Genomic DNA, 60,948 nt, shown 5'->3' with positions numbered 1-60,948 from the left:
GAACATAATCGCTGACCTCGAAATCGTATTGATCAATTTTGTTTGTTTCAGTTTCTGTTTACATATAGTAATAAAGATAATTATTGATTTGGCTACATGTGTTCCTAGTAACTTACTTTCTAACCAATTTTTGTACCGTCGTTGTATAAATTGTTTAGTTTTTCTTAACTGCTTCATGAACCTAATAGATGGACTTCAAAGTTTATATATTATTAAATCTCCATCAATCTAATTTTAAGGCGTTCATGCTACTTTATATTCTAGAAAGAAAAAGCTTTCAGATATCCAATGGGCATCTTTCAGAAAAATATTCTATCTTTAGATATTCACTTAAAATGTATAAAATCCTGATTAAATGTATTTAACTTTACCGAATATATAAATTAATTTTTGCGAGCTACATTCATAATTAAATGTCATGCAGTAAAACAGCAACTAGTTATTTTAGTGGTAGTAATCATCTACATATATACTGTGTACATGTGTACAGTGAAAAATGTGTTAATAATTGTCCATCTTTATAATTTGAAATTTGGGTCTAATATACCTTTAACATATTTGGCACCAGTTCATTGTTGAAATCGAAAAAAAAAAAATATCGGAGAACAGTTTTGCCTTGCTCGCAACCGGTTACAGTTCGTTTTCGTAAACATCATGTTTGTAAATATTAAAGATTGCGTTTTGTAACCTTAACTCAGGGTTCTATATTTTAATGTGACTTGTATAAGAAAAACGTGAGTTATGGCTAAAACAACACACAATCAAAAAGTAGAAAGGTCATTTTGCAAGTAGAGAAAGTTTAGTTTGAAAAAGTGTAAATACGCATGACCTAGTAATCGAACTGTAACGGGTGTGTGAGGGTATTTTTTTATACTGATATAGGCATATCGATATTTATAATTGTCAGTTAAAGTTTCTAAATTTAGATTTACGGAAATTCTTTAGAACCGAAAGTAGATTTTTTGAAATACAAGCTTATTGTTACATAAATGGATTGTTTTGGTGAATTATATTCTGTTCATTAATTGTGTTTTTTTTTTGTTCTTTTAACTGGAATCGCCATTAAAAATTAATTGTAGAAGAATGTTGTGGAGCAGTTTGACAAAATATTGATAATTAAAAGCAGCATTATTTCTAAATTTAAATCTATGGAATTTCTTTGAATAAAAATATTTGCTGTGACAACAAGCGCTTTCTTGTCTCTTTATCGTTACGTCAACAGATTGTTTTGGAATTTAGAAAAGGTAGTCTTTTTTTGTTCTTTTTAAGGGAACCGACATAAGACAATTTAAATCTAAGAACATCGTGACACTAAAATCGTATTCACAGTGTATAAACTCTCTGTACGCCCAAACGGAAGTCGCCAATAACTAGGCGTTCACTTTCGTTTCTCAAATTTTTGGAAGCTGTCGGTAGTGAGTATTTTTATGTTTTTCTTTGGCTATTTGAAATAAATATTCTTGTTGTATATATTTTTCAATGTATGATAAATGTCTCTGCAACAAACTGCCGTTAAATAGCCTAGACATTAACACATGAAATTAAAACGTATTTTCACCCAAAACCCAGCAGGTCAAAGCAAAAGACGATGCTAAAATAAATTCAGCTCAGAGATGTTTATATGTTGTTACGGATCTCTGATGTACGCGACCATCAGAAATTAAAAACAGCGCCAGTTAAGTTATGGCAGCCAGAACTAAAAAAAATATGTGTTAACTTACAAAGATGGGCATGCAATATACTGGCAGGATGTATAGATTAAAATGACTTCCTAAACATCCCTTATAAATGATACGGCTCCCTACAGTTGAGACAAAAACTGTCTTTTCTCATATGACAAATATTATGCGTCTTTAAGACATGAACACGCTAAATAGCTTTTTTTTCTATTTCTGTATAAAACTGAGAAACTTTAAATGGCTGCAGCACACAAATCGACCCATTTGAAATGTCTGTAACTTAAATTTGCTTGAATAATATTGTCAGTGCTGATTAAAACTTCACAGATGCTGGTGGTTCTTTTTAATGTAAGAACACTTTTTCAGCCAAACAAGTAAAGTCTGCTAAAATATGAGACCCAACTTTTAGTTTCTACGATAAATTTCATGATCAAAATGCTTCTTAAATGCCAACTGTATATTTGTCGTGTGATATCAGCAAACAATTGCAATGTCAAAAAGAACAAAACAACAACAACGAAAATGACCCCAGAATTATTTCAATTTGCCATTTTACCATTCTTCGCGGCGTGTCCATATTTAGCGTTGTTTAGCTATCACTTTATCTGAAAGAGTTCATTATCGATTGTTTTTCAGAAAACGAAGCATGAATGTATGGTCGTATAAATGTGTTATTGCCTTTGCTTATTGGTCAGTTTTTACTGGCTCGGAAGGGGTAACAGCTTTGCAACAGATTTTCCATTCATCATATGCACAATTCAACACATACCCGATCATAAATGCCGTGGAACACCTACCTAACATGGTAATTGACGACTGTAAAGACTTTTTTAGACAGAATCTGACGCTGGACGGCATTTGTCCTAACGGAACGAATCCACACTGTGTGGAAAATAATTCTCCACCAATGAAGGAGTTCCTTTTTATATGCACACCAACAAGCACCTGTGATGAAAGTAAGTACAATTATCAAACAACGGAAATAATGCATATCTCTTCATTTAATTTTACGCGCTAATACTCTGAAAGTGCGGGTATACAAAACTTTTCGGTATTACAAAGATACAAGTAGGTAAGAGCGTTGGTCTACGGATCGCGGGGTCGCGAGTTCGATCCTCGGGCGGGGCGTATGTTCTCCGTGACTATTTGATAAACGACATTGTGTCTGAAATCATTAGTCCTCCACCTCTGATTCATGTGGGGAAGTTGGCAGTTACTTGCGGAGAACAGGTTTGTACTGGTACAGAATCCAGGAACACTGGTTAGGTTAACTGCCCGCCGTTACATGACTGAAATACTGTTGAAAAACGGCGTTAAACCCAAAACAAACAAACAAAAACAAAGATACAAACTCCAAATTAATCGCTTGGGGTTTGTTTGCATCTGAAATCTGAGAATTACTTTTGACCTTTGTTTTTGTTTACTCCGCCCGCTTAGCTCAGTAGGTAAAAGCGTTGGTCTACGGATCGCGGGGTCGTGAGTTCGATCCTCGGGCGGGGCGTATGTTCTCCGTGACTATTTGATAAACGACATTGTGTCTGAAATCATTAGTCCTCCACCTCTGATTCATGTGGGGAAGTTGGCAGTTACTTGCGGAGAACAGGTTTGTACTGGTACAGAATCCAGGAAAACTGGTTAGGTTAACTGCCCGCCGTTAAATAACTGAAATACTGTTGAAAAATGGCGTTAAACCCAAAACAAACAAACAAACAAACTTGATATTTCTTATACTGAACACTTGGATTTTTTATAGACGTGTACACATCTGTACAATAATTGCGACGTATTTCAGTTTGAGTGATCACATTTTAAAAATATTTTTTTATGCATATTTTTTTTTCAATTTCAGAAAAAAAAACCTTATTTAATAGTTTGAAATGATTAAATTAAGAAATTGAAGTATATATATATATATTATAAAATTGCACAGATGCAAGGAGTATAGTGTACGTCGATCGAAGAAGTCCAGATATGTATTTTCTTGGAAAGAAATCTTGCAAGGGCGGTTATTTACACACAAAAGATGGTGACTGCTTCGCACCGTGTAACGTTTGGGATGGTAGAATTCAGATCTACAAGAAAAGTACTAGTTCAAGCCGAGCTACTGTATATTGTAACTACGAGTATAGGTACTGCAATCCGTTTAAACCGAAGCTTTTCGAACTGACAAGAGAATCTAATGTCTGCTCTCTGAGACTTGATAAAGTATGTCCAGCTGGTATGGATAGACTATCGGGTAAGTATTTTAAGTTAACCGTTAAATGTTTAACAGACTTACACTAACTGTTAGATTCTTTATGTAACATTAAGAACACGTAGATTACGCCTATGTATTTAAATGGCTAAAACTGGATTCGTTTGCTTAAAATAAGTTTATTACTGTGGATAGCATTTACCTTGTTTAATTTTTTTCGATGATCTTGTTCTGGGAATATTTTCTTATTGATTTTAGATTGCACATGTGATGCGAAATGTAAAGAAGGATTTAGAAGAGATCCAGCTGACGATTTCAAATGCAAGAAAGACGCTAATTATCCAGTCATGAATCAAGAATCATCAAAAGAATCAAACACTTTATTACAAATATCGAATTTTACAGCTCATGCACAGTATACAGGTTTACGTGTTTCATGGTGTATTGTACATGCCGAAAATACCTATTTGTTGCTAAAACACATAGAGGTAAACTCGTAATCATTGCTTTTTGAATGTAAACAGGTGCTGTAGTGGCTGATTGTTCTAGACAATTGTTCCACTTTTAAGGATTGATAAACGCATCTTTCTTTTGCAATATATATCTTATAGCAGGTGAAAATAATCTGTATGACTTTGTTTTTTCTCAAATGTTTATTTTAGTTTGACAATCATATTAGATCACACATGACAATCATTTCAGATCAGACGTAACAACCATATCATGTCACACATGACAACCATATCATTTCACACATGACAACCGTATCAGGTCACACATTACAACCGTATCAGGTCACACATGACAACCATATCATTTCACACATGACAACCGTATCATTTCACACATGACAACCGTATCAGGTCACACATGACAACCATATCAGGTCACACATGATAACCATATCAGGCTACTAAAGCCAACTATATAAGCTCACTGATGACAATCTTTTAAGGTCAGACATGACAGTCATAATATGTCACCATATCAGTTCACACATGACAACCATAATCTGTCATAAATGACAATCACATCAGGTCACACATGATAACCATACTAGGTCACACACGACAGTAATATCAGGTTACACAAGACAACCATATAAGTTCACACATGACAGCCAATACATATCACAAATGACAATAATGTCGTGTCACAGATGGCACACATGATAATCATTCCAATATAACACAACACAATGATAATGGAGAATATATAATGCTTTAAGAAAGAAACCATTAAACGATATTCTATTGTGTTGCTACTGAATTTAATTGGACTCGTGTTAAATGGGACTTTCAGGTATCTTATAAAGCTGTCAATAATGTCACGGTAAACGATTTGCCTACAGTACCCCATGAAGATGATTGTCAGGATGTTGTCATTGAACACCTTTTCCCAGGAAAAAAGTACATATTGTTTGTCAAATTTGTGTATGAACATAATGGTCAAAACGTTTCTGACACACGGCGCACATATGGGAAAACGAGTAAGACATCAAGAGTTTCTTTTTACCTATCGTAAATCGTTATTTCGTTTCTGGACATAATTCGTAAAATGTTAATCCTGATTTTTTATCTTGACTAGAAACTTTATTCTCATTAAACTGCTAGCCATCAACAAACTCGAGGATATCCGTCATGTGAATTTATTTTGTTGTTCCTTAATTTAATCCAGAAGGCATTCTTTTTTAAATTGTATTGCATCTCAATGTTTATGTCTATTACTTTTGCAGGAAAGATCAGCTGGAATTCGGCTATTAAAAGTATTTTGATATTTTCAGAACCTAAATCTGTGAAAGATTTAAATGCAACATTTTCTGGGACGATTCTTAGCGCAGAATGGCTTCCACCAAACGACAGCATTTTTGACAAGTACGTTATCGTAATAAGGAACCAGCGGAAAGAATGGAGGGAGTTGGAAATGTACGAAACAAGCTATTTTGAACAGTTAACCGATGCAATTCCTGGCGAAAAGTATGAAGTTACAGTGTATACTGTGAGCAACAATGTCAAAAGTGATAAAAAGATGAAATTCTTAAATTACCGTAAGTATTTACAATTACGTTATCGGCTGAGGCAAGATCAGGATGGACTGTAAGAGGGCAAGAAATCCAATTTATAAACTTACTTTATGTTTAATAGCTTTTCTGAATGCATAACCATCATTTTATGGCTACTATTCAGTCTTGTTATAGAAATATTGCACATCTCTTCCAGGTAGGATTGGTTACGGACATTACATCATGAAGTTAATCAAACAGAACATGTCAAGAAATCATATCCTTTAGTTTATACATAATTTATTTTAGGTCGATTATGAAGGAAGTTCTACAACTTATATTAATCAATCTCGACACCTCATTCCTGATGGAATCCATCGCCACGAGGGTATGAGAGAAGAGGCCAGTTTCCCAAGCAAGGGAGCTACTGGTACCATTTTTCACGTCTTTGGTATGACGCGGCTGGGGATCGAACCCACGACCTCCCGCACTCGAAGCGGACTCTCTACCACTAGGCTTTTGAGGCGGTTGAAATCATATCCTTTGCAATATAATCACAAATTACAGAGAAAATAACAATTGCTTGGTCTTTAATAGACTGGCTCCCGTCCCTATGTTTGTTCTTATTTACATATATGTGACCATGACTGAGAAAATGGGTCCAGATGAGGAATTTTGACAATTTCAGGTTTTTGCATATTTAGAAAGTATATTCATTCAGAAATAAATCCTGAAAATTTCAGATGAAAATCTTCAAAACTGTCAATTTTATGACAGATTTTGTAGCATAGATATTAAAAATAAAAACAGTACATTTCAGTTATCCTTTCTTTCTAGTTTATTTCTCACATACTGGTAATGGTTAACAGTTCTGAAATAAATTTATCTTTTGTTACAATTGCATGATATAAGTAAGATCCCATTCTTAATACACAAAATGATAATCAAAATCTACAACAATTTCTATAAAAATATTTCTAAAATTGTGTTACCATGGCAACAAATATATTAAAATCCCTTTTCTATGATAAAACTTAAAAAAACATGTTAGCTTGAAATAAGGATTTTAAAAAGTAAAATATTTTAAGGCATATGTATTTACAAAAATAAACTGAAAATTTCCCATGAAAATATTAAGGATGTTTGGTTTTATGACAGTTTTTGTAACATGGGTAATAACAATAAGAATAAGACAGATTTGTCATTGTTTCTTCATAACTTGTCTTTTACATGCTGATAATAAATGACAACTTTGGAAAAAAAGAACCTTCTAATACTATGAAATTTTATTTTTGTGATGCTTACTTAAAACAGAAAAAAAAAGAAGCTAATTTAAATCTTTCATATTTTCTATGAAAGCATTATTCAAATTGCGTTACCATGGCAACATATGCAATAAATTGCTTTTTCTACAAAATTACTTAAAAATAAAAGCTTAATTTAAAATAATGTTTCTTGTAAGTTGAATATAATGAAGTATATGTATTTGAAAGTAAAATTTGAATATTATATGTGAAAAGATATAAAATGTTTGGTTTTATGACAGATTTCGTAACACGGTAATAACCACAAGAATAAACTATTTCAGTCGTTGTTTCTTCAGTTTGTGTTTTCACTTATTGGTAATCACTGGCTGTTTTTAAATAAATGAATCTTCTTTTACAAAGAATATTTAGATATTCACTTAAAGTGCAACGATCTAGCTGGCTAAAGTCCTTCACATTTTCTATAAAAACATTATTAAATTATGTTACCATGGCAACATATGCACTTGATTCTGTTTTCTACAATAGTACTTTAAAACAGAGCTAAATTTGGAAACGTGTTTCAGATAACTTGAATATTATAAAGTGGTATGTATTCAAAAATATTATCTCAAAAATATATGTTAAAAGGTTAAAATGTTTTGTTTTATGACAGTGTTTGTAACATGAGTAATAACTATAAGAATAAGACATTTCTGTCATTGTTTCTTCATAACTTGCCTTTTACCTGCTGGTAATAAATAACTATTTTGAAGTAAATGAAACATATATTACTATTGTTTTTTTTATTGTTTATGCTTATTTTAAAGTAGAATACTAGAAAGTACAGCTAATTAAAATTTTTCCATATTTTCTAGGAAAATTGTGTTACCATGGCGACATATGTTTTAAATTTCCTTTTCCTACAATAATACTTAAAAGCAAGAGCTTATTTTAAAGAAGTATTTCTAGTAAGTTAAATATTTGAAAGTATAAGTATTCAGGAAAGAAATCTGAAAATTTCACATAAAAACTTTAAAACAGCCATGTTCTGTAACAAAAGTAGTTATGTAAGAATAAACATTTCAGTCATCCCTTTCCTCATAATCTGTTTTTTCACTGGCTAGTTATAACTGACAATACAAAAAAGTGAACATTCTTTTACCATTACATTATATACTGTAGATCACTTATTGAAATACAAATCCATAATTTCAATGAATATAATTTGAATTATGTTACCATGGCAACATACATACTAAATTCCTTCCAAAAATACTTTATTAACACAACAGCTTAACTTTTGATGAAGGTTACACTGCTACAAACTCTGATGAAAAGTAGATATTTATTTCCAGCCAATACTTTAATGTTGGTAACTGAAACTACAACCTTTACTTGATGTTTAACCTTAACAGCTAAACACATCTATATGAACAGCAAAACAGGCTAAAGTGTTGTGTATAAAAACGTTTGAATTCAACAACAATTTCTATCTTTTACATTCACTTCCTTTTTTCAATTCTCAGAAAAATCCTCGCCAATCACAATTTCAGTTTTCAGTTGAAGTGGTTTGGGACAAACAGAATCCTTTGACTTTTCAGACAAATACTATTCTCTTACGAGTCCATACAGGTACCATTGTCAGGCTTGTGTCATTCCATGTCAATAATATTCGTTTGGCAAGGGGGAGTAGATTTTAGTAAGTTAACTGGACTGTCACTTTTAACACTAACAATCCATGTGTTTCTGCAGACATGATAAAGTGGTAATACTGGGTTATCTTCTTCAAAAGTTTAAAATATTGTGATAAGATATTTCTTCACTGGTAGAATGTGACAGGATTTAAATCATTGTTGACCAACTGTGCAGTGTTATGGCCTTTCTTTCATGACTGACACACTGTGTCAGCAATATCATGTATTATTAAAGGTCTCAGCATTCAACCTCCTCCACAGATTCTTCTAAATTCAAAAGTGCAAGACAGATTCAAACTTTTCATGGTCTGTAATCATTGTTGAATATTCAATCGATCTCTGATATCCTGTAACAAATAAGTAAAACATACTATTTTAAATAATTAACCATATTATTTTAAATAATTAACCTAGGAGTTTCTTTATTTAATAAAAGCAGAGTTATCACTACTTAATAATAGATGATTCTTTAATTTCTTACAACCAATGCTCTAAAATATTGACAAACAGACTGACAACAGCGTGCTGTCAGTATATAAAATGTACTTTGTTTGTAGATTTTGATTACTGCAAATAGAATGTTCTAAAAAACATTTTTTGCATTTATTGGGTTAACCCTTAACCTGCTAAATTTGTTAAATTGACTACTCCATCTTTAAATAGAGACAGTACCATTTATAGCTTATATGGGGTTCTCATAGAAAATTTGCAAAGTATCAAACACTGCAGATCATGATCAGACGCACAGAGTGCAGGTTGATCTTGATCTGCACTGGTTGCAAAGACAGACATAGCTGCCTCATGCAGCCTAAGGGTTAAAAGTATACACTGTTTTAACAGTTATCAAAAATGGTTGTTACCTAGTAAAAGTCTCCATAGACTGTACCACAGCAAGATGTTATTTCTATTCTAGCTAGTAACATTGTCAAAATGGAATACCAATACAGGTAGTGATGTACCATGCTCACAAGTTGTCTGCCCCTTAACCAACTGAGTTGCTTCATAAACAAGAGGAAACACTTGCATTCCTGAAAAAAAATTTAAAAGTCTTTGGTAAAAGTATCTGTTATCTTCATGTATCTCCGGAACCTTTACAGTCTTCATTCTAATCTATATTCTTTATGCAATAAAACTGGTAAAAAATTCAATCACATCACAATGTCTAAGTCAAGAATGGGTTAATTAAATTTGAAAATAATCACATTACAATTAATTGATTTACTTTGAATACTTTATTAAAATTCCTATTATTTAGAACTATATTCTACAAGTTAATGAGATATCAACTTATACACATGTATGTACATGTTGTGTTCAGCATTCAAATCATCCATGTACTTATTGAGTGCCACAGACTTTTCTCTGGCTAATAGCCAATGTCATGAAGACTTTACACCAACTGATCCTCCTAGAAACCAGATTGTTGAAATTAAATTTCAATAATGCCAGTGTTGTCAGTTTAAGCCATTTAGTAGTCATAGTACATGTACATACATTGTACAAATCATTAGTGTAGAAGTAGACTTATTTTGAATTGACTCCAACAAAACCTAGACAGAGGTATAAATAAATAATATATTGCATTAAAATTTTAATAAGAGCCATTAGCTGCATGTTACTTACCTGATTCCTCAAAGCACATCCAAAATATGTTACATTTTCTTGGGATCTTAAAATAAACAGGCCAATTTCCTGGCTGTTGTATGTTATATGAAACAGCTGTGTAGTGGAATGAACCATCAAAGGAACAAGGAATATCATCTGAAAGAAGATACATTACATGTACTGTTAACATCACTAAAATCAAAAACTTCATGAATACTAAATTAATAATGTGATTGTGAAAGGTTTCATTAACTTACCACAAAATACTATAAAAGTTATTATACTATGAAACTATTTTTTACAGGATCATAAATTGTTTTACACACAGCAAGGCTCAAAAATTTCAAAATAAAAAAGATTTTCATTATACATCATGTTATTTGGCATAAATTCCCACTATCAAAAAAAATCATCCCGTTACAAAACATTCTGAATCAACAATAATAGATCAACAATAATAGAAAAAGAGAGTAGTCACCAGACAGAATTAACACGACTTATGAGACCCACAGCAAAAACAGTTACCATTTTATAAATGGAAGTGTCTAGACATCCGGTAACCAGAAACCTAGCCGGTGTTCTAGCCAACCGGTAACAGGATGCCTAGCCTGTCCAAATTTCTATCCTATAGGGGTTTTCTAGGTGTCCGGTAATCAATTTTCAAATATTGTATACGCCTTGCAGGTGAATATTCAAACCTATGCCAAAAAATGATACAATAAATTTATTTCCTTACAGTATTCATATATAAAAAGATCGCCGAACAGCTAGAAAAACATTCGCGGAGAGGCTAGTCGTATTGTTGCCGGACAGCTAGAATGCAGGGTAGGCGTCCGGTTACCGGACATCTGCATATTTCCTTTTAAAATACCTTGGCTACTACGCGAGAGGGGACTTTTCGAGAAATGATGTGACACAGGCAGGCATCTATAAGTCTGCATCAAATTTATTAATTATCATTGCTACATCATGTACATTGTATTTTCCCATAATAATGCTTACTATTGACAATGAACTAATTTGATGAATCCTGGTCACCTCGAGTAAGAAGCTGCCTGCCTTCAATAATCTTTGTGATAACCCAACTGGCCATTTTATATTAAATACACAGGCATAGTGGAATCATCTGTGTTTAGTGGCCACAAGATAAATTTCATAAATTTCCCTCGGTATGTTTTGGATTCACTTCCGGGTAAAAAAAAAACAACTTATTTCGGCGGCACGAAATACCCAAATCTACCCAAATCTACCCAAACCTACCCAAATCTTGATAGGAATGATCAAATCTTCGTAGATTATGGATATTTGTAATATATTTCAACATAAAAATATCATTTTGATGTATTATAACGATAATTAACTAGAAAAATCGGCGTTGAATTGAAATCGCTCAATATTTGTAAATATCACAGTCAAGTATTATTACATAGGTGCTGTACGTAAGAATAATTGACTGTGATATTTACAAATTTCCCCATTTGGAAATCTGTTTTCTTAATTTCATTTACTTCAAAACTCTAGGGAAAAAATAAAAAGAAAATCTTTATCATTATTGATGAATTATATTAACGGTTTTTTTACAATCATTGTTTTGGATGATAAGCCCGACGAGAGGCAACATTCATTTTCAGGAGTTCAGGATTTAAATTTCCTGTAATTCAAGTCGTGAAACGTGATATTCTAAGCTATTTTATTACAAAAAGCTAGTCGGAAACCAAATCAAACTTCCGTGCTCCAAAAAATTATACTGACTTTCAAATAAAATATTTGCTCAGTAAAGTGTTTATATATATATTGAAAAAAAAAAAGAAACACTGCTTTTTCAGTAAAAATAATGTTTCGCGTAATTACACGAAATACAGCTAAATCATTTTCTCGTGCATAGTCGCTATATTATGATCAAAATTATATGTCAGACATCCAATGAATATGTGTATCTTTAGTAAGTTGGTATAGTGTTAATATCTTCTGAGGAAAAATTATCAACTTTTATCAATTTAGTGAAAAATATGTTACCAAGTTTAGTCTTTTCAGTAATATGTGTATCATTTGCAAGACGGTATATTCTTATTAAAATGTGTTTTCTCTGTAGATGTTGATGTGCAATCTTAAAACCGGCACGTGCAATTTCAGTTCCCTAATTTTTAAACATGTCAGTTTCATATATGTCTTAAAATTCAATTATTTTTTAGGGTTTGCACTGACGGGTATAAAAGAGTCAATAAAATTTAAAATGCACCAAATTGTACCAAATTATACAATAATTATTTAATATTTAAAACCAAATAAAATGATTTTAGAATAAAAACATAAATGCTCCGAACTTTTCAAAGAATCTGCCTTGAATCGGTCTTGTAGCTAATATCAATACATGACAAAGTTTATTATTTAACTGAAAACCATGTGACATACATTTTTTTTTCTTCAAAGTAAACCCAAATGGAGAAGATATCTACTCTTATTTTGGTCATTCACGTAAGCGAAGAATATTTCCGTCAGAAATCGTATACAGAAATAACTTTCAATAAACTTCTCTCAGTTTTGTTCATTTATGTTCAATCTGATTGAATAGGGTTGTGCATCTTACAAAATAATAAAAAAAAGTAGTTTCTAATAGAGAGGTTTCGGAAATTCATTTACGAATGCGCAAATTTTCGCGTGCTCTCATGGGAAAATTCAAACTCATATAAAAACGTTTTACGCGGATGTATAGTACTTTTCTATTGAAAGATTAATTATTCATATTATATATACGAATGAATGCTGCCATAAGTCCTGCAAAACACCATTTATTAAAATAAAAAAAAGCTACGGCTGCATTTCGGTAATGGAAATTTCCCGCAGGTTCACAATTCCAATTTCGTATAAAACATTCTGCGCGAATGTGTTTTATTTATTCTATAAACGTTATCGAAAACTTTGAATGAAACATATTTAGAAGTATCTTGGATAAAAGGACAAAGTATTTCTCACCAGCGTTTCCCGAAAATGAATACTAGATCTACAAGAGAAAACAATCAGCTCTCGTGAAATATATTACGTAAATATTGTAAGAGTAAAAGTAGCATCGGTAACAACAATACAATACAAATTTATTCAAAGTCGGTACATATATATAAACAGGAAAACATTAGCTATATATAGCTATTTACCGACAACATTACATTGAATTGAAAAAAAAAATGTTGTGTAAGTCAGTTACTTACCTCTTAGATCGGTGTTCATGAATTGAAAATACCCGCGCTCGTGCGGTAACACCTCGAGCGCTTTGCGCTCTCGGTGTCACGATTCGCACGAGCGCGGGTATTTTCAATTCATGAACACCTGCACGAGCGCGGGTATTTTCAATTCATGAACACCACCTACTCGGTTAGTAACCTACACTTACATATGATCGAATTCTTTTAAAAACAATCAGGTTATGGAAAGTGTATTCCGATCATGTCCATCATGTATAGCTTATTTGTCTGTCCTTTTAATTTAAAAGGTATACCGGCTCATAATTATAAAGTCGGCAGTGTCCTTAAAATTAACTTTATATGAATTACTTTGTATTTAAAAAGCTGAAATTTAATTAATTTTACGTCACAAAAATATACAGGTCATGTATTCCAGTAGCTCGATTCTGTTTATTTAATGCTGGCCGTAGTGCACAGTGGCTGTGTATTTCGCCTGGCAGGTGGTCATAAAGATAGGCGGAACCGTTGGCTATTTAACTGAATCGTTACTGACCAATCAGCTATCACCAATAAAAAATTACGTTCTGAAGGCGTTTCCCTGAGTGGTGCATTAAAAAAATATATATGTAACTTAATCACATCTAAATTTGGAATGCATATTTTGCATTGATTTGAATTTATGTAAATTACTATCAAACTGCAATCTAAATTTCTTTACTTTCAATTTACTTTGCATTTAATTTTTGATGAAATTCTTATATTTCCTTTGTATTTCAGTTGCTGTAAAATGTTATAAAATTTCTGATATGATTGTAACTTTAGGACAATAATTCGGATGATTTATACGAAGTTAGTGCTTCTCCTTGCAAGTAAACTTTGAAAGCCACTAATTAGATTTCACACAATGACCAAGGGTTTTTCTATAAATGTATAGGTTATGTTTAAGTCCCGACCCTAAGGGTCGTCCGGGGTCGAACATTGGTGCTATGTTCAAAGGCGAGAAAAGCGCCAAAATACATCTTATTTGTCTAAAAAAAAAATCTGTTGTACATCAACTTAGAATCAGAAGTAGCAGGCTTTTGTGCATAACTAATATTTCTATGGAAATGAATACTTTTGTGTAAGTTGTGTCCCTCTGTATGATCTGTAGACTTGTTTAATAGTAATGTAAGTAAACATTTCTTTCGTATGCAATAATAACATAGATCAATCTTTTATTCCTTCATAAGAAGAGAAGCATATATTAATACAAATATTATCACAATCACATGCAAGATATAATTCGTTAACTATTTGAAATATACACACTGATGGTGAAATTTCGTTTCGGATGTTATCAACAAACGATCGTGATATACATATTTAATATTTAATTTTTTCATACCTTTCCTCCACAGACGCAAGATACTTTAGTGAAATAGCTTTAAAATTAAATCAAGTTATTGTCTAAACAGATACATAATTCATATATAATAATTCATACGGTTCCGTCGTAGGAACCTCTCATGATGTACTATTTTCCTTTAAAATATGTCAATGAGGGGTGGAATATGTCTTTATTACCTTATGTCCGATTTTATTAAATAATACGTTGTTGGATCATGAGAACAAGCCAGTACATGATACCTTGTTTGAAAGAACAAATCAGTACCTAAGTAAAAGAAATAGGCCAGGTGAGTTCGAAAAAGAATCAAATCGCAACCTTCTTTAAAAAGTCGTGATTTCGTTGTATCACTATTACGAGTATAAATGAAAGAATTGACATTATCAGCCAACCGCTGTTTAAACATTAACATCCTTTCTTTTTGGAAGCTGATCACATCATTTATATACTTAGAACTTGAATGAAATATATTATAACCTCAACCATTTTAGAGACGGTCACTGGTCTACAGATATGAAATAAATTTCAAGCTCTGAAGCATGTATTTTCATTTGGTTTAAAACATTTTGCTTACAATTCCATGAAAATTTAACATAGCTACTGACACGAAAATAAAATGCATGTAAAAACGCGGTCAGTAGCAAAGAAGCATCATTGAATGCACGTGCAATTTTCCCGCCAAAATAATTGAAGAAACGTAGAAGATGGCCTGATATTACGAAATATAACACAAAAACAACGTACAGAATTTGCTGTTAACAGTCATGGATTACACGATATTTTAGTACATTTTAATCGCGTTTTCGTTAAGGCTGGCTCTTTACAACTTACTCCCACGTGCAACCAAATATTCGGACAATTTTGTCGGTCAGTGTAGGAAAATGTATAGAAGATCTATGTCGAGCTAGCATATTTTCTACGGAAATACGGTTTTGGAAAAAAAATCATATTGAGCCAAGGGCATTTTTATTCTAAAACTTGCACGTATCATGTCCCGACGCCGACAAGGCTTTCAATTGCTATCTAACTTTACTGTTGGTGATTTAAATGAGTGGAGTGATCCTGCTCCGTTGCATTTTTCATTGTATTGTACATTCACAGATGTTTGATATAAATGGGACAGTACACAAAGAGATGAATTTTGTTCACGGATTATTTCAAAACTTCCTATTTTTGATAACATCGTTGAAAATATTGACTGGATAAAATTCGAGGGATCAGAGCGAAAACTAGTCTAAGTGTATATAGAAATAGAAGCAAACAGACTAGTTTCGCTCTAAGCCCTCGAAATAGAATGTCAGCAAACTTTGGCCAATATTTATAGCCGTTACTCAAACTCACACTTGACTCAAACTTGGGTAAGTACCATACACGTAGACCTCAAGCAGAATGGAGTTCGAAAGTCATATTCATAAATTCCACTCAATTTAAACTTTCGGAAGGACAGCTCGGGAATTTGCTGTTTTTACTACTTTTTATGATGAAAATCGAAAAGCGTTTGTCACGCTTTTACTCAAGGTAAACTGTCTCGATTATAAATATCTATATTTTGAAGTCATTATTCACTACTTCAGCTATAGCACTATTGGTTACGACGATGGGAAAATGTCTTTATTGTCGCGGACTGACCAATGTCGGACAATTTAAAACCTATGGGTTTTAAACAGACTAAAAAGTTTTAAACATATATAATATAAGATGAGTTTACAAAATAAAATATTCATAATCTACGAAGATTTGATCATTCCTATCAAGATTTGGGTAGATTTGGTAAGATTTGGGTAGATTTGGGTTTTTCGTGCTGCCCACTTATTTCTGTAGTGCTCGCGTACAGTCTGGTACGGCCTACGGGGCGATAGCCTGAACCTGGAACACAGCAAGAGTGATTTCCCTTGGCGCGGGCAGCACGAAAAGACGTTGCTGGTGTTGCTAGACAATATTATTTTGCTATTGTCCCAATTAGCATAAAGTACAGACTGATTCCACCTGGTAAGTTTCCCACAGTTACAATATTGGTGGCAGCGGTGGGATTGTGGCTAAAGTGACACAATACTAGTACTGGTTAAACCCAGGAACATCTCATATTTATGAGCAAGAGACCATGGTATACTTCCATGGTCTAAGGGACCATGGTATACCTCCATGGTCTAAGACACCATGGTCTACTTCCATGGTGTAGGGACTACCTCCTTTCAATAGGACGGGGAGGAGTGTAGTGCTCGCGTACGGTCTGGTACGGCCTACGGGGCGATAGCCTGAACCTGGAACACAGCAAGAGTGATTTCCCTTGGCGCGGGCAGCACGAAAAGACGTTGCTGGTGTTGCTAGACAATATTATTTGGCTATTGTCCCAATTAGCATAAAGTACAGACTGATTCCACCTGGTAAGTTTCCCACAGTTACAATATTTCACAGTGCTTTAGTGAAAGTTTCAAATATATTAGAGAACTTCATTAACAACTGTTTATAAAACGGTACTTACCAAATCAGTTAACAGTATTACAAGTCTCAGATCCCTTCATCGTTGAACAAAAGGTAGTTAAACAAAAGTAAACATCACATGCTTCCCTCTTTTACTGTTAAAATCCGAAACCGGAAACATAGCGAAGGGGAAACAACTGATTTCAACGAAATTATTTTTGCCTCAGGCATAATACCACTATTTTTTTTACAGGTCTGATGTCTAAATATTCTTTCTGTAGTAGGCTGTCATCAATCATGTAACAATCAGTCGTACTTAAACGGTCAAACTTTTGCTAATTAAAACATGTGTAAGAAAGCTGCGTGCGTAAACTTGGCGCAACTTTAAACGTCGTTTCTCGATATTACGTCATGCCGCATCTGGACCGGTTTTCAAAGACGACGTCACATATCAGTTTTCTTCATTAAGAGGGAAGTAACTCCAGAAGGGTGTTTCTACATTGAGATTTTTTATTGCCCCTGGCTCCGAATATGTATGGTTCAGCCATCAGATAAAATTGTGCTACTTTAGAGGCCTAAATTTTCTTATAAAATGTTTCCAGTATTTATATAAAAATAACCATGCAGCCAGGGAGCCAGGCTAGGTCTTTAATATTGTGTCCTTGATTCAACTTAAACTTGTACAAAAGTAAACAAAAAATAAAACATTTACACTTAATCTCATTGGTTTTTGAAAAACTGACTTTAAAAAGGACCAAGATGATGTTTTTAATGCAAATACTATAGGGACTGCGGATTTTACTAATATTTTTCGGTGCATTCCCTACTGTCTACATTTATATTTAATTTTGGGTTTTATGTCTATGCGTAACGTATCTTGTGAAAAGACTAAAACAATTAAAAGTAACTATTTTTATTACGTACCCCATACATCATATCACTAAAGTTTGAGATTGATTTTTCATCTATTTGCACTTTTAAATAAAGGCGGCAAATCATGGCTCTCAGTGCAAATGTCTAACTGATCTTTAATCATCTTATCTCAGTCGTTACAATGTAAAAACATTATATTTGGCAACTCGAAACATACTTCCTTTGATGTCGTTCAGGTTGTAAATGATTTTCTTAATTATTTTTTGACATTGTAGGGATCCGAATTGTAGTACATAACAGAAATGAGTTGATGCTTATTTCCTGGATGAGCATATGTTTTATTTTATTTATATGTAGTTCATGTACATATCCATACTCTACTCTAGGGTTACGGTTTAAGGTGCTACGTTTTTGTAACGTGTATTTTCCTATTGGATATTCATCCTTGTTTTTCATTCTGATTCAAATACTTTTAAAATATATAAACTAGGGTACACAAACACATTCTTAGAGTTTTTTCTTAATCAAAATAAAGAAAAAAAAAGAAGTGTGAAACTAGTATTCTTTCATGTGTCCCATTCATGGTGTTTTGACGCATTTTGACAATACAGCAATTGTACGAGTACGTGATTTTATGCTCTAAAAGCCAAGCGATTGGCTAAAACGCATCCATTGTTCTTTAAATATATTTTCAGCTCCTCTTCCACCGAGGAAGATTTACTGCTCATTTCTCCCTGGAGGCGACCAAGGAACAGACAGACATGTATTCTGGTTCAACAACGATAAATTAAGCTACGTTGATGGTTATTATGTGAGCTACAGTTCTACAACTACAGGAGACAGTAAACTCGATGTTTATTTACCCATATCGCACAGTCAGGAAGAAGTGTCATATGATATGAGAAACCTACACCTTGGACAGACGTATACTGTCATGGTCAAGAGTCAAATAGAAGGTGTGAATTCAACTGCTCCTACACAAATCATTATATCAAGTAAGCATCCTTTGACTTTGAACGGCGAACATGTATTCTGTATTCAAAATTGTTTTTAACATACATTTTCATGCTGGTCCAATTTTAACAATTCCTTGTAACAATATCTACCACACGTGACATTATCATTCTATTCCACACAATGTTATTATCTATTCCGCGTGGCCATACTTTCTATTGTACATGACCTATGGCCCATTCCACGTGAATGCTTTCTGCTGCAAATGGTCCTGCTACCTACTTAACATGTCATTATCTTTTCCACGTGGCGGGCGACATTCATTATGACCTTATTATGCGTTTCACTTTACTTCATTATCTATTCCAAATGGCAGTTTTTATATGCCTCTATTCTTCTTTATACACAATCATCTGTAACACATGAGATTATTCTCTTTTAACGTGACCATATAATTATCATCTATTCCACATTGCATTATTTTCTTTTTACGGGACTTTATTTAGCGATTCTTAGATGATTAACAAGAAGCCCCAAATGACATTTTTTATCTTCTACTTTATACATAATCTTTTTATAATCTCGTATATTTTACAATCTGTTCCGCATGACTTCGATATACATTCATATTTCGTATTTCATATCAAATTTACAACGCATGACATTCTGCACAAAAAACTTTGATTGATTTCAGTACCGTGCTATGATGACGACAACAATGACATAATTATACCTGTCCTCATATTAGTTGTTGGTAAGTGACCTTCATGTCATAATAGGTGAAGAGCATCATTCAGATCAAGGCATAATTACCAATACCGAAAATTACTTACATTCTTTTTAAAGAATACCTTTGTCGATTCTTCTGTCCTAATTATGATTTTGAAGAAAGAAAACCCCTTTTGAAATAATAGTATAATGATTTGTAGAAAAATATAACTGTTAGGAAATAAGATTTTTAACTATCTAAATGAATCCGTTATGCCATTTCATGGTTAAAATGATTAAAGTTATCATACCCAAGTTTTACTAAGATATGTTATGACTTTATGCTCGCTCTGCATCAAACTTATCTTGTTACAATATATTCACATTTCAGTTGTTTTGCTTTACATAATCTATGGAGGAAAAAACGAGGAAATAAAGCAAAATCTTCAAGGTATTCTCACTAAATATTTGCTACTATCATTACTTTTTAGTTTTATTTTAGAAATGCTATAATCGACAGAAGAGCTGAGAAAAACAATTGTCCTTTATCCAAGTATTACAATAAACAAGACGGTCTTAAGCCTTAACTATTTTTTACATTGCGAAAATCACTAGCTTGGCTGTGCACGTGCAAATAGTGATTTTGTCATTTGTATTCTTAAAATCTGGTTGAATTTTATTTTTGTTGCATGTCTCAAAAAGCCAGGCGTTTTGTGTAAGCAAAAAGCATAAAACATCTTAAATACAAGAATAAAATTATTTATAATTAAGTGACATTCAGGACGTTTTCTGCTTTATTCTAGGTAACCAGGATCTTTGACAGGCATGTAGGGGTCTAATTGAAAGTTTCAGTGCTCAGTATATATATATTTTCAATATCAATCTTTTCTTCAAAAAGTTGAAATTGCAATTATATCTAGACTTTATTAAAACATGTAATTTCAGATTGATAATACAGTTTCAAGAATGGAATTTTGCCTCACAATTTCATATCACCGAGGGGATTTTGACTATTCATCGAGGGGTTTTTGACTACACATCAAGGGGGTTTTGACTACCCCATCACTTTTGCCAAGGGGATTATGACCACCCTGTCATTTTTGGTTAGGGGATTTTGACTACCATGCCATTTTTCAGCTGAGGGGGTTTTGACTGAGGGGATTTTGATATACTCTCTAACTATATACACTTCAGAAATGCATTAGAAAATGGATTTGGTTGTAGATGCTGGAGTTTGATAGTTTTAATGTTAGTGTTCTTCGTAGTGTTTTTGCAACTGTCTCATTGATACATTAATTTGTGGCTGAACACTCGTACTGCTTGAGGGGCCATATGTTTCAGACTGGTGGCTGATTTCTGCCATTTCGTCTGGCGTGTCGGTGCCTGTGAAGATTGCCGACAGCTATAATCGCAAACAAGCGCGGCGACGCGCTAATTTATCGTTTTGGTGTGTTGGCGCGTTTGAAGGATGCCAGTACGCCAAAAGCCAGTATGACAAATATGTATATTTGTCTGCTGTAATACATATAGATATACAGCATGTCACATATCCAATGTAAGGTAGTAGGTGGGCAATTTCCGTTCGTGTACGTTTACTCCCTATGCGATTTCGGCATTCTTCTGTTATGCCCGAATTGTGTGGAAATCACACACAGAGAATACATAATCACATGGAAATTTGGCGATTCACATTATGGTTCAACTACCTTAAATATAATGAATTAATGAAGGCATAAACTATATTATGCATTTCTTTAGGTGAGATTTACAGGATCACCAAAAACCGTCGCAGTGTGAGCGGAAACGTTATAAAGATAAAAGCTGGAAAAAATGCAAACATATATCACACGGATCTTACGGGAAACAATCATTCAAATCCCATAGTCGACTCTTCAGCTAGTAGTGAGGTAATCATATATATGCCCCTTTCATGATGCATGCATTTTATTACTTTACTTAACACCTGTCCGTCCGGCACTTCATCTTCTAAACCCCTTTCAGGCTTTTAGAGAAATTTCACTGGAATGATTGATATAAAGCCTAAATATATACATCGTCGACACAATCGCTAAGTTTATTCTAGGGGAATATAAATTGTCTGGACTTCTTTTCCCATACTATTGGTTGAATTAGACTGAAACGTCGTAGAAATGTTATGTGCCAAATCAAGCTATTTTTTGGGTTGTATAGTGGATTAAGTTTCACTGAGATATGACCCTTTGATTTTTATACATCATTATAAAAATTATACAGTCTACTTAAATATCCTTATCCAGGCTTATCCTAAATTATAAAGGTTTGCATATATTATTTAGAGATATAACTTCATATAATCAAACATTCTCCATCCATATTTTCGAGAACACTCTTCATGTACTAGTATGTTGACATTTATTTTGACTATTTTTGAGACAATATGGGATAGGTATATTTTTATTTTGAGACAATATGGGAAATGTACGTCTTTATGAAATGTAATGATCTTAAAAATAATTATTTCTTTCAAACCAGAAGCATGATTTGTTTAACAAATATTATGTCTGGAAAATATGTTTCATTGGATTATTTGCCGTTTATCTCAACTCTGAGAATGTTTCCATCATCTTTACGTTCTCTTCTTACTTATTACATGTCGTAAAATAAGCAGATTTAAATGTTAGTTTTTACAATTTTGATTCGATTGTCCCTTTAAAAGTAATTAGCTGCATTAACTTTATTACTTGTGATACGATGCAGAACCTTACAAAAGTATGTAGCTTTTAACTGGTTAAGTACGTTACGAATAAATTTAATTACATTTTTTTCCAGGAAGAAGCATAATTAAAAAGGAAAAATTTGTAAGTATAATAGAAAGGAAGAAGAAGAAAAATGTGAAAGAAAAGTGCATTGCTTTATTGATAATGCTCATATTTCCTACTGAACATATTTATGTTACTGGTTAAAAAGCTGAGAATCAAGAGAATTGGAAAGGAACAAGGACACTGCCCATAACACTGATATATAATTTGGCGAAGTACGAGTTTTTCGTCTCGGAACCAAAACTGTGGCAGCTGCTGTCAAATAAATCGCTGTATCCCAAAGCTTTAGAATAATTAACCAGTCGTACAATATCATATATTGTATATAAAATATCGAGATATTTTACTAAAAGAAAATATTTAGTTGACATGTCCTAACAAATTGATGGAATGAAAAATAGGAAACATGTATAAAGCTTAACACGGAAAAAGTATGAAAGTGAAAACATAGTATTGTGGATGTTTGTACTCACTTTAAAGAGTTAATATTATGTAATCTTGAAGTGGATTTTGAGAGTCAACATTTTTAAATGATTTGATTTACAACATTCAGGTAACTAAGCATCTGAGGAACTAAATTAAGCATTTACAGTTTTAATGAAATACGTCATGCAAATTAGTTATAAGGCAGAGATAAAGCATTGATTGTGAAACTACTTTTTGTAATTGGCTTACCGGCCTCGTTATTAAAGTTGAAATGTTGACATTCTAAAATAGCTGTAAGGTTAATATATTTGAAATGCATTCTTCTATGACATTATTTTGGTAACTTCTTTCTATTTTCTACCGGCTTTCTCCGGGTGAATACATGTACTTAACTCATCTAAAAGGGTTTCATTTAAACGCAATGTCAGAATTGCTAGTTGTATAACACTATATGTTATATATATGTGTCATTGTATATATATTTCTTTTGTACACTGCCCGCTGTTGTATTTGTGACTATGTATGTCATCACGGGCTTTTTAGCCTATTTGATTTGGAATAAAGTGTCTGTCTGTCTATTATTAACTGATTCAATATGTATATATACATGCCGAAATTTCATGTATGGTTTTAAATACTTATTATTATGTTACTAAGAAGCACTATATTATAATGATTACTGTATATATTTCACTCTGGCTGTACGTGATTTGTAATAAGTTATCACTGCATAATGTGTGTATATATGGTGACGAGGAACTGCTTGTTTTTCAAGTCAAAGTTCTGTTCTGTTATTAAGAATTATGTTATTCTCCATCTGCATATATTTATTGTAGTTTCAACCTCGATTGAGGGAGGGCCGTTGTATAAACTTAACAAAGGCAATATGAGGATCGCATCTAAATCCATTTAAAAGAACAATCTGTATATATGATTCTTGAGACATAAGACGTAACTTAATTTCTCCATATGTTCATAATATATTTTACTGTTGAGTTTTTGTAAATCGTTATGAAAAGGTGTCAGTGATTTGATATACCTCTATTTTTAATAGTTTATGTAATAGCATTCGAAGTATGAAAGCCAGTCATTTGATACTCTTTATTGTGTTTTAAATAGGGCTTATCTTGTTGTATAGGTTTCATGTAAGTGAATATATTTGTTTTCTTTAAGGAATGTATATGCATGTCATTACTTCATTATTCATTTGACATTTTTAAATTTGTTCAACATTTATTTACTGTTATATCATAACACCTGCTGTAGAAATCGCCGTTGTTTTGTGTAATCTAATCAGAAAATGACATCATTTTATATCATTGCTGTCTTTGTTATTAAGTGTTAAACTATAGTTACCAGTAAATTAGATAGCTGTAATATGTATCATGTCATACGTAAAGCAAAATGATGACAAGATAAAGAATGTCGAAGACTTTTGAAAAAGGGTGAGCCAGTGTTGTAACATCTAGACAGGGAGTGGTGTGTGTGTGAGGGGATCTAACTCAGTGGAAAAAAAATTCATGAAAATATGTACGATTTAGGCTGTCTTAACATTGTGACTACAATAGATACATTTTATAATAACCAAAGAAATATGCATTACAAAAGTACAACTACAAAGAAAATTTGAATAAATCGACTCTTTAGAATTAGATTTAGTAGGGAATCCCATGAAAACATAGGGAGAAGTATGTGGCCTGTTATCCTCGGTTCAAAAATTGTAAATGGATTTTAAAGTCATACTGAATTTATCATGCTGATTAATGTGACTTTTTTCCTGATAGCTTACTCGAAGCGACATATAAGTTTACAAAAGTACGCTCAGGTAACTATTTTGTCGTGTTATTTATACATTTTACTAACCAGGGTAGAGTGTGCTATAAATAACTACCCAGTATTGGGTTTTCCGTTCTAAAAATAAATCACCCGTCAGTGAAGAACGATTCTCCCCAAGTCTATTGATACAGTGGTTCAAATGATAGGACGTTTCGGGACAGACTGTCTGCGATGACAACGATCATAAGATAAGTCATCCCGATAAGCCAGATGAGTAAGGCTATTGAACCACTTACTTTTTACAGTAGAGGAGGCAAAATGAAATAGTGGATGGCAACTTATTAACCTTAGCTTAGGTTACGACGTTTTTGAATTGGACCTTTCTGACGAAGAGTATTTACCCATAATGAGGTGTTTTATTAAAAAAAAAAGAATTCTACTCCCAAATAAGGCGGGCCGGTGGTCTAGTGGTAACACGCTTGACTGTCAATCCAGATGTCTGGGGTTCAAATCCCGGTTCAGGCACTGGACATTTCTGAGATGCTCTTGAGTGTCTCCCACCAAACTAGAGGTCTGTACTGGTTCTTCCCAGGAAAGACGGCTTCGCGTGTATCGGTGCTATACACCGGGCACGTTAAAGAACCAGACTGTCAATTCGCAAAGAGCTAGGCTAAGTTAGCCGGACACGTCTGTATCTAAAATGTTCTCTCTGTCTGTTTTGGGGGCTTTATCTCACTCTGTCCCTCTGTGTAGATATGGTGACGAGGACCTGCTTGTTTTTCAAGTCAAAGTTCTGTTCTGTTATTAAGAATTATGTTATTTCTCCATCTGCATATATTTATTGTAGTTTCAACCTCGATTGAGGGAGGGCCGTTGTATAAACTTAACAAAGGCAATATGAGGATCGCATCTAAATCCATTTAAAAGAACAATCTGTATATATGATTCTTGAGACATAAGACGTAACTTAATTTCTCCACATGTTCATAATATATTTTACTGTTGAGTTTTTGTAATTCGCTATGAAAAGGTGTCAGTGATTTGATATACCTGTATTTTTAATAGTTTATGTAATAGCATTTGAAGTATGAAAGCCAGTCATTTGATACTCTTTTATTGTGTTTTAAATAGGGCTTATCTTGTTGTATAGGTTTCATGTAAGTGAATATATTTGTTTTCTTTAAGGAATGTATATGCATGTCATTACTTCATTATTCATTTGACATTTTTAAATTTGTTCAACATTTATTTACTGTTATATCATAACACCTGCTGTAGAAATCGCCGTTGTTTTGTGTTATCTAATCAGAAAATGACATCATTTTATATCATTGCTGTCTTTGTTATTAAGTGTTAAACTATAGTTACCAGTACATTAGATAGCTGTAATATGTATCATGTCATACGTAAAGCAAAATGATGACAAGATAAAGAATGTCGAAGACTTTTGAAAAAGGGTGAGCCAGTGTTGTAACATCTAGACAGGGAGTGGTGTGTGTGTGAGGGGATCTAACTCAGTGGAAAAAAAATTCATGAAAATATGTACGATTTAGGCTGTCTTAACATTGTGACTACAACAGACACATTTTATAATAACCAAAGAAATATGCATTACGAAAGTACAACTACAAAGAAAATTTGAATAAATCGACTCTTTAGAATTAGATTTAGTAGGGAATCCCATGAAAACATAGGGAGAAGTATGTGGCCTGTTATCCTCGGTTCAAAAATTGTAAATGGATTTTAAAGTCATACTGAATTTATCATGCTGATTAATGTGACTTTTTTCCTGATAGCTTACTCGAAGCGACATATAAGTTTACAAAAGTACGCTCAGGTAACTATTTTGTCGTGTTATTTATACATTTTACTAACCAGGGTAGAGTGTGCTATAAATAACTACCCAGTATTGGGTTTTCCGTTCTAAAAATAAATCACCCGTCAGTGAAGAACGATTCTCCCAAAGTCTATTGATACAGTGGTTCAAATGATAGGACGTTTCGGGACAGACTGTCTGCGATGACAACGATCATAAGATAAGTCATCCCGATAAGCCAGATGAGTAAGGCTATTGAACCACTTACTTTTTACAGTAGAGGAGGCAAAATGAAATAGTGGATGGCAACTTATTAACCTTAGCTTAGGTTACGACGTTTTTGAATTGGACCTTTCTGACAAGGAGTATTTACCCATAATGAGGTGTTTTATTAAAAAAAAAGAATTCTACTCCCAAATAAGGCGGGCCGGTGGTCTAGTGGTAACACGCTTGACTGTCAATCCAGATGTCTGGGGTTCAAATCTCGGTTCAGGCACTGGACATTTCTGAGATGCTCTTGAGTGTCTCCCACCAAACTAGAGGTCTGTACTGGTTCTTCCCAGGAAAGACGGCTTCGCGTGTATCGGTGCTATACACCGGGCACGTTAAAGAACCAGACTGTCAATTCGCAAAGAGCTAGGCTAAGTTAGCCGGACACGTCTGTATCTAAAATGTTCTCTCTGTCTGTTTTGGGGGCTTTATCTCACTCTGTCCCTCTGGTCAGATCGCTCTGTGTATGTACTAGTAGAGGATGAATTTCGCGCCCTGTGTGGCTGCATTTGCTGTATGTAAAGCGCCTTTGAACGTGTTTATCATGAAAAGGGCGCTATATAAATCTGGTATAATAATAATAATAAAAAAAATAAGAATAATGCAAAGCTTTATAAATAAGTGTTGCCGTAACTAAACCCAAATAAACATTTTTGTTTTATAGATATCGAATCCATGACTTGTTACATTATATTGGTGCGTTCCACATGATATGTTATTGTATTGTTTGTAGTTACTAACTCAACCTTGTCTAAATAAATTACTTTTTGTTTATATCTTATTTGTCTGAGTTTGTCTAAATTAAATATAATTCTTTAATATGTGTAACCGCAGTCTCCAATCCGACTATGAACGAGTTTTGATTTATTCGATTAAATGATTTTTTTCATTATATCAGCGTGACTACCGAGGCAATATCAGAAATAAAACGAACTATCACGTATTGATGGCATTACTCGTCATGACATGTTCAAAACTATTGTGAATAGTATTAAATAAGTCAGTAGAAATTTTCAATATGAAAATTAAGTACATATATTCATATGATAAAATCCGACAATCGATCATTAATGAAAATGATAAGGACAGCCTAAAATGCTTGATCAGCTTCACCTACAAAACTACGCTTTTGGACATTGGTCCCGGTTTGCAAGAAACATCGCACGAACAATGGGAACACTTGGTTGCGTTGGACCCTCGCTTTGTGTAGCGCATGTCATAAATCGGGTACAAAAATTAATACGCTTCGATAAAAATATCTGTCCAAGGTGCAAACAAACAGTTCCGCTATGTAAACAAACCTCGTGTAAAACTTGCTGAAGCGTTCGTAACGGTTATAATTTTGGTACCCGGCAACGATATGCGCGGTACAAAGCAGGGATCAATTCGCAAGGAAGTGTTCCATAAGAATTTAGATTGATTGATTTATAATATTTATTGATTTTCTGTCGGAATACAAATGACAATTGTCAAGACCGGTGTCTTTTGACAGAATGGTAGCAGACACGTCGATTGATACCAGTGATTCATTGGTAGGGGTTAATTTAAAAGTTTAATTGATTATAGTTTCCCTAGTGTCCGTGCGATGTTTTAAATCTTGTGGTATTGAGAGCATTGATGGTAAAAATACATTTTTTAAAAACACGCTGAAATGTTACAAAATGCATTTTATGGTCGTCGCCTATGCTCCATACATGGTAAAATGCTAAAAATTATTGGCTTAACTTAACCAGGGGCGGAGGCGAGCGGGGTGGATGGGGGTCCGAACCCCAAGTGTCTGTGTTGCAATCATGAAGATATGCCGTTTGAAGAATATGATTCCGTGTTAAAAAATCAACGGAGTATTGCGTCGAATCAGGACTGGAACGGTTCACACATAATTAATTTGTATGTCACATTGTGCCAAAATTAGTTTGTGTCGTCAAAGAATTTGAAGACGGTTAGAGCATTTGGGACACAGTTTCATATTACAACAATTTAAATAGATTGAACGTAACACATACTATAATAGATTGATATTAAAGTATAATAAAGATTTAATGTATGCATACACCCTGAACAAGAGACCTTTCGTTAACAAGGATATAAATATCTGACAAGAGGTGAACTGTTCTACTGTGAGTATATTTCTATGATAGATAACCTTATTGTTTTTGTTATGATTATGAATAAGTTACAATATTTGGTGATGAATTAATGACATTTAAATATTTTAAGATTATCCGGACCTAGTGTATGTTTAAAGTTGACAATGGTTTAAGCACTGTGATGATTTTACTTACTTGATAATTGTAATAATCTTCATCATGATTTCTAATATATCTAACATATCTCAACTGTAGATATGAGCGTATATATTTTTTGCGCGTTCATCTAAATAATACTGTAAAGGTTGTATATTTTGGGTTCCCAACATAAACACAGTGTATCATATTACTCATAATGAATGACTAGTTAAATTAGATAAACTTATATCTACAACTACGATATATTCACGAGTTATTAAGTATGTGGTTGTACGAATGTTCTATGTTGTTGTCCAGTAAAGATAAATGCAGCTGTCCAGCACAGGTTAAGGGATGAATTCAACACTTAATTAAAAACCAGAACGACCCATTTATAGGTCTGAATGTATCTATTCCTGAAATACTTTTTTCTGATGTGTGTATTTATCATATATACATAATAAATAATAAAATCTGGAAAGTAGATCCCTCGGAAGTACCGAGAACAAGGCAAATAGTGAAAATTGCAGACTCGGTTTGATTGAGTCTGTTCAGGGGCAGTAATGGAAAAAGCAATACTGCCCACGCCCCCTAGCACCGGCTTAAGCAGTATTCAATCTTCAAATCTAAATGAGTTGAAATCAATGATCCCGAAGGACCAGAAAATATAACAACACTGAGATGAAGCCTTATTATAAGGCAATCGGCTATACATTTCAAACATTGGCGTATAGAGTTGTCACGTCACACGCGGAGATTTAGGTCTCGGATAAATGTCTGATGCAGACTGGCCGCCCACTCCCTGACCGGATACTTTCTCACATACCTTAATAACTGAATATTGTTTGGTGTTGTCTTATTACAAAACTTAAGCAAAAGCTGTTGATAAACATTTAGAATAAAAAGAAAGCTAAGTTTCAAAACGTTGAGCAATTTCGGTTTCAACTTAAACATGTACCTACCATTGCCAATATGTGTTTACGTTTGATATACCAGGCCAGTGTTCCTGAGTTGAAATTTTTCTTTGACTTTAAATAGCTGTCTAAAATCTTGTATAAGATATTTTCATCGTATTTTTGTGTAAAATTTTAAAGTTTTATTTCTAGTGGTTCATTTAATTCAGATAAGTTTCAACTTACTCTAGCTGTAAAATATGTATCCTCGGTTGTGGGAATAGCACATATTCTTTCTGTACTGGCAACGGACTAGAGTAGAAACAAGACACGAAAGATTACTTTACGTGCATGTTTGTTTAAAATTTCTGTACATTTCATTAAAAGAAAAGAAACAACAGCACAAGCAGTATAAGACATCAATAGGATCATTTTGATTTTTTACGTATCATTGCAGTAAATGGTAAGTTCATTGGACTAAGTTTAATTCCGCTTTATGTTCCCAGTTATAAGACCAAAAGGATTTACTGATGTTATAAATATGGCTCTTAACAGTCAAAAATTTCTTTTTTCTTACAAAAACATGTCATTCATACTGGAACTACTGCAGCGGAGTGATATCCTTTCTTTTTGATTTCAGGAACAATTCAAAGATGCTGCTTCGAAGATATATTGCTTTAAGAATGTTGTACCTGTATTTAGTTACATGTAAGACTTATATTCAGTCTTTACAACAAATATTCTACAAGACATTTGACAACATAGATTCAGGAAGTGAGGTAGAAAATATCCCGTATATTCCTAAGCATAATATTTATCCCGTCATTCATCTGCCTAAATCTTGTCCATTTAGTCCTTTAAAAACCTGCAGCCACAATGAATTTTACTGGAAACAGTTTGAACAGCACTGCAATGGTAGTGCTTATTGTCCTAATGGAACACACGTGCAATGTGTAGAGAACGAAGAATATCCTTGGAAGGGCGTGCTTCTGGTATGTGGACCAATCGGGAACTGTGACAGAGGTAAAAGTTTTAAACTTTTTTCCAGAAATGGGTCGTTCAATCCGAAAACGATTTTTGTGCGCCTATAAATTTTCAAGGTTTTCAGTAGACATATTAGAATTTTGACATTTAGCTATTGTACATTTTGAATTACTAGAGAAGGCAAAAAACGTCCAACCAAGTTCCAAGAACACAGCCCCCTCCCCTCCACCAAAAAAAGGAGAAAAAACCGAATTCGGACAGCAGTGTGTGTATGTAAATGTGTAAATAAAACACCTAGACAGAATAAAACATTTAGACAACAAAACACCCAAAAACACCTCTTCCGGGACAAAAACTCGATAAACTGCTTGTTGTTTTAAATTTTAGAAAAAAAAAATACCTTTAATGGTTAACGTCTTTCAACTCGTTCCTGACAAGCAATCAACTTTACAGCAAATGGTAGAATGAATCGTGTAAAATATACCACAGATGTAATAAATCTGATTAGCAAATAATAATTGTTGGTCTAATACAAGTAAGAAGAAAATACACAAAACAGTGTCTATACTTATAATTAACGCAGTCTAAAATGTATTGAGATTTCTTTTAAAATATGGTCGTTGTTTCAGATGCACGGCACGTGGTGTACTTTGACAAGAGTAGGCCGTACATATATCAGCTTGGGAAAAAGAAATGCGAAGATGGGAGGCATCATTTGAACTACAATATTTGCTTCGGTGATTGTACCTTAGACAACAGGATTCGAATAGTTCAGAAAAGTACACCAATAACACCAGCTACTGCATATTGTAACTACGAGATTGGATATTGCAACGCTGAAAAGCCGAAAATCTTTGAGTTAATAGATGAATCCGACACGTGTTACTCAACATATGAAAGAGAACATCGACCATGCCCTCCTGGAAAAGAAAGATTGCCTGGTATTTCTAAAGTACTACTAGAACTAAAGAAAATTGTTATCTCTGTTTAACTGGCCAATATGAATAAGCAGGCGTGTTTTATTCAGAAAACCACTGAAACGGCATTAACATCTGACTGTTTAACGATATTTATCTAGCATATTCAAATTCTACCCCTATTATATGATTATAAAATGATTCCTCATGATACTAATGGCTATACAGACTGGCATGACGTAAATACAGCGCTCAAGAATGAGGCCATACAAGATTTAAATACCTTTGTTATAATTCGTTGTTACTGCATTCTTTTGCAAGACAGCATTGATTCTGAAAAGAATACATGGGATAAAACGTTGTTATTTAAACAGTAAATACTTATTACTTCTTCACACGGGGTCGCCGGTGTGGATTCTAGCCTCACTCGGGGTGTTGAATTCTTCATGTGAGGAAGTCATCCAGCTGGTTTACGAAGATCGGAGATTCTACCCAGCTGCCCGCTCATGATGAAATAATGCACGAAGGGGCACCTGGGGTCTTCCTCCACCACCAAAGCTGAAAAGTCGGCATATGACCTATAATTGTCTAGGTGCGACGTTAAAAAAATTCATTGATTATGAAACACGTTTTTCTAACTTACATTTGTTTAAAGATGACAACTGTGTCATACTGTGCATTAGGTAAAATATAATGCACAGGATAACATTAGTGTGTTTTTAGATGTCTTTAAGTTATTGCAACTATGAACGAGACCTCATGTTGGACTTCTATCAATACGTAGTAAATTGCACCCAGTGATATTTGTCTATACATATATTTTGATGGCGGTTTCTCAAACGTAAGATATGTGTCTTATTTGACCTGTGCATAAAATTTGATATTACTGTCATATAAGATATTGTTTTCATTTGATTTTCAGACTGTTCATGTGAGGACCTGTGTAACGACGGATATGTCAGAGATTCCGCGAACGATTTTGAATGTAAGATAAGTTCAAAACTTTTCGTTTCCACAGATGTAGAACTTTTCAGAATGAAGATTATTATCCAACAATATGCAGCAGGGCTGCGTTTGACTTGGGACTTTTCCTTTGAAAATGGAATTTGTGTCAAAGCACTAAAGGTAAATCTTTGAAGTGTCAGCGTGTCAGAAGAAAATATATGTTTTCGGGTAATATTCCCTGATTGTCAGTCTGAGAGGAATATAATGGTACATTTATTTCAGGCTGTCAATCAGTGACTATTATCCTGATATACGATTTTCTACCTGGACATCGGTATAAAGAAAGTATGCTTAGAGAGTTTGGTTAAGACAGGTTTAAGCTCCCTTGTGTTTGTTTTGCCACTGACCGTTCCAAGGCAGTACCCCTCTCTCTCTCTCTCTCTCTCTCTCTCTCTCTCTCTCTCTCTCTCTCTCTCTCTGTATGTGTATGTGTATGTGTGTGTGTGTGTGTGTGTGTTGGTCATATGGACGTTCTCGTGCTGTGAGTTGCATTTTGGGGAGACTGTGTTTGGAACGTGGCTTTTCCTTTTTGATATTTATCCTTGCCTTTTTTACATAAAAGGTCGTAAATGGTACTTAGTTAAATAATAATTTACAAACACAGTCTTTATAACATATTACAAAATTTTCCCCTTGATGGCAGGTAACGTACTGGGAGGCAGACAAACTCCGCGAGATTTCATTAGATGACATCATTTTAACAAATGAATATCCAAAACATACTGATATTGAACCATTGTTTCCCGGACAAACATACGTAGTCAAGGTTCAGATTGTTTATGATCATGATGGCAACTTGAGGAATATTACTTTACAAAGAACAAGAACAATGCGTAAGTAAACTGCTTATAACAAACTCAAAATAAATAAATAAATAAAATGAATTAAGTCGTCTAATAGTGACTATCATAAAAAGTTTAGAACTCGTGCTAAATGATTATAGTCAGTCCTAAATTGTCGGTGTAAACGGAATATATTTTTTTGAAGACTGTTCTCATAAGATAGGCATTATTAAGTCATTGAAATTGAATTGGTTATATAAGTCTTGAAACGAATGCTATATTCATTTAATTACACATTCAGGACCAAATCCCGTCGAAAATGTCACAGTTTGTTTTACTGGTGGGAACGTAGAGTTAAAATGGGAGACTCCAAGAAGAAGTATGCAAGATCACTATAGTGTAGAATACAGGATGGTTAGGAGAAATCGGAAACCTTCTTGGTTAAATAACAGAACTAGGGATTGTAAATATACGTTGCAGCACCCTTTCCCAGGGGAAGAATACGATTTTAGGGTTTATTCCGTAAGCAACCGTACTTCTAGTGAGGACAAAACGATCGGTCTAGTCGTCCGTAAGTATTTAGGCTTTATACTCAGAATATATAATTCACTTCTCATAATTTGAGTCGTCAGTAAGGCAGTACTATAAATACTCGGAAGTTAACGTTAAATCGATAATGTTCAAACAATGTCATATTGAAAGTAAAACTACGCTTAATCAAAAGGAGAAGAAAACATAGACATCACTATTATATACATTATCCAGCCAGATCTGTCCCGCTTTATCGGTTTAGAGATGTTACTAAAAGTTGGTAATGTTTAATTTAACGTCGGAGACCTACGTGACCGAATGGCTAAAATCTCTGACTTCAAATCACTTGCCCCTCATCGTTGTGATGATTAAAGCATTGTTAGCCATATTAGCATTTGATTTAATGACTATTTAATTGCTCACACTGTTATTCACCGTTTTTATCTAGACACAAACTACCTAAACTGATATTTGCCTTATTTTATACAAAGCTCCTCTGCCACCTCATAAACTTCATCGTCATTTTCCGTCTCCATCTACAACGGACGTGATTATATTCTGGTTTAAAAATGACACACGGAGTCACGTGGAAAAATGGAATCTGAGATATAATTTAAGCAATGGTGACAACTATCATATGGATATACCTCTTCCGGATGATGGGAACCATGTCCAGGCTACACTTTCCGATTTTCGGCGAGGGCAAACATATTCCGTTTTAGTTTATAGTCTCGTCGGTGATGTGTGTTCAGCTGTGCCTGCTCGCATCGATGTCAAAAGTATGTTCTACTTATTTGTATAGTTAAGACTCATAGTTATAATCCATGAAAACAACCTTAATATGCCAGTCATTTAAACGATCTGACAAAGCAGGCTGCTTCTTTGTTGTGCTTGAACTTTAATATACGAGACACCTTGTGAAAGCAACATTGTCTTTGTACCGAGTGGTGGAAGGCAAATCTATGTTGAAATACTATCTCTTTACTTCAGAGTTTTCATATATTGATTTGATATGTACAGAACAACATTTTAATATTTACAACTCTAAACATCTGCCGATCATTATTTAGGAAAAAATCGTACGAGTCAGTTTTCGTTCTAAACGTGATTTAAATCCTCGTACACTTTTATATCGGTTTATTAGGGAGATGATCTTTTTGTTATTCTGAATGTGTTATCTACATAATTATACAGAACTGTTTGTTTTTGCAGTACCTGTAAAGGAGGAGAAAGGTGTTCCAATCTTTGTGTGGCTAATTTTAGGTATACCTTCCAATAATTTAAAATAGGTATCTTAGTATTTGATTTGTGTGATCACAGAGACGGATGCTTAGTCGTTGTGATCAATTTCACAAAGTTCCAACGCGACAGGTAGTAAAATTGATACATTAGGAATGGTAGGTAGTGCGGATAAACTGACACGCCCCATGTGGTTCTGGGACGATCTGTGTATGAAAAGAATTGGAACCACTGCCTTACCCTTGCATGATCGTAAGAGGCGACTAGTAGGGTCTTAACACACTTGGTTTTGCAGTAACTCTGTGATTCCAGCAGGTATGCAAATTTTGATTCCATACCTCATGTTTTTATTTCGATGTAAATGAGATGTGGAACCAAACTTTGTAGTCCTGTTTGGCGCCATATAACCTGTACTGTGTTGGTGCGCCGTAAAACCCAAATAAACGTTCTATCGAAGTCAAAGTTTGTCGTTTATTTAAATTACTCAAACTGAAAATCAAACTAAAACACTTTTTGATATCATTTTTGTATGCTATTGCAAAATTTAGTCTGATCACTATTTGCACAGTTAACCTATTTAAAATGATATAACCTGTCATGAAAATAACTTTCTTTTCAGGAGGCATTCTTATTTTCCTCGCGGCCGCAGTCATTTTCCTTGTGGTGTTAGTATTAAGAAAAGGTAAAACATTTGTATACCGATCTGTATAAGAATCTCAGAACAAGTCCATTTACATCATGTATGTCCCGAGTTCAAACCTGTTCAGATTAGTAGTTTTGGAAAAGATAATTTGTATCTAATTTAGATATATATTTTGTTAAACGTCAAATATGGTCAGATGAAAAAAAGATCTAGCCATACAGGTTTTACAAAAATATATGAAGTGTATTGGTACTGAATCAGCAAGGTTAAGCGGGACCTAGATGTGGATTAATACACTGACAGTCGGGTTAATGATTTTCTACTTTAAGCAAGAGAATAATGTTAAACGTTTCACAACATGTCAAACTTATAAAAGTGTAGACTGTGGATTCGTATTTGCTGAAATTTTATTAATTCAAAACTTTACAATAACTGTTTGATCTTAAAAGTAAAATTAGTCAAAAATGAGGTGTATCCTCTTAACATATTGCTGTCAAGTACAGATCTGTTTATACTAGATTTTCACGCAAATACAAATGTATATGTTAATATTGTTGAACATTAAGGTAATTTGTCAAATACAAATATAAGATTCAAAAAGGCAATAATTTAATATAAACTATTTTTTAAATTTCACATCGTCATACAAACCTATATATTCCATGTAATTCTGTTCAGGATAAACAACTACTTGTCTATTTCTGAAACTATATTATATTTGCTCTCCTAATTTCAGTATCAGTCATCAACCATGTTAGCAACATCTTCAACATTAATAGACTTCAGGCTAATGTGAATAATGACATAGGAGATTTGAACATACCTTTAGCAGATGTAATACATGACGCCTTGAACAACAACAACAACGCTGCTATTTCGGACGATAGTTCGGTAAAAAATGAACATTAATGTAAAGATTTGTTATTTGGCCCCGTCTTCTTTCCAGTTTTATTCATTATCTGATGAAAAGTATGTTTGTTTGTCCTTTTTACGTTATATCTCTCGTTTAATTTCGGAAACAAAAAGTGGTATTCACGTTAGAAAGCTTATTTAAAAATAGCGTTTTTTTATATATTTTGATAGATAATAACCTAGTGACAGTTTAGTTTAGATTAGTTTATACATTTACTAATTTATTTTAGCTCGATTGTGATGAAAGCTACAAGCTTATTTGAACCACTCGAGTCCGCTTCTTGAAAATGCCAATACTGGTGTCATATGAGACTAATATTTTCTACAGAAAATATTCAGTTATTTTAACTGGTTTTAAAGAAGAGACATTTTTCTCTTTAGTTATATATATGGAAAACTTACATGCCCGTCGGCGGTCATGGCATTAGCTGTTCAGTAGTGGTTTAGCGTTTTTTCGTTATTGTTCTTGAGACATTTTTCTGTAAAATCACTTGAAGCTCTTACAATAGTTTTATGAAGAGTATGTTGCCGCTACAACAATCAATCAGCAGGTTCATTTGATCTAATTTGGTAGTGTGATAAATAGGGTTATTTCTGTAAAGTTTCAATGAAATGTCCTCTGTAATTACAGAAGATACGCCGTTCGAAGCACTGATACAGCGGATGAAGGCAGACAAAAAAGTCGAACACTGCTCACTTTACCATATACACGCATATTTAGGGTGTTGTTCTGTATTATTTATACTGTGGGAAATGTTTGAGATCTTTTATGATAAAACATTAACAGTTCATATCACTTTAAAGCTATTTACGTATTACATTCCATTTAGCGCTCTTTTCTGTATTGGTCGAACGTTTTTATTCTGTTGTAGGATTCCGAAGACAGATAACGAAAACCCAGGAGATAGATGATCATATTCTGATGTTATATAGCCTAAAGCAGTAAGCGCCAGTATATGTACTGTCTGAATGAACAGCACATAGTTTGAATAGTACGTGTCCCGAAAATCAGCAAATTGCAGCTCTGATGGAATATATACAGGATTATGTTTCGCTTATGGAACAACAAAAGTATATTTTCTTCTTACCTTTGTGTTCATTATGCAATTGATGTCTGTCTCTGAATATTGTACCTTTGCATCGGTACCACGAAAAGATGTATATTAAATGGTGTATGTAAACAATTATGCCATGATAAATTAAAAAGGACGATATGTATAACAATTTACCAATATTTAAGGCAAAAGGACTTAAATAACATTGTAATAATTTTTACATACACGAAAGCGATAACCACTGCTTTCTGTTATTGATCTCAGTTTCAGTATGGTGCATTTCATATACATGACAATGAGTGTAATGATAAGCGCATGCAAAGAAGCAATTGATACTTTCGTATGGGTAACATTACTAATGTTTTAATGTATTATGGAACAACAGTAGAGCGGTGTAATCGTATACGTAATTTATTCAGATTGCCTGACGTGTGAAGTGACAGTATGATTAACGTGTTTACCTGTTGAAAATGTCAGGGTTCATTGTTTTAGAAAAATAAAACTTAAATTTTCAATTTAATTTTTTCTTTGGACGCTTTTGTATTTATATATCATACAAGATTAAACGTTTTTTGAAAATTTTCTGTTATTATATTATTGGAAGAAAATAAAATGTTTTCAGAGTTTCCGATTTTTTTAAGAAAGTACTTTTAAGTTATTTTCAAACACTATGTTGTTGGTAATATTAAGCGTACTTTTGTTCAATTACCACCTAATCAGGACATGCTGTTATTTTAGTCAACATTTTAAGACTTAAGTTAGATTCTTGTTTCATTTTATTCACACATGTGTATCCTAAATCATCGTACATTTTTCTCGTCAGTTTGGTTTTGATACTTATTTGTGTAATTCTGCGCATGGACGCAGCAGCTTTATGTAATATGAATATATATCTATATAATGATAACAAGGATATATAACATCTTGTTTAAGACCAGAGTATGTTTATATGTGCCACATAACATTACTCAAGCCACTTTAATTATCTATAGTTTCTGGCCAAAGGCGGTCGTATTCTCGACCCGTCTCACTAACATGTAAGTAGCAAAATGATTAGTTTAAACAAGGAGGGAATGTAACTGTTTTCCTAAAATATATCAAAACACTTGGTATTTGTTGAGGAACTTACGCTTTCAATTTTCTCCCCTGTATTAAATTTTAATTTTATTGTATGCAGAATGGCGATAAGCAATATGTATTTCAATACGGTGACTGTAAATAGTTATACTTACCTCGTTCAAGTCGTATCTGGTCTGTTTGCCGGTGTCTAAAATGGCATTGATACTACGTGTTATACTTAAATTGCAAATTAAAAATCAGAGAGAAGTCTATTTCATGTTGATATTTCCACGATATATAAACTTTACATAACAGGTTTTCGTATTCATTAAGTTACTCATCAGGCCAAAGACCACAGTTATTTTTACTATATGTTCTATATAGACACTGTACAATATTGCAATTTTGTCTGCATTCTAATCAAAAAAAATTACCTGCCCTGAATAGAACTATCCAAGAGAAAAAATTCCAGCCACAAGAAATTATGGGTTGACGGGCTCCTTTTTTCAGTATGTTTACCCAAATCATACGCCTATGGTAAATAGTCTTTTGACGGCTGCAAACAGGCAAAATCTGTCCTCTTCAAGTGACCGGTTATGCATATTCAGACAATTTAATCCTATCAAAATTCATATCTAACTATTATTTCACATCTCCTCTCTTAAATTATGCCTTTTAGTGCATGTCTTTCATTCAATTTTTCACCAATATTCACCATCAAACAGAGGAACTATTTTCCGAGTAAGCACTTCCTTATTGTGGTCAACCAAGGGCAAGTAACTGTGGTCTTGTGCCTAGTTAGTACAAATTTGTCGGTGCAATTTTTTCATCAAATAAAAAACAATTGGTTCAGTTTATAAATGTCTATTTTTTTATTTTTTTTAAATATCTTAAATTAAAAAAAAAAATAACAAAAATTCAGAACCTGTCAAATTTTTACTTTTCTAAAAGGCTATAATTTAACAAACAAAATGATAGGTAATTTACAATTTTATGACCTGTGGTTCCAAAGATATCTCATGCTGAAATGTCCCACTGTCTGGTCCAGCCTCTGGCACGCTTGTATATTGTCCAATACACAACATTCCAGTAGAGACAAGCTTGACTTCTGTGACACTTCTGTGGAATCCAGGAATTTCTGGGGTTGTTGACAGGTATTTTCCGCATTCTTTGAATGCCAAGTTTAATATAAATAGGTATCAAATTTTTGGTAATCCTCAGAAAAACACTTACTTTTATACAATTCACTTCAACTGCACAACTATGAAAGGAGACCGCAATAGAAAGTCTTTTACATTTTCTCCTGGCAGCATCCCATGGAACAAAGTTCTACAGCTGAGTAGCATGAACTGTGGAGACACTGAACAGAAGCCCTCTACCTCAAGGATGACTGCAGAAGAATTCTCTCTAGTGGCTAGACCTACTGCTGATGGAGGGGAAACCTCTGGAAATGTCCGGGTGCTACGACCAAAAGTGGCTGAGACGTCAGCGCTGAAAAAAGAAGATACAACATCATGTTCAGGCATGCGACTTGTAGACTGTAAAAAGATGTCTGAAGCCTTCAATGAGGCCTTCCAGATTCACCAACAAGAGGAGTTAGACTGCGAACAGGCCAATATCATAGTGGCCGAGGAGAGAAAAGTTGGCGTTTGTTGGAAGTTATCCCTAAAATGTACAAACTGTAATTATGTTACACCACTGAAGAAGCTATATCAAAAGGCACCATCTCCGAGTCGGGGACCGAACCCAGCTGCACCAAATCTTGGATTGGCAGCTGGCCTGCAAGACACTCCACTTGGGAACACCAGATGTAGATACCTAGTGGCAAACCTCGACATCCCTCCACCCTCAAAAAGTGGCATGCAGAAGACAGCCAACAAGGTGGGCTCTGCTATTAAAGAACTGAATGACAGTGAAATGTCTGAAAAAGTAGAGATGTTAAAGGAGGTGAACAGAAGACGTGGTGATCCAGAAAATTCAATCAACATAGCAATGGATGGCCGGTATAATTCAACCACAATATCCAGTCGAAAGAAAGCCGGACAGAATGCTCCCCAGTCCATTGGTATTGCCTGTGAAACAATGACCGAGAAGCAGTATATCATTGCTGCAGCAGTTCAGAACAAGCTCTGCTGGACAGGTGCCTGGCTTCGAAACAAAGGCTATGATGTCAAATGCCCAGACGGCCATGCAGACTGTACAGCATCTCTTCATCGTAGTGCACCACTGTCTGAGTACCAACTTGGGAAATCAATTGGGGAACAGTTAGGGGTACAAGAAGCATATATTAAGTATGTTACCACTGATGGGATTGCGCGATCAGCCGCTGGAGTAGGAGAAGCTATGCGCTTACTGGACCCGATGTGGAAGGTTGAACGTCAGGCGGACCCTACTCACCTCGGACAAGCTCAGTTTCGACACTGTTACCAGGCGAATTTCAGTGCCGGAATGTTCACAGCTAAAACCAGGGAGAAAAGACAAGAACAGCAGAAAGTGTTCAGTCAAGACATCAAGGCTAGGTGTAGCCTAGTTTTCAAAGAACTTATGAGAATACATGCTGGGGACATTACACAAATCAAGAAAGAGTTACCTAGTGTCCTAACTGCCACTGTAAACTGCTATGCCGGGGACGTTCAAGCTGTAGGCGTCACTCATACGTCTGTGGTGGAGGTGTTACCAACTCTTGGTGGATCCGTTCTATGTATCTCGCCAGTCATAAAATCACCAACCTGTTTATGGAAGAAAATGACAGACATTTAGTACAGGAGATAATTAAAATGAAACTAAGTGACTCTGCTGTAGAACAAATGAAACTAGGTACCATTACACAAAAATGTGAGGCTGTTAACCGCTCTATCAGTGTGTCTCTCCCAAAGAATGTCAACTTCTCAAGGAATGTACACGGCCGGTTAGCATCAACAATTCACCGACTTAACAATGGAATTGCGGATAGTGCTGAAAAGAAACTGGAACACTTGGGAGTACACCTGTCAAGCGGTACTCGGTATTCTCTACGGCAAATGCAGGTGGAAGAGGAATACCAGAAGAAGTACGCAAAGCAATCTGAAAAAGTGAAAAGGAGGTTACTATCCAAGGGGCGGCAGCTAGAAGATCACCTAAAATACCAGGCAGCAAAACCTTCAAGGTCAGACAACCACAAGGGACAGCTAGACCCAGTGCCTTCAACATCAAGGGTAGGAAACTCTGCTGACCGTAGCTATTCACAGTGACACCTCTAGTTATCTCCCTTGTGTTGGAGAAAAATAGACTATAGCAAGAAAAAAAATCTTATGTGGGATATGGACAAATAAATAAATAAATAAATAAATAAATAAATAAATATCTTCAGCAATCACTGTGTTGTACAGATATCTTTACCTGAAACTTATAAAATATGTTGTTTAGTATATAATTATGACTGTTTTTGTTATTGTTGTTGTTGTTGTTGTAACTGTATATTCTGTAATAAAATGCTATTTTGTAAATATTAAAAAGTATGAACTGCAACCAAATGAGTTTGTTTTTAAATTATAACAATTGCAGTCTCTTTTTAGTGAAACTAAACAAGTTTTCACGGCAGATGTCAATGAAAAAAATAAAAATATCTTGTGATGACTACCTTGCAAACTGACATATTTCAATGGAAAGACACTGCCATTGTATTAGTAATACCGTAAAAAAATATCACCAAAAGTAGCTACCGTAAAACCCATAATAAATACCCATCTTTAAACACATGCCAACACTATGTCCTTTAAAACATTGAAAAAGAACATCATGAAATGCCGGTACTATTTCAGTAAAAATAGTAAGAAAAATAACCATTGACACGATAAATACTGACCGATAAACTATATCAGCTATTTAAATCTGGCTCTGCTTTAATTCCTATACATTTAGAGTAAAAAATAATAGCCAATCCATGTCTGGTGCTAAATAAAAAAAATCACCATGGCATTTATTTGGAAATTTACGGTAATTACTTATGTGGTTATTTTATTAGGAATTTTACGGTACACAAAAATTTACAATATGTAAACAGAGAAAATTTGGAGAAATACCCAGTCTTAACATCTGAAATACATGAATTTAGTCTATCAAAATAAGTACAAAATAGCTCGGCAGATCTCGACAGCACGGCAGCAGGCATTACAACAAGACCTCGGAAGGCTAGGAGGAAATATATACTAACACTATAGTAACCGACAAGTTGCATAAGACCCATGCTTCGAACAGAAGCCCCGGTTAACACACTTCTGCCTCTCAGTATTTACGCTATGAGGTTCAAGGCTCAAGTGTTCCAGGTTGAAGCAGAGTGGTTCGTGACATAGGTGAGATACATCTAAACCCGGCTCCAGAGACAGAATGCGTCTACTGATCATGTACCGCAACCTGTGGGCATGCATAGTATGCCAGTCACCATCCGGAAACTTGGCCTTTATGACCCCATAACCTATGGCTCCTTTTTTAACACAGCCCTGCCAAATATGACAGCCATGCACATTTTGCTGTATTTTTCTGTCTATTATTTCAGTGTATTTTTCAAAAAATGCCTCCATTTTTAACTCCAGAAATGGAAATGAGGCTGTAGACTGTGTACCAAAAAATATCTGGGCTATAATTAGCCAAACATTCAAAGTGAAAGTAGAATCTGTTTTCTGGAAAAATTACATATCAAAATATATAATGATTATATAATATTAAATAATACAAATAAAAATTAGAATGTCTTGAAATCAATAAAATGTCAGGTTTCCACATCATATCACTGTCACCTGTGAAAGTTTCATCCAAATACAAACAAAACTGAAAAAGATATTAAATTTTAAAGTGGGTCACCCTCTCTCCATTTCACGCTATATCAGGCCAAAGACCACAGTTATTTTTACTATATGTTCTATATAGATACTGTACAATATTGCAATTTTGTCTGCATTCCAATCAAAAAAAAAATTACCTGCCCTGAATAGAACTATCCAAGAGAAAAAATTCCAGCCACAAGAAATTATGGGTTGACCGGCTCCTTTTTCAGTATGTTTACCCAAATCATACGCCTATGGTAAATAGTCTTTTGACGGCTGCAAACAGGCAAAATCTGTCCTCGTCAAGTGACCGGTTTTGCATATTCAGACAATTTAATCCTATCAAAATTCACATCTAACTATTATTTCACATCTCCTCTCTTAAATTATGCCTTTTAGTGCATGTCTTTCATTCAATTTTTCACCAATATTCACCATCAAACAGAGGAACTATTTTCCGAGTAAGCACTTCCTTATTGTGGTCAACCGAGGGCAAGTAACTGTGGTCTTGTGCCATCATAACATAGAATCTGGTATTAAATATGACTGTCAGGATCACGCAAACATTTTTATACAATAAAATAACAACAAAGACAAGAGAATTGTTTAATAAGGGAACCTATTTATAAATGTCCATCTTCCATTAAACCTTCCACATTTACATGCATTTAAATAAAGAATTCTAACAATAGGAAAAGAATTTTGTTTATTACGTTACTTGATCCATTGTAGATATACAGGATTAAAATGTTTTACTGAAGTAACTGTTACATTTTGTATGTATTGGGAGAGGCCATTACAAATAGTTGAAACATTTTTCTGAAAAATTCATTGTTTGGTTTTGGCATACATTTGGTGATGAGAGGATGTTTTTTTTTCTAGAATGGGTATCACAAGCAAATAAATGCATTGGGAGAGGCCATTACAAATAGTTGAAACATCTTTCTAAAAAAATCACTGTTTGGTCTGTGTATGCATTTGGAATTGAGAGGATGGTTGTTACTTTCTAGAATGGGTATCGGAAGCAAATGTAACTTAAGTACTCTTGAGTTATGCCATATATGGATTTGTAATGTTAACTTCTTTTGATGAAATTAAAACGTTCAGGAAAGGCCATCCAGCAGTTTTAGGGAAGGATATTTTTATTGCGTGTAATGTGTTGTTATATTATATCTTCTATAATTATTTTCTGTCTTTATATATCTATTCAATGTCTTAAAATATTTATTGTAAAACAAATATGTTTTCAATGTTTTCATATATTTTTTCTATCTTTTGAAATATCTGTTGTAAAACTAAATGAAAAATCTGCAATGCGACAAAATATTTATTCACTGTTTTCAAATTATTTATTCAATTAACAAAATATATGAAAAGATTGAAAAAATATTTCTGTTTGACATTAAGACATTGAATAAATAAATAAAGATAGACAATAATTATAGAAGATATAATATTGCAACACATTACACGCCATAGATTTTGTACGAGGAATTTGTATTAACCATACTCAATTTTGTCTATTATATGACGTTAAATATTTATGATCTTGAGAATAATGAATGGGATTACAATTTAAACAATACCATGCAGGAATGATAAAAATGATTAGTTAGTTAATTTGTTTAAAGCAGAATATGATATAAATTATGTTACATTCTTACTCGAAATAGGTATTATAAAAACAAGTCTCGAATTAAGTATAACAATCAAATATGTTGAGTGTTAAGACACCAGCTGATTACACTTCTGAACAACCTTCCGGATGTTTGATTTAATGAGGCGGAAGAGGAAGGTAATGCTTAGGAGAATGAGGATGATGACAACAAACATTATGAATGTTCAATCTGCTTATCAGCAATCACAGAAGGGAAGGCTTTGCCATGCGCACCTGCCTTTCAGAGAGATTGTTTACAATGGTGATTTCAGGTTAAATTTATGTGTCCGTTTTGTAATATGGCATAAATTGTGACAGCCACACAAATGATACGAGCAATGCATGGCCCACGATACATTTGCATTTTACCTAACCAAAACATAGGTTAAAGGGGCAAATCTCCAGATAAGCAATTTAATATTAAAACGTTTGAAAAACAGAAAGCAGAAATCATAATACATAGATACTTTCTAGAAAGAAAAGCACTTGTTATAAGGGCTGTCGACCTACACATATACTAACAAATGTTTCAAAGTCCCGCGTAATCTCTTGGTAATGACAATTTAAATGTTTTTCGCTCACTAACATAACATGTATAAAGCTTTCTACCTGTGAACTGTTATTGATTAAATAACCGGTATAATAATTCACGATTTTTTCGTGAATATACAGTTATATTTTCTAGTCTATATAATACAAATTCCTGGACTTGACAATTTTTAATTTTAGTTTCTTTTTTAAATTTGATTTTCTACTGGTAATATTTTTATCAACCAATCCACTCCTATCCCCTTTTAGCTTCCAGGTTTTGTTCAGGTAGAATGTGTCATATGATATGCATGCTTCTGCATCTATTCATCATTTAGTGGCAATAATGTATATACAATCGCTGTCTCCGGATGTTGATGTTTTACAGTTTAATAATTGAATAGGTGCATATTCTAGTGACTGTGGTGATTTTTTAAAATCACTATTCTTTTAAATCCTATATCGTATTTCACCAGTATGTATCGATCATCGTCACAATTCGAAAGCCTAGTGATAGATGAAAATGGGCGCTGTAAAGTACCTGATCCAGAATCGTTTTAATTACTACATGTATAGCTAAATTTTCTAATACAGAATTTTACATCGGTCGGCATTCTGATCATTACATCAGTTTCTAGTAATATTTTGTTAAATTTTCATAGACCCCTAGGGCGGTATACAGTTTACTAAAACTCAAATACGGTAGTGGTACGGAAGGAAAGCTACCTGCTGTGCCTTCTGTTGCCTACCGTTATTACAAATTGCGTAAATATTTTGCTAAATTTTACTTTCGTAATTCTGATTTGGTTTTAAAATTTTGGGTCATGGTAATTTTCAAACTGTACCCAGTATGTTCCTTTATTTGTTTGTTTTGTCCTCGTGTGTTTGCTCTGTGTGTGTGTGTGGGGGGGGGGGGGGGGGCGGGGTGTGCATATCTGCGTGCTGTGGGTTTCGTTTTGGGGAGGCTGCGTTTTTGGAACGTGGCATTCCCTGTTAAATATTTATCCTGTTTTTTTCCGGTGTACGAAGCAGAAGAGAAAAATGTTCAAGTTTATGTAAAGTATAATGAATTGCATGGTATTATTATGAGTTCATTGCTTTTTTCTATAATACTTATGGTCAACTTTTCTTTAGAAATATCCATTTAGACTGTGATATGTGCATGCTGTCTCTGCGAACGGGCCTGTATTAATCACTAACATATCTATAAAAACAAAGATAAATATCCAACAGGGAAAGCCACGTTCTAAAACCGCAGCCTTCCCAAAGCTTTCTACCTGAGAATTGTTATTAATCAAATAACCGGTATAGTAATTCATGATTGTTTCGTGAAAACACCGTTATGTTTTCTAGTCTATATCATACAAATTTCTGAACTTTACAATTTTCAATTTTGGTTTCTTTTTTAAATTTGATTTTCTAATTTATCAACCCATCCCATCCCCTTTCAGTTTCCTGTTTATGTTCAGGTAGAATATGTCATATGATAGGCATGCTTCTGCATATATACAGCTTTTAGTGGCAATAATGTAGAAAAAATCGCTGTATCCGGATGTTGATATTTTAACGTTTATTAATTGAATAGTTGCATATTCTAGTAACTGTGGTGTTTTTTTTAAATCACTATTCTCTTAAATCCTATATCGTATTTCACCAGTATGTATCGATTATCGTCACAATTCGAAAGCCTAGTGATAAGTGAAAATAGGCGATGTAAAGTACCTGATCCAGTATCGTTTTAATTTCTACATGTAGAAAGGTCACTGTCTGTATTCATAAAACATATAAACACCAGGAATGAAACGTCGCCTGAAAATACGAACGGAACACAGGGTGACAGCAATCTAGCGAGCGTGCTTAAAAAAGAACACCAAAATACACGTACCACACCCGACGGACTTCGAATTCAATACACTTTACCGGAGTAATCAGACATATCTGCAGTTTTCACACATTTTCATCCGTTGCCGAAGCCATTCGCTGACGTCAACAATAACAACAATTACTGCGCCGGGGTAAATATAAAATATTTGTTCTATGCTTTGAAAAATCCATTTCTACATTAGTGTTAGCATATTTTTCTGCTTATATCAATCTATAATATTCGTTACATTCCTTTTGCATTAAAAACAATTAGGTAAAATTTATTTGGGAAAACCCTTAAGGGGACGTTACTCTCAGATGTGTTTACTTTCGATACAGCGGGAAATTTGAATTTCACTTGTAGTTAAAACTTTCAGTTGTCGTTGAAAAATGGCTTATGAGATGAATGTAGAAATATGGTAATGTTTGACATGTAATTTTATGTAGTAATTATATATAAAATTCTACAAAGCACCCCACCCTTTGCTTCCGCCACATAACCCGTTCCTCAAACTTGGGAGTTTCCAGATCCAGTAGCGCCACTAAATATTGGACATTGTGTCATTTGTGTGAACCGGATTCGTTAGCACTACTAAAAGTTGACCTGTGCGGACATGTCCGATGTTTCATCATGACTTTTAGTGAGGTGTCAAATGTCCCATTTTCGGCAACACAGGTGTTGCTCTCCATCTAAATTGACTTTTTATTTTGTATTTAAAGGATATTTAAAATATATTTGGTTGTACATTTATGTGATTTTACAAAGGCAAATGAGCCGGTGCCGCGAAGGCCACAATTGCTCCCCCAATACTGAACGTACCGTGCATATGCGGCTCTAAGGCTACGAAAAGCAATATAACTTTTAATTCTTTGAAAGGCAGATGCAATTCTTTATTTCAAGGACAGAAGATATCAAATACAAATGCAGACGCAAAAACAATTTGGGTAGCAGAAAATGTCAAATATACAGCAAAACTTCATGATGCATGCACCTCATCATTTACCTGTAATGCAGTCAACTTCACTGTCACGTGTTCAGTAAAAAAGAAGATAAGATTATAGAAAATAAGAACATGACTCTTTGTTCCAAGTGAATAGAAAACTACACATTAATTCATAGAAATTTATGTCTTAATTGTTTTTATAAACATCTCGAACACATCAATGAACCATATATATGTTTTAGTTTGCGCTATATTCAATTTTCGTTTCAGCAATTTAACAAAAGAAAGTTTCAGATGATAAATATGAAACCAATTTTATATCGATCTAGGTTACAAATTAAAAGCCTGCGAGGATAAGTGATAACTAACTGCTGAAAAATAATACAAACTGGCAGCAATTTACCCGACACTACCACAAAAATATTAATTATACATAAACAGCAGTGGAGTCTAAAACACCTTAGTACATCATGTTGAATTGTTGTCAATGTATCGTTAGGATCAATGTGTTGTTTAACGGAATTTCAACAACAGTACCCAACACTGGCATTGATTAAAAAATGGCTAGTTGAAACTAATGGGTTTGCCAAGATATTTGAGAAAAAGGCGTGTAATATACAATAACACTGAAGACATTTTCAATTTTTGTTACGGAGGAGTATCTCCATGGTGACCTTTAACTTTATAGAAAATATTATTTAGGGGATGTAGGGCTTCCTTTTGCTGAATAATTTGTGAAAACACTACTATCACAACCAAAAAGATCATTATGGAACAGGCAAGATATCGTTAGATTAAAATATGCACATTTCATTAGGTTATTGTGCTCTAAAAAGATCTGTACTGAATTACTAATTATTGTTTTGTTTTTATACCCGTGCCCTTACCCTTCTTACTACATGTTGAACAAAACCATGTACTGTTTGTTTTTCTTAAAGAAGACTCATTTCCTGTTAAACCTACACAGACATAATGGAACCATTTGTTACATTGATCACAGCCGATACTCGACTGTTTAGGATCAGAAGGCTCAGAAACTGTGTCACACACAGTGCAAATAAAACACCTACAACAGTATCCGTTTTTTCTCTTTTACTCTAACGTTCCCATAAAGCTTGAATTTTCATTCAAAATTGTAAGTCCATGTGATTTGTTTTGTTTCGATGTTATTTCCATCATTGACGGATCATTTTGGATCAACATGGTCTTCTTTTATTTGAAATTGTTTTAGCATTTTTGCCTCCTTATAGTTTAATTTGCGCGTTAGTTTACTAGATATACAGAGGCCCTTAATCGGTGTCTTATCTTATGTATACAAACACCGGATGTAACACAGTTTCGCTCTAGCCGCATTTGATATTTGTTCAGTATTACTTTTTTGACGGTAATAACTCTGTTTGTTTTGACAGAAAGGATTCCATTTTCTTTTGTATTTTTTTTATCGATTAACCAAAACGGAAGTTTTGAGGAAAATTTGTTCTGAGCCTTTGTTATATTTTTTTCATTAAACAACCCCTTGATAGCTTTTAAGTGTTGTTTGCTGACTAAGAACTCTTTTAAGGTTTTATACTTTTGGACCCAGCTCTTGTTTGTATATTGATCATCCGATAAGCAAGTATCCACTCTCCAAATGGTATTTAAACTGTTCAGATGCAATCAGTTCAGGTGTCAAAATCGTCCCACACCCTGTTGATTGGTTTGAGTCAATAAATTCGTTTATATCAAATGGGCAATGCAAACGTGGTAATTATTCGGCTGTATGCTCACTATCATTGTCACTGTCCGTAGATGAACTGCGAGTTCCACTTCATTCAGGGCGAACATTTGTAACACTTTCAATTATTTTTGTTACAACAAGACATATCATCGATTAATGCTTTAAAGGAATACACAGAATCTGGTTGTTTCATAGTGGCAGTATCTATATTAAAATTATAAATCCTCAATCCTTTTTTACTAACAGCTCTTCCAACTGCCACACCCATTTGCCCTGGTGCGAAAAATGTTGAGCAATCCATTTCAACATTTTCAATAGTTTGTCCCTGTGCACGATGAACTGTCATCGCAAAACTTAATACAACAGGTATTTGAGTACGCGATGCTAATGCGTTGTTTAGGCTTGCATCAAAAATTTCAAAATTTTCAGGTTTCAGTTCCTGTAATTCTCCACCAAAGTTAATCACAGGTGGGGAACCATCTTCAATTTTGTGCACGAACCCTCGCTATCCATTAAATAGCCGACCACCTAAGTATTTAACTAGGATGACAGGTGCACCTTCTTTCATGTCTTTGGGACTGCAACGCCTAAGAGAATATTTTTGTATCCCGAAAAAGAGTGAACATTTGATATTAGCTACACCCACCGGTAGCATGCGAGAGCTATTTTATTGCACATTTTGAATTCATTTTGGTCATGTTTGAGAAATACGTGCACGTATTTCGCTGCAAATTTGCTACCTCAATTTAGCAACTAAAATATTGAAAAGATGCAAAAATAAAACTCCTCGAAAAGTCGAAAATACTGAGTCTGAGTCTAAACGGGTTTTTTGACACGTAAATTATGACAGACATATATTCAGGTCAGCTAATATAACCAGATAATTCATACTTTTAACATGTCCTTAACATCGCGAGAAGGCACGAGTTCCCGTAACACGACACTTTATTCAGAATTTTTCCTAAAACCAATGAATTAAATCCGCTCAACATTTTAAGTGAAACATGGTAACTTTGTAGTTTAGAAGATCCTTTATAAAAGATGTGTCTGAAATCCTTTATTACAGTGAAATTTACTTCAGTAGACACTACTCATAAAGAGCTCCCAAAATGAGGCAATATACATTGTATACTGATATATAGTGATGGGAGGATAAGCGGGTATAATCGATTGACGGCTAGAAAAGCCCAACCGATTCCGATAATCGATTATGTTTTCTCAGAGTCGATAGCGGGTACGAATCTAGACGGGCACGAACGAAGAATTCCGAAAGTAAATAACTCCGAAAAAACGCGCAAAATGGCCGCCCTAGCAGACGGCAGCACAGATTCGGAGGTTTTTAATCACCCCGGATCGAAAACCAAGTCTGATGTCTGGAAGGTCTTTGGATTCCAAAACATAACATCGCCGTTTGCCGTCTGTGTAAAAAGACATACAAAACACCGGTTATTCGAATCGTATGAAATTTCCCGTCCAATATTTTAACGTCAGACTTCAGCATTTCTTTTTGGAACTCAAGAGCTGTGTTTGTGTAATGTTTTGCTAATGTATCATCCCCATTTTAGAAAGAACCCGTGTCCGCCGAAAGTTTAAAATATCCGAAATATTACACTTACTGAATGCAAAACGGATAAAACAGAAGTATGCCGACAAATGGTCCGCCAATCAAGCGTTAGTATTTCGTTGCAATTATCCAATGAAAATGGATTTAACATCTTACAGTTAGGCACAACTGTCAACATGGCGGCGTCCCATGCGTCAATAAAATGTGTTGCAAAAAATTAGCGAAACTTTGATAAATCTTCGTATTTTATAACGGTATGTCCGAGGGAATTTATCTGTTGAAACTGGACAAAAATGCCGTGAAATTTCCATGTTCATGATGAAATTTCAATGGAAAGAACTTAGTTTTTTTATGTGACATTTTTTTCTGTCAAAATTCTACTAGTCCCAGTACCACTGACCGGTGTACATTAAGGAGGCAGTAAACAGTTTTCTGAGCATCTCGGCCTATAGTCGCCTACCCAACTTTCAAAACGTCACACAAAAGTCTGTTACCACACACCTGAAATAAAGATATTGCAATATTAACATGACTGTATGTCTATCGTTACAAACCATTGGCAAAACATCTCTAATATCAAGTTTTCTGTTTACAAGACCTGAATTTTGTGCTCACCAGGTCGCGGAAACCGATGACGAAAATCGCTAAATTTGCCCATTTTCAAATCGCTGCAGAAAATTCCCTGCAAATGATAGCACCAACTGCTACACGGTGCCATACTCCGGTAACACTGTAAAATCTGAAAATAAGCTCAAATATATGTGCCATCCGTACCGTTTTTCACTATTCCAGTTTTCCTGAGGTCCCTGCTAAAATTACAACTCCACGGAGGCATGTATTTGCATTACGTCATAATTTCAAGATCAAGGCTACTCAACTAATTTTCTTTCAATAACTGAAACTCAATTCTTGCCACTGAAACTTCAATTCTAGCAATTGTTCTTATTTTAAAGTACAAATATGCACTTCATTCCGTAAATTGACTCTTATTTGTAAAATTTAATATGACACTGGCCAATTCGACACTAACAGCTGAAAACTATTTACTGCCTCCTTAAGAGAGACAAAAAAGATCCCAATAGTATGACATTTGCTGTTTATTTTGTAATTTAATCAATTTAGACAAAAAGAAACCCAATTTCATACATATCCAACATATGTTGTTGAAAATTTTGACAACTGGAAGTGATCATGTATTCAAAAATTCTACCAGAAACACATATACCGAAATCCACTAGTAATATTACAGTTTCATTTAAGGTCCCTTTTATATTAAAATGAGGAATCAACCCTGTTTTCAGCATCTAGATATGTTCAGCTGTCAAGCTGGCTGAATTTTATGGCAATTTTAAGTCACTGGTACTGAGCTGGACCTGCTCCAGGAAGTTACAAACACATGCATGAGCACCATATGTCACCGTCTTAACGTTTCACAAAATACCCCTACATGCTCATTTGTCTATCCCAAGACACTAAATGGTGTCTATTTGAAGATAATTATCTGCACTGTGATGTTTAGCTATGATGTACATTACTTTTAACCCATAGAGCTGACTGCATCAGACCACGAGTCCATGTTAAGACCTCCATTTGATTATGATCACTTTTCGCGAGTGACGAAATATGAGAAAAACGCTATTTTTGAGACAAATCAAAAAAAAATCTATTTCAGAGAAAAAAATGTCTATTTTCTAAACATCTTGTGCTGTGACTGGTGTCTATGTTATATGCAATATGTACATAAATTCTAAACGGAAAGGAACAATGAAATGCTGATTAGAGGACATACTGCCGAAAGTACCCCTGAAGTCTGTTCCACAGTCCGAGCCGCTATTTTGCACTTAAATAATAGAAAGCAATGAATTTGCATTTAAATGCCTTATTTGACGACTTTAATGTCACAGTAAGCATCTGTCTGAGCAAAATGGTGTCATAACAGACATATCTTTCATTATATCGGCTCGGAAAAACACTTACAAACTGACTGTCATGTCTGTTTCCATGGTAACGCATTTTCTCTCATTTTTAAAAGAACTGTGTATGAAAACGAGTTTTTCGACGGCTTCTATGTCATTCTGTTAATGACCAACATGGATTATTTAGATAATATTATTAGCAAAATACCAAGCACTTTACATGGTACCCTATTTTTCTTAACGTTTAAAATAACCATGGCAACAGAAATGTTTAAAATAGCTTATATCTTCCTTTTTATCGTAATTTCTTACAAAAAAAATTAAATGAAATTATCTTTCTTGTTAATGCGGATTTAAAACATCTCATTTCTAACGTAACTTATATTTTTGTGTTATTTGCATATATTTAAATTAAATTCACAGCTTAAAATATTTACATCAGTACCCCTCGTTTGACATTTTTATGGAAAAATCGTTCTGCACGCTACTATTATTCTCATGGATATTGTTGAAATGCAAATAAAAAGCCGAAGCTGTGTTCTTTAAACAGATCAGTGTCAACGCTTTTGAATTTTACATTTAGGTATATAGATCACGGGCTTCGTTTCCATAGTAACATCAATTTTATTCAAGAAAACACAATTTTCTACCGAAATTTTAACAATTTTAGAGTTTATTTTTAGTACATGTACATATGTAAAAAATTATCAACGGAAACCAAAAAATAGGTATTGCAAATCAAACTGCCCAATTTCTATTTGAAAATACATTGTAACCTTTCACCCAGCTATATTCCCAATAACATCAGTTACCATCATTCATTTTCTTACATTCCGCAAAACATTTCAATACAACTACATAAAAGAAGCAAAATATTGATCATTATTCAGAGCGAAAGACTCATAAAAATATTTCATCTAATAATGGCCGTTTAAAAATAGTTTGAATAAATATAATGCACACAATTACGTACTTTCGAAATAAAAGCTATTATTTTGCGCGGTAACTGACACGTAACGTCATGACGTCAATGACGTCATTTTCAGGCAACATTGTTTTGAAGCGTTTCTGCGTTCACACTCCACTTCGTCTGAATTCGCAAATGTCTAATAATTATAGGTATTATAGGTTATTAGCTTTATATCGGGAAATATGCACGAGTTCTTCAGCGGAAATATTGCGCGACTTTAGGAGCGCAATATTCTTCCACTGAAGAACGAGTGCATATTTCCCGATGCAAAGATAATAACCTTTTTATTACATACGCATCTACACGTATAAATATTATGTAAAAATCATAAATATGTTCAATAGCCCCTGAATAGGATTGACAATACTGAACTAAACAGAAAAAATAGTGCAACTACATACGCTGAATTACGTCACGCACCCGATATGAAATTCAGGCGTCAGTGTATGGAAAAATCTTGACGTTTCCGGTATCAGTGTAACTTAATGGGGAATAGAAACGAGTATGTAATAATACTAATTATTACATTACTGACCTGTTAAAATGACAAATAACTCTAAATATAGACATTTGTCAATATCGGGTATTTCCAACGTTAAAATTCTGAATACTTGGTGCGTTGCTCTGTTTCACATAGTCCTTACTTCCGAAATAATCGAGCCTTTCGATGCGAACAACAGTAGTATTGTACAAGTGTCTGCACTCATAGCATTTACTGAAGCAAACATCTTGTCCTAGAGTACAGAAAAAATCAGAATCCATGAAAATGGTAGCATTCCTTTCAGTATACGCTATAATCGTCCAATCACTCGATGTTCTCAGAAAATACTTCATGCAGTTAACAGTGGCGTGTCCCCAGATGTGTTATTCTATCTGCGAGTCGGGATACTGACGAGACTCCTTGTGACTGTCCCAGCTTTATCCGCAATCATTGTTTCTGAACATTTAGACATAAATCCATAGTCTCGTTTTTGCATCTGGAAATTGTTTGCTAATACTCCGAACAGTCTTAAAGCTATTGGAATGTGCCTTAAATACTGCTTAAACCGGTGCTAGGGGGCGTGGTCAGTGTTGCATTTTCCAATAGTGCTCATGAACAGACTCAATCAAACCGAGTCTGCAATTTTCATTGTTTGCCTTGTTCTCGGTGCTTTCGAGGGATCTTCACTCCAGATGTTTTTCGTATCTTTTACACGGCATGCTACACAGCAGGTGTAGTGATTTTTAAGACTTTTCTTTCTGATTTCTGTTGATGCGTTTCTAGCTGTGTTATAACATAGAAGAGGCAGCGCTATAGATGTATGTCTTGATAGAAATATTTTCAAAGAAGTATGTGAGCACGGGAGTTTCCTTCCTCTTGTAGGAGAAACGATCGACTGAACCTCCTGCAAAATGTTTCAGAATTTTGGTGACCGAACTAGAAATGAAACTTGTTTGTCTTTTGTGCATGGGTATCTGCGCTGTTGTGGTTTACGTTGTGGTGTGACTGTGATTAGGGAGAGTAGCATTCTCTTTGTATGTTCGTCCTTGTTCTGCTTTCCCCTTCGGCCTCCTCCTACACCCCCTTTCTGCCCCTTGCCACTTCCTCCCCCTTTATCTATATTTGGCATAAATTTATAGTACTTGTTAGTTTTTTTAAGAAACCCGTCTGTAATATTTTTCTGTTACAGCTTCTTTTTGTTGTGGGCCTACTTTGCAAATGCGTGGCCCTGAGGTTTTGTTTTTAGTGCTCTGTGCTTCCGAGAAATCTACCCTTACCTATTATCTTTTGTGCTGAAACTAAGCGCGTTAACTAAGATACATTATTTTAAAGTACATTTTCATTTGCAGAAATGTACCTACTTATGAATTTACCTGTTTTGGTATGAGTTCATACCGTCTGAAAACAGCTGACTTCGCAACTTCGACACACAGTAAGAGTCGATGAATGGTTTCAGTTATATGAGTTATATGGAATTGCTTAGCTAGTGACATATCTAATCAGCGGACAGCTTTGCCTGGTATTTTCATTAAAGTACATAATCTTACCCGTAATAGCTAAATATGGTATTGCGTATCCAATCTTTGTCGGTTTTAACAAATATATTACAAATAAGTTTCTTCAACAGGGCTACTGTTATTATAAATTACGTAAATACTTTGCTAAATTTTTCTATCATAATTCAGATTTAGTTTTAAAATACGATAGCAATTTAAAGACACTTCTGCGAGAAGGTATATCAAAACCAGTTTTTTATGGGGTGGTTTACAAACTTCGTAAGATTTTGGGTTATAGTGCGCGCGTTTGGGGAGGCTGCGTTTTTAGAACGTAGCTTTCCCTGTAGGATATTCTTCCTTGTTTTTACGCTTTCTCAAAACACATTGCCGCCAGATATGCTTGATTTTGTTTATATATGAATTTCCGTTTAAAGGAGACGTCTTGCTTATCATTTAAGCTGAAGAGTCACTCATGTTAAAATACCAACAACATGTAGAGAATGATAGGAATCACACCACAATTTCATACGTTTCATTTGGAGAAAGAGTCGAGCTAAAATTAGAAATTATTTTTATTTATGTTTCTCCAAAGTAACTTAAACTGATTGGTTGGACAATTAGAAAACCCCTTAGGACAAGTTTCCCAAAACGTTCAATAAACAATAAATACTTTCATCCGTTTTGAATTTTACGCATTATTACCCAGGGTCCGTTGACAATATTCAAATAGTATACACCAATATTGCAGCACATACCAAAATTAAAAAAAAATGTATCTAAAAAATTAGGCGGTGAGCAAAAAACAAATTTAAATGTATATTTTTGAGGAATAAGGAGCGAGTGAAGAGCGAAGAAATATATTTTCTTGTCTTTGCTCTCGTTTAAGTAAAGAAAATAAAATAAAATGTACAAGCCTTTACATTAAAAAACATAAGGGATAGAGAATACAGCAAGTGAAAAAAAAAGTAATAACAAAGTACATGTATAATCAAATAATATATATGGTTGAAAATATTATCATGCAACAAAATACAAAATATAACATTAAAACATAAAGCGGGCATTGATATTTACTGTAAAACATTATGTGAAACATTAAATCGCAATGAAAACAAATCCTGCATTTTCACTAACTTTGCACTTCAAGGATTAAATTTTCTGAAACAAATTCCCAGTTAAGGTCTGTTAAGCAGGAATTTGAAAATTTGAAGGCGCGAAATTAGAACAACAAAATGCATCCACACACAAAAGGGAGAGTTTCAAATAAGCTTTCAGCTTCCTACTCAATCCTGTATGCTTTTTTTGATATATATATATATATATATATATATATACATGTTGTAAATTTTGTGATTAATAAAATATTGTTTAAACCAAAAGGGAAACAAAATCAAACCCAACATGTTGTTTGTGTTTCTGGAACAATACGAGCTGCAAATCTGATGAGCAACTTTTTAATTCGGTGAGGCCTAAACATTAATGAGAGTTTGATCACAGTTTTTATTCATGAATCACATTAAATTTTCACAACTCTGATCAAGATTAGTGTATAAGTATAAACATATAATAATTATGCAGTCGTTTGACAATACATACGGTGGTATGTTTAGCACATGCATTTATTTTTTTTAAGATTAAATTATCTCGTGCGCACTATATCTTATCTCGAGCTCACGACATCTTATCTTGAGCGATCAACATCTTATCTCGTGCGCACGACATCTTATCTCGAGCGATCAACATCTTATCTCGTGCGCACGACATCTTATCTCGAGCGATCAACATCTTATCTCGTGCGCACGACATCTTATCTCGAGCGATCAACATCTTATCTCGAGCGAACGACATTATATCAATATATATTAAGGCCCTTTGTATGAATTCAGATCATCAGTAAAAACATACGACTGCCACCGTTTTTGCTTTTGTTTCGATTATACTTATAACCGTTTCACGTGTTTGCAGGGTTATAATTTAAATACGCAAACTGATAAAAAAAGGCAGCAAAAATTCAGTGATGCAACAAAGAAATAAATTTAAGTCCTTGACAAAAAAAAAACACAACATATTTAGTATGTAGGCTTCGCCCATATATTAAAGAAATTCCTTGTTTTCCCTTAATTCATGCATTTAATTTTATAACTTTTCTGCGCAAATTTATCAGTCGAACTGCGATTTGTTGCTATTCTAACATGCAGAAAGCATCATTGATTACGTTCATTTAATTTTGAAGATAGGATGACCAATTATGTGCACTGCTCTCCCAAATGATGTGATATAAACTTGTACATGTACTTGTGGAAAGTTTAAATAACGTCGGAATAGGCGGGACCCTAATTATCAACTTGTCCATATGTTTTACTGATAACCTAAATACACACAAAAGGCCTTTATATATATAGATAAGATGTCGTGCGCTCGAGATAAGATGTCGACCGCTCAAGATAAGATGTCGTGCGCACGGAATAAGATGTTGATCGCTCGAGATAAGATGTCGTGGGCACGAGATAAGGTGTTTATCGCTCGAGATAAGATGTCGATCGCTCGAGATAAGATTTCGTGCGCACGAGATAAGATGTTGATCGCTCGAGATAAGATGTCGTGCGCACGAGATAAGATGTCGATCGGTCGAGATAAGATGTCGTGCGCACGAGATAAGATGTCGTGCACACGAGATAAGATGTCGATCGCTTGAGATAAGATATCGTGCGCACGAAGTAAGATGTCGATCGCTCGAGATAAGATGTCGTGCGCACGAGATAAGATGTCGATCGCTTGAAATAAAATGTCGTACACACGAGATAAGATGTTGATCGCTCAAGATAAGATGTCGTGCGCACGAGATAAGATGTCGATCGCTCGAAATAAGATGTTGATCGCTTGAGATAAGATGTCGTGCGCACGAGATAAGATGTTGATCGCTCAAGATAAGATGTCGTGCGCACGAGATAAGATGTCGAGCGCTCGAATTAAGATGTCGTGCGAACGAGATAAGATGTCGATCGCTCGAGATAAGATGTCGTGCACACGAGATAAGATGTCGATCGCTTGAGATAAGATATCGTGCGCACGAGATAAGATGTTGATCGCTCAAGATAAGATGTCGTGCGCACGAGATAAGATGTTGATCGCTCAAGATAAGATGTCGTGCGCACGAGATAAGATGTTGATCGCTCGAGATAAGATTTCGTGCGCAGAGGAGATAAGATGTTGATCGCTCAAGATAAGATGACGTGCGCTCGAGATAAGATGTAGTGCACTAAACATACCACCGTAATTACGCAATAAGTGTTTGTCGTTTTATTTACTTGAAATACTTTATACTGTGAAGTTATGTCACTTATATTATTTTAGCTATATAAAATTCCTATGTGTGTTTGACTGCACGTCTACGATTTCTGTGAGGGGATATGGCTTTAATCTATTTTAAACGAAACTTTCGAACAGGAGCCAAGTGTAATATAAAGACATCAAGATTTGTCTGTATCATGTTAGGAAATCTTTATAGATAACTCAACTTATCTGTAGTCCTTTCAATGCCAGCAAGTAGCGTGCATATATAGCAGTACGTCTGGAGAATATGTTAGTTTTACTGCTTCCCAAGGGCCGTACGCCCAGAAAGTGCAGTAAGCACGAGGTTTGCTGTACAGTCAAAAAAGGTAAAACCCATCTGTACATGGCCTATTCTATGTTTTCCAAATCAGGAAGTTACAGCACGATCTACACACGATCTATCAGA

At 34.3% G+C, this 60,948-nt stretch overlaps 2 protein-coding genes and 1 long non-coding RNA gene across 6 annotated transcripts; 2 read left to right on the top strand and 1 right to left on the bottom strand.

Moving 5' to 3' along the window:
- Window positions 1-956: 956 nt before the first annotated feature.
- On the top strand, window positions 957-27,800 carry LOC128556252 (uncharacterized). Of its 2 annotated transcripts, none has more exons than XM_053540717.1 (11): window positions 957-1,244; window positions 2,316-2,635; window positions 3,610-3,915; window positions 4,132-4,361; window positions 5,176-5,362; window positions 5,657-5,920; window positions 18,974-19,273; window positions 19,927-19,986; window positions 20,332-20,391; window positions 21,699-21,847; window positions 22,749-27,800. In XM_053540717.1, exons 2-11 carry the CDS (start codon window positions 2,326-2,328, stop codon window positions 22,758-22,760), a joined length of 1,878 nt encoding a protein of 625 aa, XP_053396692.1. In that variant the 5' UTR covers window positions 957-1,244; window positions 2,316-2,325; the 3' UTR covers window positions 22,761-27,800. The 2 variants fall into 2 exon arrangements, with proteins under 2 accessions (XP_053396692.1, XP_053396694.1); XM_053540719.1 differs by lacking the exon at window positions 957-1,244 and adding an exon at window positions 1,264-1,415.
- Window positions 8,393-17,576, bottom strand: LOC128556258 (uncharacterized). 2 transcript variants are annotated; one of them, XR_008370516.1, is made up of 4 exons: window positions 17,467-17,576; window positions 10,440-10,577; window positions 9,677-9,844; window positions 8,393-9,163 (listed from the first exon to the last, which is right to left on the bottom strand). It is a non-coding gene; the product is annotated as an uncharacterized LOC128556258 (long non-coding RNA). The 2 variants fall into 2 exon arrangements; XR_008370519.1 differs by lacking the exon at window positions 17,467-17,576 and adding an exon at window positions 11,424-11,624.
- Window positions 27,801-28,395: 595 nt separating the features above from the next.
- LOC128556246 (uncharacterized) lies at window positions 28,396-38,791 on the top strand. 2 transcript variants are annotated; one of them, XM_053540707.1, is made up of 11 exons: window positions 28,396-29,143; window positions 30,785-31,167; window positions 31,758-32,069; window positions 32,968-33,170; window positions 33,694-33,883; window positions 34,134-34,403; window positions 34,855-35,142; window positions 35,576-35,626; window positions 36,222-36,284; window positions 36,982-37,136; window positions 38,030-38,791. In XM_053540707.1, exons 2-11 carry the CDS (start codon window positions 30,798-30,800, stop codon window positions 38,045-38,047), a joined length of 1,920 nt encoding a protein of 639 aa, XP_053396682.1. In that variant the 5' UTR covers window positions 28,396-29,143; window positions 30,785-30,797; the 3' UTR covers window positions 38,048-38,791. The 2 variants fall into 2 exon arrangements, with proteins under 2 accessions (XP_053396682.1, XP_053396686.1); XM_053540711.1 differs by having other exon boundaries at window positions 28,402-28,558.
- The last annotated feature ends 22,157 nt before the right edge of the window (window positions 38,792-60,948 follow it).

This window comes from Mercenaria mercenaria, chromosome 1, assembly GCF_021730395.1.
Source record: "Mercenaria mercenaria strain notata chromosome 1, MADL_Memer_1, whole genome shotgun sequence".
NCBI classification, from domain to species: domain Eukaryota; kingdom Metazoa; phylum Mollusca; class Bivalvia; order Venerida; family Veneridae; genus Mercenaria; species Mercenaria mercenaria.
This window is presented reverse-complemented; position numbering and strand designations above follow the sequence as displayed.

Excerpts from the sequence above, each read along its gene's own strand:
- LOC128556252 (XM_053540717.1), top strand. The coding sequence starts at position 2,326 with ATGAATGTATGGTCGTATAAATGTGTTATTGCCTTTGCTTATTGGTCA. Across the intron at positions 5,363-5,656 it reads GCGCACATATGGGAAAACGA|AACCTAAATCTGTGAAAGAT; the intron begins GTAAGACATCAA and ends TGATATTTTCAG. Across the intron at positions 19,987-20,331 it reads TGTCCTCATATTAGTTGTTG|TTGTTTTGCTTTACATAATC; the intron begins GTAAGTGACCTT and ends TTCACATTTCAG.
- LOC128556246 (XM_053540707.1), top strand. The coding sequence starts at position 30,798 with ATGCTGCTTCGAAGATATATTGCTTTAAGAATGTTGTACCTGTATTTA. Across the intron at positions 35,627-36,221 it reads CTTTGTGTGGCTAATTTTAG|GAGGCATTCTTATTTTCCTC; the intron begins GTATACCTTCCA and ends CTTTCTTTTCAG. Across the intron at positions 36,285-36,981 it reads GGTGTTAGTATTAAGAAAAG|TATCAGTCATCAACCATGTT; the intron begins GTAAAACATTTG and ends TCCTAATTTCAG.